This window comes from Rosa chinensis, chromosome 6 (assembly GCF_002994745.2).
Source record: "Rosa chinensis cultivar Old Blush chromosome 6, RchiOBHm-V2, whole genome shotgun sequence".
Lineage (NCBI taxonomy): Eukaryota > Viridiplantae > Streptophyta > Magnoliopsida > Rosales > Rosaceae > Rosa > Rosa chinensis.
In genome coordinates this window covers 36,211,892-36,283,980 of record NC_037093.1, presented here as the reverse complement: position 1 = coordinate 36,283,980, position 72,089 = coordinate 36,211,892, and the positions used below count along the sequence as shown (strand labels likewise).

Here is a 72,089-nt window from a genome sequence, read left to right as displayed (position 1 = left end):
TATCAACAAATTAGTATCTATATATAAATATAGATTTTTTTGGGTACAATATAGTTATATAGATTGTTATCTCTGGTTGTATTTGATCATTATCCATTGAATTTCCAAAGCTTGATTAAAAAAAAAAAACTTGTGTCTTTAAATATTTATTTATAAATAAAGCCCGCAAGGCCCGGTCCAAAAAAGTCCGCAAGGCCAAGCCCGGCCAGGCTCGAAAAAGCCCGCAAGGCCCTCTTTATATGGACGGGCTTGGATCATTTGATTTTTAATAAAGCCCGGCCCGGCCCGCAATTATTTAAAAATATAGCAAGGCCCAGCCCGGCCAGGCCCAAGCCCGCTATGAATGGGCCTGGCCCGGCCCGGCCCGTTGACGACCCCTAGTTTGAATTCTCTTCCATAGTTGAACTCGAGATCATCCTGATTTTTGAGAAAGTGAAGGGTTTAATGTAGGGATTGTGGCTTGTTTGAACATGATGTTATGGGGTGTGATGGTTTCCTAGAGAAAGAGAAAGAGGATTTGCTGCAAAAGCCGCCAGCTGCGGCGATGGCTAGTTTATCGCTGGAGGCTCAGGGGACGGACTTGGGCTCTGATGCTGCTTCGGGTGCGATCTTGATGTAGAAGGGTGCGATTGGTACTGGTTTGGAAGTGGTGATGTCTCTGGAGTTGGGGGGGGGGGTGCAGGTGACAAAATTGCAGCGTGGGATGCAGGGGGTTGTGGATGTCCATGCATCTTTGCATGAGGAAGGGTTCAACCCACATATGATCTCAAATGTACCTATATGCGTTGGGAAGGTCATGGCAGGTTTGACTGAGGTTAATTGTTTTAAGAATTGGGCATCAATGATACCATCCACTCTACCTAAGATGATATCATTGCAGCAAGCTTTGGTTCCTAAGAAGAATGAAAAGAAAATGGAGATGGGGTGGCCGGATTCGAGCTTGGTTTTTGTGAGCTTGAAAGGGAAGGCTACCTTTGAACTCACTAAGGTTGGAAAAAGGTATCTGGCTCTTCCTGCCACTGAGTTGCAGGTGGATGAGAATACTTCTTTGATGTTGCAGCACAAAAATGGCAAAATCATTGTTTATCCTAAGAAAAAGAAACCTGGGCGTCCCCGTGGAAGCAAGAATAAACGCAAATCTACTCGAGTTATTGGGATGGATGAGCAAGAGAGACAAAGCTGGCGAGTTTGAAGTTGCAGAGAAAGCCATTGGCACGAAGATCTCTGAGTTGGATGGGGTGGAGAAGGAAGGTGTTATGGAAGCCCCTTCTAACTCCAAATGTTATTTAATTTTATTTACAGGTTGCAAGGATCAACTCCTTTGAAGATTCATTTTACTATTTTGCTTCGAAGGTTTATGATATTTGTTTGGAATAATGGTGCGTACTTTTTCTTAAAAGGTGGGTGTACTAGGGGTTTCTTGGGTCTTATTCTAGTTTTAGAATAGGTTATTAGGGTTCCTTAAGAATTCTTGTTGTTGACCCTTGTTTCGTTTTTGTACTGTTTGCTAAATTAATATAATGGGCTGACCTCTTTTTGTAAAAAAGAAAAGAAATAGAAGACGAAATAATTGGCTAGAAAATTTTGACGAAAAAAAAAGGGCTAGAAAAATAAAGTTAGCGTTATTTAGGGGTTATTATTTTTAATATTTTTTTCTGATTATAGGGGTTCACCAAATTATTCGTATTGGGCCTAAAATTGTGAAAACAAACTGGGCTTTCGGTGAATTCAAAGAAAGTTTAGGCCCTGTTATGTAGAATGCACTACTATATAATACAAACTAAACCCTAGTCTTTAACTCTCGAACCTTGTCAAGTGCTCGCCGCTGCCGCTCTCTCAAGCTCAGGTTCTCTCTCTCTCTGCGCCTCTCCTTCACCAAAACTAGGGTTCATTCTTAACATTTAGAGATTCACTATCCCGAGTAGACTCCCCAAAATTTCATCTGATTTTACGTAAACAACTCATTTCGTGTTTTTAGGTTTTGTAAGCTAGTTGTTCTTGTATCAATCTCAATGCGTTTCTTAGAAACAATATTCATCTTAGTATTTTGTTTAATATAAAACGTGTTAGGCTTTTACTGTGTGCTAATTTAATCTGTGTTTGTCGAAATGAAGGAGAAGGAGGAGGAGAATGTCTCACAGGAAGTTTGAGCACCCCAGGCATGGATCCCTTGGATTTCTTCCAAGGAAGCGAGCTGCTCGTCACAGAGGAAAAGGTATACATACATACTAGTCCCTTCTATCTAACTATCCCATTCATCTCTATATGTATATATGCACTTGTATTTTTTCAGATTTATGTTTTGGTTGTATCATATAAATCAAATTTATACAACACGTGTTCTTTATCAGAAATTTATAGAACAGGTTGCACTAAGGGTTTTTTTTAAATGCTGCATTTGGCACTCTGTTTTTTCAATGCCGAATTTTACACCTTCTTGATGTCGCTATAGCAAGTTCTGGCTTTGCAATGCATACAGTTTGCGTTTTTATTCTTGTGCTTCTCTTTAAAGTTTTTATTTGTATTAATGTTGTGTCAATCGCGTGGATATGCAGTGAAGGCTTTCCCCAAGGATGACCCATCCAAGCCCTGCAAGCTCACTGCTTTCCTTGGTTACAAGGCTGGGATGACTCACATTGTCAGGGATGTCGAGAAACCTGGATCAAGTAAGCATAATAATTCTCATTGTTGTTTGTTGTTTTGTCCAAAAATTATATCATTTGCTTTTTTTTAGACGGAGTTGTAATTTTAAAGCTCTTGTGAACAAACTAAAATTTCATCATTTATGTTTCTGGACCAATATTATTATAAACTCTTGTTGTACGATTTCTCACCAAACTTTAAATGACTTCCTTAGAGCTGCACAAGAAGGAGACATGTGAGGCTGTCACTATCATTGAGGCTCCTCCAATGGTCGTTGTTGGTGTTGTGGGTTATGTGAAGACACCCCGCGGCCTTCGTTCTTTGAACACAGTGTGGGCTCAGCATCTCAGTGAGGAGGTTAAGAGGAGGTTTTACAAGAACTGGTGCAAGTCCAAGAAGAAGGCTTTCGCAAAGTACTCCAAGACCTATGAAACTGACGAAGGAAAGAAGAATATTGAAGGGCAGTTTGAGAAACTGATTAAATATGCTACTGTTATTCGAGTTTTGGCTCACACTCAGGTATCAATAATACTTGACTTGGTTTTTTTTTTTTGTTGATAAGAATAATCCTCGACTTGTAGAATTGACTCGGTGCATATTGTTTTAAGCCTTATATTGTTTTATGTGGTTGTTCATAGGACTTTCATTCAGTTCAGCTTGCAAAATAAATAGAACGACCCTGTTATGTGCTTCGATATGCTTTATGTTGTGTAACTTGAATCTCTTAGCTGCTACTTGTCACTTTTCTGACCACTTTATATTCTCACAATGATGCGCAGATCAGGAAGATGAAGGGTTTGAAGCAGAAGAAAGCACATCTCATGGAGATCCAGGTGAATGGTGGCACAATTGCTCAAAAGGTTGAATTTGCAAAAAGCTTCTTTGAGAAGCAAATCCCTATTGATGCCGTCTTCCAGAAAGATGAAATGATTGACATCATTGGTGTGACAAAGGGTAAGGGTTATGAAGGTGTTGTTACTCGTTGGGGTGTCACCCGGCTTCCCCGTAAGACCCATAGGGGTCTGCGTAAGGTTGCTTGTATTGGTGCATGGCATCCTGCCAGAGTTTCATTTACAGTTGCCAGGGCTGGTCAAAATGGATACCATCACCGTACTGAAATGAACAAGAAAATTTACAAGCTTGGAAAGGCTGGACAAGAGTCACACACTGCTGTCACTGAGTTTGACAGGTGAGTAGCTGCACTTACATCTCTAAATTCTACATATTGATAATTTGATGTTTCTCCTCTGTACTTCTATTGGTTTGCTAAAGTTACTGGACTTTAAGATCTGACTTGGTCGATTTTAATCCAGGACTGAGAAGGACATCACTCCAATTGGTGGCTTCCCTCATTATGGTGTGGTGAAAGATGACTACATTCTGATCAAGGGATGCTGTGTTGGACCCAAGAAGAGGGTTGTTACCCTTCGCCAGTCCCTGCTCAAGCAGACCTCCCGTCTTGCTCTTGAGGATATCAAGCTCAAGTTCATTGATACCTCCTCAAAGTTCGGGCATGGTCGCTTCCAGACTACACAGGAGAAACAGAAGTACTATGGACGACTCAAGGCATAAGGATTATAACTGTTTGAAAGCCTTTGGCTATCAAGGGTTTTGGCAGCACTTAGTTTTCTATGAGTGATTATGTTGCAACAGTTTTGTTATTATCTTTGTTTTCAAGAGGATTTTAAACTATGGGTATCAAGTTTTATATTGTAGCTGACATTTTTAAATTTAAATGACTACAATTCAACTTTCAAATTTAGTCTTTTGTTTTGAAAATTTTAGATATGTTGGTTAATGGCTGCTGCATATTTTGGACTTCCCTTGATCATATGCTATCACAATGAAAAGAATGTGTAAGCACATATACCCTTGATTTATTGTCTCTCCTTTTACCTTGTATCACAATGAAAATAAGGTGAACCGAATTGATTAAATTCCTGCTAGGTTGGAAGTGTGTGAATAGCTGAAAACTTAAAAGATGCAAGAGGGTGACGTCAAGTCCCAAGGGGTCTTTCTGAGGACCTGGATATCACGCCAATGAAGCTTTTAGCATCGTTATTGGGCTGTGGAACTCGAAGAGCGCTTCAACTAATTATTCAATTTTTGTTTTTTTTTGGAAAAGTGTTCCTTAATCACACTCGCAAACCCGGTTTGGAAGTCCCAGTTAATCAACATGGGACCCAAGATGGTAAGAGTCACCAAAAACTTTGGCATGTGATCAAGACCAAACAAATGAATATTCGAATGTTTATGAATGTAACTGCCCTATTATTCTCTAGAGGAGAAAATGTGTACAGTGTTAGAGTTTTGGTCAATCAAACTCTCAACAAAAAAATTCTATGCTTCAAACTACAAAAACATGGCTGTCACATACTCACATTGCAGATCACTGAAGCCAGTATGTCCTACCCCAAACCCAATTTGCCCTAGAATAGAATATATAGCAGAGCAGGCATCCAAAATTTTCTGCAACCTAAACCAGCTTTGGTACCTAATCCTGAGTTCACACAGCACTCTGGATAGGTCCATCTAATCTACCACCTACACCGCGGCCACCGCCTCTTGCTCTGCCTGGTCCACGCTCTCTCCCTGAAAAGACACCAAGAAAAGACGGTAACTAAGAGAAGGTTCTATTGCATTTCCTATATTATGACAGTCAAGGTTCGCAGATAGAATAAGAAAATATTATGCACTTCCTGCACCACAGAACTCGATGCGACCAACAGAACAAGGGCAATTCGATCTATTCACCATTTTCATCAAGATTTTCTATATGTAGAAGAGTTTGCAAAACACATCAATTTTGTTAGGAAAACAATAAAGGTTTAGTACTTGTGAGCCTAAACTGAATTATGCATCAAGCTTCCAAAAGAGGAAGCATGGAAAGAGAGAGGTTTTTTTGTACAAAGGGGCATGGTATTATTGGTATACATTTCCCTTGTAGATTTGATGCAGGAGCATCCAAAAGACTTCTGCCCTGCACCAAGATTTTAGCTAAACTATTTATAGAAACAATGGAGTTAATAGCACAAATTTCAAAGCTTACCACGATCTTGTGCAGAAGGTGCTCCACCTCCATAATCATTATAAACAGTATAACCACCGGATTCTGGTTGCATACTTCCACTGCCATATCCTCGCACACGCCCATGATAACCGCGGACTCTTCCACGACCCTGACCCCTGCCACCATAGCCACGTCCACCTTCAATCCCACCATAGCCACGCCCACCTTCAAACCCACCATAGCCACGACCACCATCAAACCCACCATAGCCCCGACCACCATCGAAACCGCCATCAGCATTGTATACCATCACTCCGTTACTAAAATTCCCTGTAAAAAGAGATTAACTGTTGCTGTTTTTTAAATCATAAAACTGAGAGAGTACAATGCAAAAACATGTATAGGGAGGGAGTAAAAGAACACCAGCAAAAGGTTCATCAAACTAAAAGCAAACCTATATGATCTGGCATGAATACAATGTTGTAAAAAATCTGAGAGAAACAGCATAAACTATGAGGAATGTATGAAAAGCCAAATGACACTATTACCAACTACTATGGTAAAAAAAAAGTTGGAAAACTTAGGTGCTCAGTAGATTTAATTCGACAGGAATACAATGTGCACCACCACATATTGTATGTAATTCACAATGAAATTGTATTCAAATCTCCATTTATAATGATTTCATAGACTTCCTAGGAGTTTAAAAGTTTCAGTATCTATTATTAATGAAGTTCTAAGTTCTAACAGACTAACACTACATCACATGCACTTCATCAAATTTATTCAACAATTACCCTATCACAACTCACAGACATCTCCTTTTTATGCTGAGCAATCTGAGGTAATGCTATTAATTTAACTTATTTTTCATTATTTACTTAACTTAATTATTCTTTATGAGTCGACCAATTAATAAGTGATTAAGCAATTGCATGAATGATCAGTCAAATTAACAAATGAATAAGCAAATCAATGAACTGCTCTAGTGCTCAAAGTGCAAGACAACCCCAGAAATCACTTTCAAGATCTTAAACCGTTGTCGATCTATTACCTCTTCCTCTACCCCTTCCTCGACCACGTCCTCTTCCTCGCCTACTAGGAGGTCCCTCTGCACGCACAACAGCAAAGAAAATAAATAATAATGCTTAGAAAAGGATTACAATAGTGAGATCATAACTTGTGGCCTTACGTCCTTCATAATCATATTCAGTCCATGGTTTCACTTGATCAGCTGGGATAGGCCCCTGATACCTGCATCATATTAAAAGTAAAACAATGGAATACACCATAATAATACTAAATATTATCTGATGTCTCAATGTATCTATGAATTGCTAGAGGTGTATCTAGAAAATTTAGCAATAAGAGCATAAGTACCATACCCTGTAGAGGACGTGTCCAATTCCTTCTTGGACAAAGTAACTGTAATCACTGAAACATGGCGAGTAGTTTCCAGGCTGCATTTATAAGAAACTTTGTTAACCCAAAGAATGACGAGAGAAACTATGTATCATGGAGAAACAGAGATGATGGTATGATCTTACGGAAGAAGGCCTTCTTCTAGTGGCTCCCACATGTCAGTTATATCAGTAGAGCCAATATAGGTGTTTTGATGAAGGCCGGCAACCCTCCTCTGAAGTAAAAAAACAGATAATCCTAATGAGTGTAATCACATGGTGCACTAAAACACATGTCAAGTTGTGGATTGCAGGTAATAACCTTAATGAGTTCAGTGATCATCACAGTCTTGTTGATAGCTCTGCCCATGGCTTTGAGAGAAATTTCATTGGACCCTTTCTCCTGTACATAATGGACACAAATTAGGTCATGTAGGTTATGTGATACAACAAAGCGATGTTCATTCGGCAATGAAAATGTAGCACATAATGCATGGATTTGCTGCAAGTAATGTGGGTTCTAAATTAAGAAAGAAGAAGAACGTGATGGTGAAAATGAAGGAAGAAAAGAGAGAGAGAATGGACCTGGAGGAGAGTGGTGGCGTAGGTAATGTAGTTCCTGATTCTGCCCTGAGTGGTAATGCGAATCTCATTCTCGTTAATGGGCGTTTCCTCCCGAGGCTTCTCTATCCTCTGATACCGATCCATGTTTCTCTATCTCTCCAAAATGGATTAGGGTTAGGGCTTGAGATTAATGGTGAGAGATACTGTTTCGGAGTTGTTTCAGTCAAGCAATCGATACCTGAATACCCGCTCAATCAGATCAAACAAAGAGCTTTGGTAACTTACCACTTCAATGACCGAAACACTCCGCAACTCTATTAAACGGTCCTTAACTCCTTAGAGCAACTCCAACAGCTTCCTTATAATTTTTGTATAATAGGGAAGCAAAAGTCAAAGCTTTAGCATATTTTTCTTCTCCAACTCCAACAGATTCCCTATTTTACAGCAATCTCTAAAATCTCCATATTCTTCCTTAAATTTTTAGAGATTGCTGTAAATATAGGGAATTTGGTTTTCTCTTTCCTCATTTTCCCTAAAATAGGGATAGTTATAAAGAATTTGTTGGAGCAAAAGAGGCTTATTTTTCCCTAAACTAAAGAAAAATCAAAATATGGGGAAGCTGTTGGAGTTGCTCTAAGCAAAAGTAATTTTTTATTTTATTTTCCCGATGCATCCATCTATGTTTTTTTTTTTTAAATTTTTTTTTTTTGAGGAGAAAAGGAAAACAGTTTTAAGGAGAAGCCCCTATTAAAACCACACCTAAAAAAGTCAAAATTAAAAGCAGCCAAAGCTGACAGAGGAAGCTTGTTTGACCACATCACAGGAGCAGAGGATCCATGCGCCGTATTTGCAATGGCATCCGCCAGAAAATTTGCTTCGCGAGGCTGAGTATGTCTTTGATCAGGGTTCTCAGCCTCCAAGGAATAGTGCATTTCTTGTTGATAGCATCTATTATCAGTTTAGAATCACCTTCAACGACGACTTTTCGGAAGTTGAGGATGAGGGCATGGTAGAGACCATCTCTGACTGCACTGCCCTCTGCAAGACTGCAACGGGAACAAAGGAGTGGCCAATCATTCTAGCTCCAACAAACTTGGGATTTGCTTCATGGTCTCTAATAACAAATCCATCTATGTCATTACACACCCAATAGATACTACTTTTAGGCACAAGTGAAGATTTTAAAACTGTCTATTTATTCTCGGCCTTAGATTTAATTGCCTCCTACAATTCCTCCAAAACTGTTCTTTAAAAGGGTCGTTTGGCACTCATGACAACCGGCGACGCACAACAAACTGAACGGGGATTATGACCCCCACTGAATTATTATTTTTTGAACATCTAATGGGCAATTTGAGCAATTTAAGTGCAATTTTATGAAGAATTTTTAACTAATTAGCCCACATAGAGTTCTAAATGCACTATTGCAAGCAGAATATCCCCCGACCATCAAGGAAAAAATCACGCAACCGCCATACCTCCCAGATTACCCATTTTTCAATATCTGCTATTCTTGTCTCGGCAAGCAAACGTCGGAGTACGAGACTGTGCCGTTTCGATGTGATGCTGTACGTGAATTGGGGGTGTTGATTTGGGCGAAGAGAGGCTGAAGGATAAGCATATTAGGGAGGGTTATTTTTGGTAATTTCAATTCACAAATACGAGAAACGGCATTATTAATCCACTTCAATTTTCACGCCTAACGAGCAAGGAAATGACACCGTTGCTGCTATTATTTTCCCGCTGGATTTGGGTGCGAAGTCTTGGATCTGACTTTTGCTCAAGAGAAGCTCAAAAGTTTTGTTGAGTAAATGTCACTAGTAAACACTATATACACACACACACACACACACACACACACACACACACACACACACACACACACACACACACACACACACACACACACACACACACACACACACAGGGCCCTTCTAGTGAGGGATCCATTTTCTTTGGCCATTTTAAGGGATAACTTATTAGATCCACTTTTCGATTATATATCCACATCTCCACCGTTTAGTTTTTAGATCTATATGAGCAGATCACCTCTGCAAATTTTTAGCTAAATTGATAATCATTAAGACATTCAAAACTGTAATTTACAATTATAAACATGAACGGTTCAGGTTGGACAGATTCGGTTTGTCCATTGATTTAAACTAGTTTGACACCTTGACGATCATCAATTTGGCTGAAAATTTGCAGATTTGATTTATACATTAGGACAAAAAAACTGAACGGTTAACATGCCGAAATGCAATAAAAAAAGGGGGTCCCAAAAGAAATCCCTTAAAATGGCCAAAAAAAGGGATCCTTTATTGGAAGGGTTGGCCCTCATATATATATATATATATGTAGGGCTTCCACTAAGGGATCCCTTTTTTCGGTTTTTTTTATAGGGATAGGCATTATACCAACTTTTAGATCATATTTTCACATCTTAACCGTTCAGTTTTTAGGTCCTAATGTATATATCACTTCTACAAATTTTCAGCCAAATTGGTGATTGTTAAGGTATCCAAATCTGCAATTTACACGAACGGACCGAATCTGCCGAACCGGAACCGTTTGTGTTTATAATGGTAAATTACAGTTTTGGATGCCTTAATGATCATCAAATTGGCTGAAAATCTGCAGAAGTGATCTATACATTAGGACCTAAAAACTGAACGGTTAAGATGTGAAAATATGATCTAAAAATTGGTATAATACCTATCCCTATAAAAGACCAAAAATAGGGATCCCTCACTAGAAGGGCCCTGTATATATATATATATATATATATATATATATATATATATAGCCCTTCCACAAAGGGATCCCTTTTTTTTTAGGGATGGAGTATTAGACCAACTTTTTAATTACATTTGGCAATCTCAACTGTTCAGTTTTTAGGTCCTAATGTGTAGATCACCTTTGCAAATTTTCAGTCAAATAAGTGATCGTTATGGTATTGAACTAGATTAAATCAATTGACGAACCGAATCTGTCCAACCTGAACCTTTCATACATATAATTGTAACCCTTCTAGGGATCCCTCACTAGAAGGGCCCTTATATATTTTTATATGTATATATATATATATATATATATGTGTATATATATACATATATATATATATATATATTAAGAGAAGAGAGCTTGCTCTCCAAAACTGAATATTTTTACCAATTTAACCTTTGTTTATTAAAAAACTATGAAATATAATTAATCAATAGGGATAATATGGTAAATTGTAAAACAGAAAACAAAAGAATAAAAAAAGGCAGAAAATGTGGTAGTTGTACGAGAAGTTTTTCCACTATATTTAACTTCTCTTCACACACATAGTGGGTGAGCCCTGCTAGTGTGTGTGTGTGTAACAGAATACTTTTCATTTTCATACAAAAAATATCTCAAAAAATTTAGTCAAAAACTAAAATTATGAGATTTCGAAGAACAAGTTAGATAGATAATTTTTTTCTCCCCATGAAATCCCAATATGGGAGAAGTTTCATTAAGAGATGAGGCAAAGTACAAATAATTAGAATAAAGAGTCCTAAAAGGGAAAGAAAGGTAAACCTCATCCTCCACTTAAGGTGAAAGTCAGGAAAAAAGCAAGAGTCTACTTGTAATAGCATGAAAATTTGTTATTAATTTCTTGGAGTTTCCTGGAATTAATAAAGTATTCGTTTGTATGATTTCGTGGTTCGAGGATAGAGCGGAAGTATTTCAGACAAATAATTACTCGAAATGTCTTATTTTCGAGAGGTCAAAGGGTTGACTCTTTATTCATTGAGTTTCGTTGAAAACTTTCTTCACAAAAGTTGTAGAGTGCGTTGATACGAGTTAGTAGACATGCGGCACGAAAAAATTGGAGTTCGTATGGAAAAGTTATGGAGTGTGAAAAAACTTACTATTTTTGGAAATTTGCTATAAATACCGATTTCTCTGAAATTATCTTCAGAAAATCATATTTTCATTTTCAGAATCCGGAAACCCTAATTTTCTCATCCTTTTCTGCCGCCGACCTGACCAGGATCCGCGAAGCTAGATCCGGCGATTTCAATGTCATCCGGTGTCCTCCGACAACGCCACCACATCGGTTCTCTTCTTCTCTCTCTCCTCTAGCAACCCCGACCACTCACTCACCCCAACAACCACCGTGCGTGGCGCAACAAGGCCCGAAAGGTGGAGGCTCGCTACCAGCATTGCTCTGGCCTTTTTCTGACGACGATACGGCTCGAACCATGCATACGTGGTTTTCAAGCTCTCCTCCTTCTGATCACATCTACATTGGTCTTGCAACGCGATTCACCATGGATTGACCAGAATCTAGAATTGAAGTTCAAACAACAAAAACTGCTGATCTAGTTTTCGAGCTTGATCCTGGCCGATCAAGGCCAAATCGACCTTAGCTCCAGGTATAAAGTTTGATCCTTTTGTTGTGCTCTACATTGTGTACGGTTGGATTTTCCTGGAATGGAGGAGCGTGGTGGGGCGTTCGGCCTCTGTTGGAGCAGATCCTTCCTCCTTTATCATCTACTCTTCAATACGAGCGTTGTGATATACGATTTGTAGCATTTGGAAATCGTTTGAGCATGTTAGGGTTTTTAGTGGTTTCGGTTATCTCAATTTTTGATCTGTGAGGATCCGACCGTTGGATTGTCCTTTTTGTTTAGGCGATCTGACCTTAGGAGTGTTCCGGAGACTTGGGCAGTCTCGGATGTTACTTCTTCTCGATTGACTTAGTATTCGGGTTTTAGCTAGTTCACATGTTTCAAACTTAGATGCTTTCGTATCGCAAGTGGTATTAAAATGTGACTAGGTACGTGACAAAGTTATTTTGGACGGATTGTGTTATCTCGGTTTTGTAAGAAGACGCAGTGGGATTTAGAGGTGAGCAAGTCTCACGGGGTTCATTTATGAACGGAGTTACTTTAATATTCAAAATTATTTATTAAATTGTGAAATCATTTTTGGAAATAAATATTTGTTTTAAATGAAGTTTTATTATAAAAATAATTTTTCACGAGTTCTGTATTTGTGAACTATAGTTGGTATTAGTAGCAATATTCCTGAGCGGGTGACTACGTGTGTGTGTGTGTGTGTGTGTGTATATTTATTTACGTGGAATATATATATTGATGCAGTTGTGTAATGAGCTAGAATTAACATGTTTTGTGAGTTCGATGTTGCTATTGTTGTGATTTAATTTTCTAAGGAAATGAATGGATTTTGGTTCTTTTGAATTGAAACAATTATATTATTGATGTTTCGTATTTGAGAGTTTTACTTGTCAAATTGTGCTAGCGGTTTAAGTAGTGAAAACAATATTTCTAAATTGTTTTTGAGATGGGAGTTGAGCTTTGAAAATAATATTTTTGCAGTCAATTATATTGTTTTGGAAAGTGTTGAGGTTGTGTAACATTTTGAATCTTGAATGACTTTTTAAATGTTTTGGTCTTTGTACCGAGGGTCACAGTAGCGACCGAGGGTGGGTTATCAGAACCATGTCCTTGGCCGGGGTATAGTTACGATTCAGTTAGAACTCTAGTCTGTCTACCATTGTATGTCATGGGGAGAATCAAGCAGGTTACTTGCGACTCATGAGCACGTGTTTTTAAAAGAGAGTTTAGAGTGTATTCTTTCATTTAATTGTCTGCTGAGGGACTTGATTTCTTATTAAATTGTGAGTTGAAAATAATATGATTTTGTCACTTTAGTGATGTATATTGTCCTTAAGAGGTAAGGTTTTTGAGTTTTAAAAACGAGTTATTTTGTGGGTCGTTTTAATGGAGTTGAAAGGATGGTTTCTTCACTTTACGTGAATTGTTTGATTTTATTATTGATTTCTGTTTTATTTGAATTGTGTGATTTTAATGTAACCTCCTAAACTAAAATATACGCAGGAGTTGCTATGATTGAATTGTGTGATTTTAAGTGATCTCCTGAACTAATTTTCTATGCAAGGATTACTAATTTTTATCTTGTTTGATTGTTAGTTCGGTAGTGTATTGGGAAATTAAATGTTGTTGACTTTAATTTATTTTTAAGTTGAGGAAATTGTAAGCATGTGTGTTTTGAGTCATTTCAGTTGATTTTACTCATACGAGCTTGAAAAAGTTTACCGGGTTTGTTGTTGCAACCTGGTGCACTATTCCATGGTGTAGGGGTTTTTCCTGCAGGTCAGGGCATCTAAGGTTGAGACCGTAGCTTGTTGTTGCAGTAGCGTTAGGTTTAGAACCTATTTTGTGTATCTACGGCTGTTTATAGGTATGATCCTTGTGAGAGTTTACATTTACTTTAAAACTTTCGAGTTGTGTAAACACTTGATGATGTAATATGTGACTCTAAAGAACAAGTCGGTATTGACATTTGTGAGTTTGGTTATTTTGTTGCTTAGTTTAAATTGAAAAAGTTTCTACGTATTTTTGAGCGAACGGTTGTTATCCCGTTTCGGATTTTGAATTTCTTTATCCAAAATTCGGGGCGTGACACTACTATAATTTGTAGCTTGAAACAATACAAGAGAAGAGAAGACTTAAATCTATAGAAGCTAACAAAGACTTGATTTTCTACAACATTATATCGACCCTTATTAATTAATTTGTTTTCTTGAATTAGAAAGTATTGGTGAAATTACAATAAAAATTATAATTTCTCTTGAGAAACTCGTTGACAAAAGGGTGAGGCGCGGGTATCTCGCTCTCTTAAAGGAGATTCAAGCTCTCTACGGAACAATGCCGGTGCACTAGAAATCTCTTGATTTGTCCCCTCTAGGATACAATAGCTCAACAACAAAAGTTGTACGGTTCACACCAATCTGCATTAAATTGGAGGAACCCAAAGCTCCACCGAAAAGACAACTTTCTTTGGCCAAAAAAGAACAAAAGACACTTTGGAGTTTTTTGAAAGAAAGTTGATGGGTAAATAATTGAGTAAAAGTTGGATGTATTTGATGATGCAACAAATAGTGTTATTTATATGCTCTTAGGACACTCCCTACAATTAATAAGATAGTAACCAAATGTCATAGGTTACAATAATTAAAAACTCAAAATAAATCACCATGAGTTACAAATAAAATTCAAAATAAATTCTGAATTTAAACACACAAACAAATTAACCCAAATTTAATTTCAATAATAAATAAAAGATTAAAATGTTATAACATAAAGTATAGTATATAGCCGAGTACTATTTGGTCTAATGACATAAGACTTCCCTTTATAAGTAGGAGGTCGTGAGTTCGACTCACAATGGACTAATTGTTGTATATGAGTTGTTTATTTAATGAAAAAAAAAAGTATAGTTATATACTATTCACGAAATGCCAAAGACTGATAAACTTAGTCCAAAGACTGATAAACTTAGTCAAGTCCACTGCCCAAACAAAAACAACAAGAAAGTGCCAGAGAGTATGGTTCGGCCATGCAACTTGACGATAATATCTGTAGCTTCTACTGATCAAGAGAAACACAACCATACATATATCTATCGATTAAATTTCTTGTTAATATAGTAATATGATTAATATCCCTCTCTATAATTCTGCTGCCTATATAGCTTAAAGAACCCAATCAACAATTACGTCTACACACACCTTTTTACAGTACTGATCATTACCCGATATGAAACCTATTTTCATTCCTCTTTACCCTTCCAGCTTGTTTCTACTGTTCGTCACCCTACTGGTGGCCGGCGAGTCCGCACCTATCTACTCTCCATCCGATGATATTACCCTTAACTGCGGCTCTTCCGGCGACACGGTCAGTAATTATGATTTTCAAACTTGGACGGGGGACATCAACTCAAAGTTTTTCCCCGAAGCAGTTGGTAGCGCATCCCAAGTCGAGCAAGCACCACCGTCGTCCTCCATGGGCAGCCAAGTGCCATTCACCACAGCACGGCTTTCGTATTCGGAATTCACTTACATCTTTCCCGTAAGTCCAGGCCAGAAGTTCATCCGCTTGTATTTCTTCCCAGCCACGTACAACGTGGACTTCGACCGCTCGAAATCACTTTTCTCCGTCAAAGCCGGTGGCTACAGACTTCTCAAGGACTTCAACGCTTCTCTCAGTAGTACAGTTTACGATGGCTATGAGACGCTACTCAGAGAATTCTGCCTCAACTTTGAGCCAGATCAGCGGAGTCTGAACATCACATTCACTCCCAGCCAGGGTGGATACGCTTTTATTAACGGGATCGAAATCATGTCCATGCCAACCAATCTTTACCACTCGGCAGCCCAAGGCGACGGGGCTATTTATCTCGGCAGCAGCGACAGCAGATATTATGTTGAAAACAACACCGCTCTGGAGATGATCTTCCGAATCAACGTTGGTGGCAGCCCAGTATCTCCGAATGAAGACACCGGCATGTACCGCACCTGGGATCCAATCGACGAGTTATACTTGGATGATCTAAGTAGAAATTTGAGCATTGCACGAAGATATAATACTCCTCTCAATTTTGCAAGAATCCCTAACTACATTGCGCCCGAAGAGGTGTACCGAACAGGCCGGACAATGGGAGGGAACAGCACCATCAACAAGAGCTACAATCTCACCTGGGGATTCCCTGTAAATCCCGACTTTTCTTACCTGGTGAGGCTCCATTTCTGTGAGATTGTTCCGAATTTTACCGCGGCTAGAGATAGAATGTTTCAGATTTTCATAGCTAATTTAACAGCTGAACTGCATGCGGACATAATCAGATGGACTACAGAAAATGGAAAAGGAAATGGGATTCCCATATATAGGGACTACTTTGTACCGGTGCCGATACTTGGAACCCAGAAGAAAGGTTTCGTTATTCTCTCTGTTGCACTACAAGCAAATCAAGACGATAACCAAACTCGATATAACGATGCGATCTTGAATGGGCTGGAAATCTTCAAACTTAATGACACAGACGGCAATCTCGGCGGACCCATCCCCGAGCTACCGAATGTCCCGCCAAAGGTGACGTCGGAAAGCTCTAGAAACTCGAAGAAGAAGTCGACTCCTATGCTTGCTATCCTCGCCGGTGTAGTTTCGGCCTTACTTGTTCTTTCCTTCCTCGGGTTTTTAGTTTTCAGGCTTGGAAGAAAAGTCAAGGATTCCAACTCCAGCCACAGGACGACAACGTCAACCATGACCCTTAGGTCACCTTATCCATCTCATTAGTGCCGTGACTTTTCACTGGCAGAGATCAAAGCCGCCACCAAAAACTTAGATAACACTTTAATCATTGGAGTTGGTGGGTTTGGCCATGTCTACAAAGGATACTTCGACAAGGGGGCCACCCTTGTGGCAATCAAACGGCTGAAAGCCACTTCATCGCAGGGGGCCCACGAGTTCATGACGGAAATCAAAATGCTCTCCCGATTGCGCCATCGTCATTTGGTTTCTCTTATAGGATTTTGTGCCGATCAAGGTGAGATGATCTTAGTCTACGATTACATGGCACATGGGACCCTCAGTGATCATTTGCACCGGGCCAAGGAACCACATCTTCCTTGGAAACTACGGCTTCACATTTGTATTGGTGCAGCACAAGGTTTGCACTACCTTCACACATGTACCGAAGGCACCATCATTCACCCTGACGTAAAGAGCGCAAACATATTATTAGACGAGAAATGGGTAGTGAAGGTTTCAGATTTTGGGTTGTCAAAAATGGGCATTATCACAATATCCAAGACCCACATTAGCACGAAGGTGAAGGGTAGTTTTGGATATCTTGACCCTGATTACTACCGACGTCAACAACTGACTGAGAAGTCTGACGTGTATTCATTCGGCGTAGTGTTATGTGAGGTATTGTGTGGGAGGCCACCTGTGACCATTGTAGATAATAATAGAGTTGGGCTAGCTGGCTGGGTCAAGAAGTGTCATCATGAAGGGAAACTTGATCAAATTGTTGACCCAAATTTGAAGGGTGAAATTGCATTGCGATGCTTGCATAAATTTGTTTCCATCGCAATCAGTTGCATGGATGATAATGGGATCAATCGGCCGTCAATGGAGAATGTTGTGAGAGGGCTTCAATTTGCATTTGAAATGCAACAGAACAATGAGAATTATATTGATTACATTGAAAGGATGGTTCACGATGAGATTGGATTGATCAAGGACAATGAAGGGTCTAGTTCTAGTGAGCGAAGCAGTGGGGCGAAAGAATCCATCCAAAGGTTGACCGGGACAATCTTTTCCGAGATCATCGATCCAGTTGGGAGATGACCGACGAGCGACATTGTTAACAAGATGAGAGAGATCTTTGTAGAATCATAGGTGGGTACGTGGATAATATATGTAGTAAAAACTTGTAATACAATCAGTCAATAACATTTCAACTCAATCTCAGTTTTTTACCAACAAATGTTATGTCAGTAATTTTGAACTCATAAGAAATGTAGAAGTATTGTACATTTTGTTGAATATTCCGAGCTGTGTAAATTCCAATTTTCAATCAGCATTCTAGTCTTTCTAGTCCTTTATGCTCGATAATGAAAGATATTTCAAGTCATTGCTCACCAGTAGGTGTTATTGCACATCGTCAACGGAATTGAAATTGTGTCTAGCCCAACGAACCTTTACTACTCTGCACCTCAGAGCAAAATGGAGTCTGCTTTCGTTTTCAGCCCCTAAGTCCACCAAGTCTCTACCGTCCACTCATGTCATTACTTTTCATTATTAGATAACAAAACAAAAAAAACAAAAAAAAAAGCAATGTGGCAATGTAATTTATGTAAGGGTTTTTCTAAATGTACCCAGCAAATATCTAAATACACCCAGCATTCTAAATATTATTCTATATTTCCCATTTTACCCTGATTTAAACAAACCCAGCAACCTTGTTTAAATAAACCCAGCAAACACAACACAACAGCCAAAGTGAGATGTAGCTGAAAATGTTCAAGACAATGCTGGAGCGCCTGATAACAGTCTTATAAATTTCCAAAACTAACATATCACCTGGTTTGAAGGAGAAGTTGGGTTACAGATTATCAAATTGCTTACTGAATAGCTAATGGATTAGAATTTGGGGTAGAAGATGAGGTTAGCTGTGTGGAGTTTATGGTAGAACCATATCCTGAAGACTCTCTTTGACCTCCAGTAGTGTCACCACTATACAACATCGAGAGTGATAATGGAAGAGCAAAGGCCATAGGCATCGCTAGTGGGAGATTGGGCAATGGAACTTCGAAGTTAAGCACTTGGATTGCTTGTTGTATCAAAGGCCTACAGTGGTAATCTGGATGAGCACACCATAGCCCAACCATCATTAAGCACTCTATTTGCTTCTTATCAAAATCCCCGCACAATTTTGGGTCTGCTACTTCGATAATTTTCCCTTCTCCATAGAGCTCCCAAACCCACTCCACCAAATTGATTTGCTTTTCTTCATACCTCGAATCAATGGGTTTTCTCCCACAAGCTATTTCCAAGGCAACAACTCCAAAACTAAAGACATCTGATTCCTTGCTAGCCTTTTCCGTTGTAACATATTCCATAGCCATGTAGCCCATGGTTCCGGCCACAGTTGTTGTTTTCGATAGCTTTTCGTGGTCTACGAGTTTGGCTAACCCAAAATCTCCAAGTTTCGTGTAACAATTGCAATCCCTGAACTTGCAAAGTTCTGTGCCAACAATGCAGCAAAACAATATGACGAGCTTGCAGCAAAATTCTTTGTCTTATTTATCTCGGTGGAAGCCATTTTCAGTTTAAGGGCAATAGGAACCGCCTCGATCTCAGTTGTTTCTTTTGTTCCGGATTGTCGTTGGTAAACAATAGCAACCTCTGCACTTGTGGGTTTGTGTATGCTGGGTGTATTATAATGAGGGCAAAATTGGTAAATTAGGGATAATTTTTTAATTGCTGGGTCTATTTAGAAATTTGCTGGGTTCAAATAGAAACACCATTTATGTAACTATCCAAATCCTAATTTCCTCGTTTCATTTTAAATAATTGTGCATTCCAGTTACTCGTGAATCTCGTGTTTAAGTCTATAAAGATTAATGTGAAAAATTATAATGTAGACAATATCCATTTTTTCACTTTTTTGCTATTTCGATGGGATCTTAATGATTTATTTGTTTATCTTTTTCAACCAATAATGATATTTTTAGTATTTAGCTTTAACACTGAAACTTCCAAATTTGCAGTGAAACTGATGAATGGGTACTATGATTAAAAATTTGCAGTGACTCGGTGACTAATCAACATTAATAATGAAGACCTTTCTACTAATTTAGTATCTATCCTGATTGAACTAATAATTTATGCATAAAGACATTTCCCAATTGCAAGGACTAAATAACGCGATTGAAAAGAAAGCAGTACTACTTGTCAAAGTCTATCCACCCATTGACTGATGATCATTCCTACTGCTCAAGAAATTCCAATCAATGGATTACAAAGAAACACAACCACACATGTCCATGAGTAGCTTCGTTCTCTTTCCCTATCCATCATCATACAAAGATTATCCCTAGCTGCAAAAGCTTAATCTCTACCTTTTCTTGTTTAAACACATGGTCACGCTGATCATGGGCTCATGGCCAGAGAGTTGCCCCCTATTTCACGCTCTGAATTTACTTATGATGTAGAACGGATGACAACAAGGATCGAAGAGCAGCTTGATCATGAAAAGGGAAAACCCGGTTTGGGAAAATTTGGCGTGTAGTGTAGTGTCAGAATTGTGATTGCTATACCTTTTCCTAAACGGAACGATGCCAGGAACAAAACTGGTCGCTTTGCAATGATGTGTGGGCTTTTTCGGGATCGTTTCAGACCTCAAAACTGTAATTTACTATTTTTAAGAATTTTTGGTTTTCTAGTTCGGTTTGGATTTGTTTTGTTTTAACCCGTGGGCTTTAGGGTTTCATTGTTAGTCGCCCTAGGGTTTCTTTTCTCATATATAAACAACCTGAAACTGCTGCAGAACTTATCTTTTATCATATTATCAATCAAATTGAGAGTTTTCTCATCTATCTTTAGTGGACTTCAGAATTCTTGTTTTAGCTTTATTTCTTGTAAACCTAGGGTTATTTTCCTACTGTGACAACTTACAGCATTCCCTAACTACACTCCAAAATTTCACTCGCTTGTATTTCTATTGTGTTTCTTATCCCAACTTCACACGCTCATATGCTCTTTTCTTTGTCACAGCTGGTGCCTTTACCCTTCTCAACAACTTCAATGCTTCTCTTATTGCAAATGCTGAAGGAGTGGAGATAACAACGGATTCTGCTTGAACATTGAACAAGAAAATGGTAAAGACTTCCCAAGAATAATCTCCAAGCTAGTCTTATATAACTGCAAGGATGTCTATTCTCTTTAACTGGTTGGTTCGTCGAGATTCTTTACTTCAAGAGCAGAGCCAAAACATTCATGCATGAGTCTTGGATCATGTCTCACTTTTGCTTAAGAGAAGTTCAAGACTTTTGTCAAGGAAATGTGACGACTAAACGCTCACATATATACCAAACTCTTCCAGTATAAACAATATATCGAATTTTATCAACTAAAACTATGAGCTTTTAAAGAACAAGCTAGACAGTCCCTTTTTTTTTCTTTTCTTTTCTTCATGAAACCTCAAGATGAGAGAAGTTTTATTAAGAGATAAGTCAGAGTACAAATGATTAGATCAAGAATACTAAAAGGCAACAAAAGGTAAATCTTGTCCTCCATTTAAGGTGGAAGTCGGGGAAAAACGCAAAAATCTACTTACTAGCTAGTAGCTTGAAACAATACAAGAGAAGAGAAGACTTAAAAAACTCTACAAGCTAATAGAGACTTGATTTTCTACAGAATGAGATAACTGTTTAAGGAAAACTGAATTTGGAGAGAATTGAGTCGTACTTTCATTGATAATAGGGGCCTCTTTATATAGAGGATTACAAGTATAGATATAGAGTTGTACATGGAAACATAATCGTACATTGATTGGATATCTCCTAAGATTTTCCGAGAATATCTCTAATATAAACCCTATTTCAACTAGAGCAAGTAACCTCGAGTTTGGGCCAGACACATATTCTGGATTTACTTGAACACTCCCCCTTGTGTCGCCCAAACGTGGTGCTCCTCTCGTTGTCTCATTAGAAACCTTGCCGAGTAACAAAAACCCAGTGGGACAATAATAACCTCGGTCGAAAGGGAAAAAGAGCACAATACACCCTTCACGTTTCGAGACCATATATGTAGACACCTCCCCCTGATGTCTGCATCTCTCCCTGACGACTACGGTCATTGGAGTTCGGATAACTTCAGCAAACGATGCTACCAACATGTTTCTCGAAAGTGAAATTTAGACAATGACTTAGTGAGCAAGCCTGCCGCACTGTCCTCTGATGAAACCTAGTTCACTTTGATCTTGAGGAGAGTTTGTTGTTGCTGATTATACTTGGTATGGTCGCTTTTGATGTAGCCTTGCTTCAAAACAAGCAGTATTATCCTATATGCTCGTAGGCTCATCTGTGGTCAACTTCAAACCACAATTGTCCGAACATGCGTAATTATGGATCCAATCCATATACATTCACAAACCACTTCGTGAAGAGCAAGAATCTCTGCATTATTCGAAGATATAGCGACTAAGGTCTGTTCTAAAGACCTCCAAGATATCACGGTCTTTTCCCATGGTGAACACTTAACCAGTTTGGGAATGACCTTTGTATGGATAAGAGAGATACTCAACATTAGCAAAACCTTCCAAAATACTTATGCCGTTTTGGGATGGGGATAGTGGACGTAGGTTAGTGTTGGCGGTGTTCCTAGTGTGTGATGGGTCCGAATCCATTATCTCTCTGTAGGGATAGGACAAGCTCATATCAATCATAAATTGGAAGCAAAACGATTCTGCTGTTATGACTTTGCTTGCTGCCACTCTATTTAGTGATGTTCTCTCTTTTGTTGTTGGAAGTAATACTTCTAGAGAACTTTGGAGTTTGCTCAAGGAGAGGTATGCTTCTACTTCATGGTTTAACAAAGAGTAATTAAAGACCAACTTTTATAAACTCCAAAAAGGTTCAAATTCTATTGACAAGTACTTGGATCGAGTGACGATAGCTTGTGATTAGCTTGCTAATGTAGGAATTCATATGATTGATGAAGACATAATTGTCTCTGTTCTTCTTGGTTTGCCTTCAGACTATACTACTATGAAAACTATAATTAGGGCTCAGCCTACCCCGATTTCAACCCAAGAACTAAGATCTCTTTTACTCATTCTGAAGCTGAACTTGAAGAAGCTGATAGGTCTATTTCTTCTGCTCCTGCTTTTGGAGGACCTCACCCACCGGCTACTACTTCGGGTCATAAATCCTGAACTTAAGCTCAATGCGCTGCTCTCTCTAAGACATGATTTAGTACACTAACACGAGGCTCCACTGCCAAATTGAAACCCTAGCCACACAATTTCCACTCAAAAAATCCAATCTCCCCCAACCCACCTGCCAAAACAAACCCTAAAAATCAAAATTCCGCAAATTCCCAATCTTCACATAATTTTCAAAATTCAAGAATTTCAAAATGCAAACCCAAAATCACAGCACTAACCTTAGTCAATTCACCAAATCGATCAAAGACAATCAAAGGCTTTACATCTAATCAGCCAGCCAAGTCAGCACTCATATGACCCTTCCACTGCTTCCAACAGTCCTACCAATCCCTCTCTCTTCCTCTCCGTATTTGGACTTCTTCATCTTCTTCGCAAATCGTAGAAGAGAATCGAATCCCAGAGCGAAAAGAAAGAGAAAAATAAGAAATTACGGATCTTGTCGCGGTTGAGTGGTCTTGTCACCACTTCTTCTTCTGTTTGGCATTTCGCCTGTTGGGCTCGATTAGGGCTTTTGCTCTCGTCATCCTCGTTGATTTCGTGTTTCATTGGTTGGACCAGATCACGGCTCCGGCTCTCGTCGTCTACAACAATACCTTGAGTCTGTTTCTACTTCGAGTTACTGGAGAAGACGAGAGCGGCGGCGACACCGAGGAAGGGAGTTGTTTTTTTTTTTTTTTTGACTTTGTCAAGGGGAACCCAAAGGCTTCCTAGGCCCAAGATAAACCCCTTCGGCGCATGTGAAATGCTCCAACTGTGCATTGCAGCACAGTGCCTGGCCACTAGGAAGGGAGTTGTTTGTCGCCACTGAAAGTAGAAGAAGCCATGTCTTCTCTGATTGGTGTGTGAATTTGGGGTTTGTTCTCTCTCTGGTTTTTTTGTGAGAGAATAAGGAGTTGGATCGGAGGAGGAGAATGATTGATGAGGTTAGTGGTGGCTGAAGATGAGGATGGAGGTAAAAGGAAGAAGAAGAAGAAAAAAAAAATCAAAATCAAAATCAAAAAGAGAGAGAGGAAAAATAAATAAAGACAAACAGTTAAATGAGGGTATAATAGACATTTTAATGTGAAATGGATGCTACGTAAGTAATTTAACAGAGCTTTTGACGGAAAATTAACGACAATGACCAATTGGATGAAATTGGAGAGTTTAGGAAATTTTTAGGTAAAATTGAAATGTCAGGAACTGAAACGTCGACTCCATATAAATATAAGGAGTAAACAGTATTTTATTCTAAATTTAATATATGTGGTTGAAATTGTTAAAGGAAAAACATATTGTGTGCCTTCGTCAAAGCAACTGACGGAGAGGGAATCAAGGAATCAGTGATTACCATCAATCAGCACAATTATAGATCAATCAGTATTCAATGTATTTAATGTAATTAATGTTTCCGTTGTAACTCTATCCCTATATAAAGGGACTACGAAATGAAATGAGTAGACCAATTCCAATCCATTTTTACTTTAACACGTTATCAGCACGCTCAGAGCAAATAGCCAAGAATTTTCTAGTTTCTTTCTCTTTTCCGTCGGAAAAAAAACAAAACAAAACAAAAACCTAGAAGAAAAAAAAAACTTTTTCTTCTTCTTCTTCTGCCGCCACCAATCAAAAAAAAAAAAAAAAAAAAAAAAAAAAAAAAAAGTGACCAGGGCCGAAGTAGAGACCCGGCCCAGAAAAAAAAGAGGCCCACAGAACAGAAGGCCAAGAAAGAAAAAAAAGCAAAGAAAAAAAAAAAAACAAAGCCCACTGCTGAAAAGGGAGAGGAAGCGGCCTAGTTTCATAAGCCCAAAAACATCGCTACGCACGCCTGCATCAACACGCGCGTGCGTTAAGATTGTTTTATTTTTCGAAACCAAGTATGTTCCCTTTAATTTATTTAATTTCATACTATGGTAAATTCTCATTATTTGTTTTCTTGAGCATGCTATATATTTTATTGTTTATGCTTTTATTATAAATTTTTCGAGCATGCTTAGTTAGATTATATCAATTATTTTACGCATGCTTTGTCATTTATGTTTTATATAATTATCTTTAAGCCATGATTATATATTTGATTTTTGAGCATGCCATATATATCTATATATATTGTTATATATTATTTATGAAATTTTGAGCATGTTTTTATTTTATTTACGCTTATATAAATTATGTCTACGCATGCTTTGTATTTTACTATTGTTTACATTTTATTTTACGCATGATATATTATTGCTCTTATTATGTGTAGTATATAATTTGTTGTATATTTGTGAAATTTGAACATGCCATGTAGTTTATTTTTATATGCTATATTTAAATGTGCTATGATTATTTTTAATGCAACATATCAATACCGTTTGGCCATGATAATAAAAATTCATGCGCATTATACACACACTTACTGTGATAAAGTATTTTCATATAGCATCGAAAAAAAAAAAATGTGTGACCATTACGAATCTTGGTCTTGAAATCTAATTCATACGTTTGGAAAATAATTTACGTGGATGTCTTTATGGCTGCGTAATTTATATCTTCTCTCTTGTTTTATGTAGATGGCTGATCCAACTCGACCTGAGTTTGACATCTTGGACTCAGAAGGACTTGAGTACCATCGTTGGGTTTCCGATATGGAAACTGCCTTTGTGGCAAAAGACTACACTGCCACCATTACTGATCCCAAAGATGATGAACTATCTAATAAGGTGAAAGCAGATGCCTTAATTTTTCTGAGGCGACATATTGATCCTAGCCTACGCTGGGAGTACCTTCAGTTGAAGACACCCAAAGCACTGTGGGATGCCCTTAAAAGACATTTTGGGAACATTCACGATACTTTGCTCCCAGGACTGGCTGTTCAGTGGAATGGAATCCGCTTGCTTGACTATAAAAAGGTCAATGACTTCAACAAGGACATGTTGCGCTTAAAGGCACGCCTCAATTTCTGTGGAAGGGAAATCACAGAAGATGATATGATCTACAAGACTCTTACCACCTTTCCTAATTCAGCTTTTATACTAGCGAACCAGTATCAGTTGGATTATGACAACAAAAGAATCACAACTTTCAATAAGTTGATAAGCCTACTGCAAGTGGCTGAGAGACAAAATAAGATTCTCTTGAATAATAATGCCAGGCCCACTGGGACAAAGAAAATTCCCGAGGCTAATTATGGAAAAATGAAAGGTGGAAATAACTCCAATGCAAGGGGGTTTAGACGTGTTGATCCCTACCCATGTGGCAACCATGCACCACGTGGAAAGGGACATGGGGATCATGAAAACAAGATGCAAAAGGAAAGAGTTGACAATGAACCATGCTATAGGTGTGGATTCATTGGGCATTGGTACAAGAACTGCCAAGCAAACAACAGAGTAGCAGCCAATTACAAGAGGTATAGAGAGTCTAAAGAACAAGTGGCTCACTATATGGAAGAAGGAGGTCATGACTTAGACGTCAACCTTACAGTTGCAGACTCCAATAGCAAAGAGGAACTTGCTAAGTCAATGGATGCTCTCAATCTTGAATGATCTGCTTTATTCATTTTATTTTCCAAAGACAGTTGTGAAGGCATAATGCCTCATTTTTAATTAGACTATTGTTTGGTCTTAAAGTTTATTTTCAATCATGGATTGATGAATAAGATTTCTGAACAAGACCTTGATTTGATTATCGTTGGCTTATTAATAAATTTTGAATTTTATTCTGAAGCACTGAATTTATTCAAATTTATTTACTACACATATTTACATGGTTCGACATAGCACTATAAAGATGTAAAGCAATACATCTAGAGAAAAATTATTAGAATGAAAAGAATACCATTCTACGCAAATAGAAATACTCTAAAGAATATGAGTTATATTTTCTAAATACCTCCCATTTATTTGTAGGAATTAATGGAGGAGAACTTGAGTGCTTAGATGATAGTGGGACTACCCACACAATATTAAGTAATAGGCAATTATTCATTGAACTAATAGCCTATAATTCCTCTGTGACTACGATGATTGGATTATCAAAACTAATAATTTGGCGAGGAACTGCCAAATTTTTGCTGCCTAATGGCGCAACATTTCAAGTCACAGACGCTCTATATGCACCAAGAGCTAATCGAACCTTGTTAATGTTTCAAAGAAATTTGTGCCAACGGTTATCATGTAAAAACACACCGTGAGAATGGAAATGAATACCTTGATATTACATCTAATGACTGTGGAAGGAAACACATCTTAGAGAAACTTATGAGTCAATTTAGTGGACTGTACCTCACTACGATTCGGATCATTGAATCCTATATTGTCACTAACAATGAAATGTGGGACACTGACTCATACAGGCTTTTGCATGACCGCCTCTGGCACCGAGGTCATGACATGATGATCCGTATTTTTCAAGAACTCACACGGACATCCCTTCTTTCCAGTGAAAAATGAGAGAAAAATCCGCCACACTGCAAGGTGTCGGTTCTAGTATTGCTCAAATGCAGTCATTGCCTTCTGAAGTACCAGAAGCACTATCTCTCTCTCATTATGCCTCATTGACTATTTCAAAGGCACATCACTCGTTTTGCAAAGCCTGCTATTTAGCAAAAACAGGATCGAGACCTTCCTATGCTAAAGATACAAAACAAAACATTCCATTCTTACAAAGGATACAAAGAAATGTCTGTGGACCTATCCATCCAGAATGCGGACCATTCAAGTACTTTATGGTTCTGGTGGATGCTTCGACAATCTGATCACATGTCGTTTTATTGTCCACAAGAAATGCTGCAACACTCCTAGCACAGATTATACGTTTAAGGGCTCACCACCCTGATCACCCTATCAAGTCTATAAGGCTTGATAACGCTAGAGTTTACATCAAAAGCATTTGATGATTATTGCATGTCTATCGGGATTGATGTAGAGCATCCTGTACCCCATATGCATACACAAAATGGTCTCGCAGAAACCACCATTAAAAGGCTACAGATGGTGGCTAGGGCATTGGTTATGCGCACCAACATGCCCATATCTGCATGGGGTTATGCAATATTGCATGCAGCTTTACTCATTCGTTTCAGACCCACAGCTAGCCAACCATTATCTGCGTACCAGTTGGTAATTGGATATGAGCCTGACATTTCACACTTATGCATATTTGGTTGAGCAGTATATGTGCCTATTGCGCCCCCACTGCGCACCAAAATGGGTCTTCAGAGACGATTAAGTATTTATGTTGGATACGAATCCCCAACAATTATACGCTATTTGGAAACCTTGACAGGCGATCTCTTTACCGCTAGATTTGCGGATTGTCACTTTGATGAGACAGTCTTCCCGTCGTTAGGGGGAGATAGGAAAAATGATTTTCCAAGGGAACGACAGGAATTGTCGTGGTTTGTCCCCACTTTGTCTCATTTTGATCCCCGCACTTCACAAAGTGAAAGTGAAGTGAAAAGAATAATCGATCTTCAGAACGTAGCAGATTCGATGCCTGATGCGTTTACTGATATCGTAAAAGTGACGAGATCATATATACCAGCTGCAAATGTGCCTGCAAGGTTAGAAATCCCCAACAAGGGGCATGGTGCCGCAGATAGAGGCACTGCAACCCCACTTAGTGGAGGTGTGGTTGAGGCCGTGGCTCCCCAAGGAAGAGGGGGAGGCCACTTGGTTCGATTGACACTCACCCAAGGAAGAAGAGGGTGAGTAAGGCACAAACCAATCATCAATGTATAGAATCCCTCTCATGAGATTGTCTCTGATTATAGTTATGTCCATGAATCAATACTGGAGGACGCTCCAATGTTTGAAATGATTCCAGAGAACAAAGAAATCTCAAAGGATTACGAGAGTACGTATGAGTTGATAGAAAGATCTTCCATACACATTGATGATATATACTGTTGCTCAAGGAATCATAGAGCACGATGATATCGAACCCCGCTCTGTTGAAAAAAGTCAACAAAGAGCAGATTGGCCTAAATGGAAAGAATCAATCCAAGTAGAATTAGATTCTCTGACAAAGAGACAGGTATTTGGTCAGGTAGTGCTAACCCCACCAAGTGTAAAGCCTGTAGGACATAAATGAGTCTTTGTCAGAAAGCGTAATGAGAAGAATGAAGTCCTAAGGTACAAGGCTCGCCTTGTGGCGCAAGGTTTCTCACAACGCCCTGGAATTGACTACGAGGAGACATACTCTCCCGTAATGGACGTTATAACGTTCCGCTACTTAGTTAGCTTAGTAGTTTCCAAAGGACTGGAAATGCAGCTCATAGATGTGGTTACTGCATATCTCTATGGGGATCTAGATTCAGAGATATATAAGAAAGTACCTGATGGCCTTACATTACCCAAGCCAAGTGACTCGAAACCACGGAGTGCGTTTGTAACTAGGTTGAAACGCTCACTTTACGGATTGAAACAATCCAGACGGATGTGGTATACCCATCTAAGTGACTACTTGATTGGGAAGGGATATAAGAACGATGAATTATGCCCCTGCGTATTCATAAAGAAAACAAGTTCCGGATTTGCAAATTGTAGTAGTATATGTCATAACTGGTACTCTTGATGAAATAAGAGAAATCGCGAGCTACTTGAAATCCGAATTTGAGATGAAGGATCTTGGGAAAACTCGATTCTATCTAGGTCTTGAACTAGAACACCGAGTTTGTGGAATATTAATCCACCAGTCTGCATATGTCCAAAAGTCAGGCGATATAACATGGACAAAGCACATCCTGCTAGCACTCCCATGATCGGTCGAAGTTTGGATGCAAGGAAAGATCCATTTCGTCCAAAGGAAGATGACGAACAAGTGTTGGGAGCTGAAATTCCCTATCTAAGTGCAATAGGCACATTATTGTACTTAGTCCAATTTACTCGACCAGACATTGCATTCTCAGTGAACTTGTTAGCTAGATTTAGCTCAGCGCCAACGCAGCGTCATTGGAATGGTATCAAGAACATTTTCGATACCTAAAAGGAACCATTGACTTGGGACTGTTCTTTCCCTACAGAGAGACAAGAGGGACCGCAGATGGAACTGCAATCCCTAAAGGAAATGTTGATGGCGAAAACGCCACTCACTACACTAAAACGCCAAATGACGTTTTGGTCGGTTTTGCTGATGCTGGATACGTATCTGACCCACATATCGTTCCCAAACTGGTTATGTATTTACCAATGGGAACACAGCGATATCTTGGAGATCAACCAAGCAAACCTTTGTGGCTACCTCCTCGAACCACTCAAAGATCATTGTTCTACATGAGGCGATTCTTGAGTGTGTATGGTTAAGAACTATCATTGCACATATTCAAGGGACTAGTGGTTTGAGTTCTACCACTGAAGAGCCTACTTGCATTTACGAACACAATGCAGCTTGCTTCGAACAGATGAAGCTAGGTTATATTAAGGGTGATAACACAAAACACATATCGCCAAAGTTGTCCTACAATCAGCAACAACAGACTCTCCTCAAGATTCAAATGAATCAAGTAAGGTCTGAGGAGAATGTGGCAGATTTGTTCACCAAATCATTGCCTAAGGACACATTTGAGAAACATGTGAAACGCACAGGAATGCGAAGACTTTCCAAGCTCCCTAGATTAATGTAAGTATCAGGGGGAGGTGTAGACGTCAGGGGGAGTCTAACACACACATGTCATACTCAAATGTAAAAGGTGCGTTGTGCTCTTTTCCTTCAACCAAGTTTTATTTTTGTCCCACAGGGTTTTTATTGTTACTTGGCAAGGTTTTTTAGTGAGGCAACAACTCATGCACCATTTCGTCTTTGACTTGGCACAAGGGGGAGTGTTAAAGGAAAAACATATTGTGTGCCTTTGTCAAAGCAACTGACGGAGAGGGAATCAAGGAATCAGTGATTACCATCAATCAGCACAATTATAGATCAATCAGTATTCAATGTATTTAATGTAATTAATGTTTCCGTTGTAACTCTATCCCTATATAAAGGGACTACGAAATGAAATGAGTAGACCAATTCCAATCCATTTTTACTTTAACAGAAATGTATTTGTTCCTCAGAGGCCTTTAATACGTTATGTAAGCAAGACTCATTACCAAAATGAATTATTTAATTATATTTTTCTAATTTTAAAACTATTAGTCTATTACCATACTTGGTTGAGAACAAAAAATTATAGAGAATGTAATAAAGAAACTGTTGGAATATCGAAAGAAAAAATCATGAAAAATAATAGAGTTCAGAGTTTGGGTCCCTATAATAGAGATTTTAGAAAGAAACAGTGGAGCAGGAGTGCAGGACCAATGACAAGAACAACTTCCAGTAAACACCACAAAACCATAACCCAGAAAATAGTTGAAATCCAAACAAATCAATTCAAATCACAGTAGATGGTTCTTTGTACATCCTTAACAAAGAACTTTGGCAGAGGAGATTTCTGTCAAACTTTGGGCAAAGAAGTTCATCAACTACCCAAATTTTGCAAAATGCCATGAATTATATTCAAATTCTGCAGTATTACGTCCTCAGTTGTCTTTCACTGAAACTTATAAGTAGGAAGAATCACGATCTGTCAATTTGAGACACAGAAGAAGGTGGACTCTTTCATACTATGTAGCCAAGAGACATTCGAGGGCAAGATGAAGAAGAGCGGCACGAGGGAGGAATAAGAGTGATGAGAGGAAGAAGAAGAGCACTGTCAACATAGGTGAGAGATGAGCGCACTTAGCGATGGAGAGAAAACGGTGTCAGTTGAGGTTCAACTTTTTGGTACCCTTAGCATGGGCTACTTAGCGAGGTGATTTTGGAAAAAAGGGTACAAGATAGTACCATTTATCTTTGCACCGCATCACACCAAACGTGACTCAACCACTTGAGTAAGAATAACTCAGCTAGTACCACTTAACACTGCAAAACAAACGGGCCCCAAGTGAGCAGCTCTGTATCTATTAAGGCACTGCAACAAACATTTCGCACTGCGTCAATAGTTGCCATTTGGTGAGGGTTTGTATATTTTCAGACAGTACACTTCAAGAGGGATTAAACTTACCAGATCAAGGTTTTTAGTCAATGAAATCAGTAAATTGAGGATTAATATCACCTCCCTAGTCGGGAATTTTCTACGAAATTTTAAAACTACAAATACACTACCCCATATTCCCTTTCTGCATATTTGAGACTTTATTTCCTGTATTCATCATGTGCACCAAAGATTTGGGTTCAAAGACATGATACACATGCTATACATAAGAATATGTATAGAAACAAACCAACCAAAGATCTGCCTGTGACCATGCAAAATGCAGAATGCAAACTATACCACCGTCCATTATCAGATCCCACAAACATCTGTGAGTAGTAGAAAAGGAAGATGGAGAGGAAGGAGGAAGAAGCAAACATTACATATTTTCATTATATTGTCCATGAGAGAGGGAGAGAGATGAAGGAGAGGAGGAGAGGGAGATGGGGGAGGTAAAGGAGAGGAAGGAGAGAGAAGAGGAAGAATGTGAGGAGACAATTTACAAGACTAGCAGATCAACCAATTGAGTGGAACATAAATGGCTATGGATTGAAAATACAACAGGGATGGCTCGATTAGCCCGAATTACAAGAGATATACACTAAGAAATCCCTCTTCTAAACTAAAAAGGTATGTTTTCCCTATTCCTATGCTTCAAAACTTGGTGTCTTCTCAGAATGAAACCTACCCCAGTCAGTTAGGAACCTAAATAAATGATTTGATACAAGCACTAAAGATAAATAAGACCATAAATGATCAAAAAGCAGATCCCACCAATTCATTCGCAATCTGAAACTCCATATAAAGAAAAGAGAAAGCAAAGACCGTCAGCTCCACAAATATTTTTCCAATTATGAGGCCTTACCCCCATTATGCAGAAACCTCCTCCCTGTTATTTCCGCAACTATAACATTATCATATTGCCTGTAACTGTGAAAAGGAGATCCGGATAATTGACCCACCAAGCGAGGTAGCATGCTTGCACACAAGGGCTTCAGTGGCCTGCTCCTCAGTTTCAAACAGAACTAAGGCCTGCTTCTTCCCGTTCATCTCAAAAAGCTTTGTGTTGACAATGGTACCAATATCCTCTAGGTGGGCCACAATCTCATCTTCAGCGACTTCTTGTGGAAGAGAGGACAAGTGGATCATCTTTGTAGGTGAGCAGCAATAGCGGTAGTTCTTTGCAGCATTACGGTTGAAGCGGTTGAGATTTGAATTCATGTATTCATGAGTGTCGGCACCCTGAGTTATATTTGGATGCTTTGAGAAGTTAACCTCCAATCGCTTCCCAAACAGGATTGCACCCTATATCACATATTTGAAAAAAGTATTGGTACTGTATGAGTTCAAGAAACTAAGTCTAACATTAACAACAAATAATGTGGTATAGAGATATTATGCTTCCTCCAGAATAATATGGGCCAATATCCAATATCCAACCAAAATGACAAATCCCACTTCCATTATTCCATATCTTCCAGCTTGCATTTTTGTGAGTCTCACAACAACTGAACTTTTTAGATCTGTTTACTTTCAAACCCCCATATTCCATAGAAATCCCAACTATAATCAAACTTCCAGATAAAAACCCAAAGGTAACTGCTCGTTTCCAGGAATAAAAAAATAAAAAAATTGTATGCTCAGCAAATTACAAATGTGAAACCTCGTACCCCTTGTTTACCAACTCATAACCCCACCTCTAAATGAAACTCCTTTGCACAATCAACTGACAACGCATAAAGAGCCAGCCCATTTAAAAGAGTGGCAGTGGATGACCACTCGGAAGTCAAGCTTCATCCTATAGACTAACCAAAAGATTGACAGAAAAATCACTCACATAAGTGGTTTCATTCCTAATGAGATTGGCATGCAATCACAGTGAAGTGAGAATCATAATCTCCTATAACATCACAAAAAGAAACATTATCCTACATAGAAAAGAGAAGTTTGAACTACCTTTAAAAAGTGTACTGCCAGTTCAGCCTGGAAGCCATCACCCATCTGGACTAGTGCATGATCTGGTTTGTTCCGAAGAAGCTTAATTCTCACAATGTTTCCATAAATGGAGAACAGGTTAAAAAGCTTATCTTCATCTATTCTCTGAAAAGAAAAGTGCAGACCATGTCACATCAAAATCATAAGCGCTAGATAAGAGCATGAGGAAGGAAAGAGGAGGCACTTACATCGGGATTCAAGTTTGACACAAGGACCGTACACCTGTCATTTGTCCCACTTATACCAGGAGGCAAACCTCCACCAAAGGCAGCAGCAATCGCAGCCGCGTTAGCCATCTAGAGTCAAGGGGGAAAAAGAAGTCAACTGTATAATTTTGCAAATCTTTATTGTAAATAGACAAACAATTAAGGTGCCACATGTTTATGCAAACAATCTGATAGAGTAGAAGCTTTCATTTTCACTATTTCAGCTGAAAGTAATAAACCCTCCAATATCATCTAGTCCTAGCGTTCCTTGAACGGAACTCTTACTAGTTGTGAACTCGTGATTGCCTAGAAGCAGTATACAAGGCATTATAAGGATCAATATAGAACAAGACCATCCCCAGCCCATCCCGAAGAAAATAAACACATGCACTGAAAATGACCCAAACACGAGCTAGCAGACATACACATCCGGCACCAAGGATTTAAATTTTACTATTTTGAAAAGGAAAAAAAAAAAAATCTAAACTCTTGACAAGTTAAATATTTCATAAAAAGTGCAGGTTACGTGCTCCAGCTCAGGATTATCTCATGCACATCTAAGATGAAGTGAACGCTACCCACCTGTGGGAATCCAACTGAAACACAAAACCATGTACATGTCAGTAGGTGATCTAGATCACAAAGCTGCAATAAATAAAATATTTCTTAGACAAAGCACCTGCCCTGGCTCCAGTAGCTTGAAGGCCATACATGCCTCCTGAATCACCATATCCAGGCTGTAACACAAAAAAGAACAGAGAATTAAAAAAATTAGATATCCTACAGATCACTAGAGAAGAAATAACACATGAACTAGAAGACAGAACAATGCGCAGCTGAACGCACTTGTGGGGATTTTCCTTTCTGTTCCGAAGGCAAATTTGGATTTGTGAAATCCCTGGGAAAGAGAGGAAAGAAAAAAAAATGATTCAGCACTAACAGCAAGGAAGGGTCAAGAAAAGAGATAAGTTGTAACCATTAGGTTCCAACCCACCTTGAACGCTCATTATTGTAGTTCACTTGCAACTCATCAAGGCTGGACATGAATAAGAAAATTGAATAAATTAACATCTGATCTATATCCATATACAAATGCAAATTACATTATAACCATGGAAAGGTTGAAACATACTTTGAGAACTGAATGTCCAGCTGACAACAACCATCGTAAATATTGCGTCCCTATAAAGAGCAGATGCATTAAGCCATGCTCAACAATTAATAGACAACCAGGATGCAGACCTTAGGAAAAGCCTCTTATCCAAGCTGAAAGGAAATACGGATGTTGAAATAATACCTGCAGTGCAGTTCTAGCTGCAACGGCACTTTGGCGAGACTGATACTGAATGAGGGCCTGAAAACCTACATAGTTTCACAAACAGGATGGAAAAGATTTTACAGTTCAGAAAAAGATGCTGTATTCATCAGTTAAGAACTGTGTATTTTCTGGAATGCAAAGCACATATATCACAAATAGAAATTCAAGCATTTTGGATTTCCTAAGTTGTTTATAAGTAGTGAACAACCACTAATCTTCAATGGGCACATGACCTTTACCTCATAAACAAGCACATATGCATCTGGCTAAGGACCAAGAGTAAACTCGATAGTTGTAATCTACAATGAAAGAGGTATAGACTGAGATAGAAAGAGAAAGAAAACTGTAGATGCTGACCAGCTGACTTCTGGAACGTGACAATCTTCTCTACAAATCCATGAGGAAAAAATACTTGATGCAGCACTTCCACTGTTATAGGATATAGCATGTGGTGGACTGTAACTAAGAGAATTCGGTTTGGCTGTGCATCCCCCGAGAGTGCCCGACAGCAGACCAGCATAGAGACAGACGAGAGAGGAGAATGAATAAAGAAGTACAGATAGAGAGAGAAAAATTGAAAATAATAATGAAAATAATATTTCTTCTATAATGATAATGAAGACAAATCCTATTATCTGGTTCTTATAAGTCCAGATGCAGATGAGGCACTGGCATTACAAATTACAAAAATAAAAATAAAAAGCAAAAACTTAATGCTGCCTTCAGAAGCATGCTAATCCCATTTCTTAGCATGTAAGTAATTTATACCGAGTTTTCCTAGACCTCCCTGGAAAACATTCGGCAAGACACTACATACTCCATAATATTAAAGAAACTAAACAAACACAGAAGCCTTCACAAAAAGAACTGAATGTAAATAATAGGCCTTCAAAGAAAGCACAATACAGAAGGTAGAACATTAGGATAAACTGAACAATAACTCAACATGAAATGTAAGCTCTAAGCACTTATATCTATATAATCCTCTTACTTCTCCCTAGCTAGTAAGGGGGTGCTTCTGCTGATTAAATAGACTTTTCGACCTGTATTTTGATGGGACATCCTACCGAGTAACATTTGCTATGTCATTTTTGAAGTTTTTTCCCTCTCAATGTCAGTCTAAATAACTGTTAATATTGCCAACCCACTGATGAAAGAGCCATTGATCAATGATAAGCAATTGATTAATATAGGTCTATTTCCTCTATTCACTCGATTACACATGTAAATGTAGATCCATTAGAAACATTACCATATACCTGAGGAAATCTATCCTACCAATATTAAGTATTCAGATGAATATATATATATATATATATATATATATATATATATATATCCTCTGTCTATATTAGAAGGAATTTAATACATGATTACAATTGACATCCTGAATCAGAAAAATATAATACTAGACTTCTACAACAGCTAAATATTATAGTTCCACAGCATATGCTAACAAACAGCAAAGTGGTAAACAGTATTAATACCAGATGAAGGTACTGCAATTTAAAATTTAAATCCTTACAACACCTTCAAACAGAAATATAAGGCCTAAAAGGTACCAACCTCATCTCCTCGTCCTTGAGCATTTTGATACATTGTTGTTAGTTCTTGATGTGATGAGAACTGGACATAAACATTCCTTCCCCTAGATAAGTATAATTAGAGATTAGAAACATGATATTTAGAGTGTGTACACCACAGTGCTCCCAAATAAAATACAAGCAACATCTTTATACCTCACAGCAGGTTGAACATTTGCATAGAATTGCAATGCACTTACTGCAGCAGCAGTATCCTGCATTTGAATAAGAGCCTGCAAATACAGCAGATTTCACATGACACATCAAATATAGGTTTGTCGTAAACTCAAACATAATAGCTGCCTTTAACATGTGCAAATGATATAAAAATAAGACAAAATAAAAATAAAAACCTGGTTTTTTGCACGAAGCATCACAAGCTTAGTTATGACTCCAAAGGGCTGAAATAGCTGAAGCAAATCATTCTGGTACAAAAATAAGCTCCATCAGAAAGTAGATTGATAAAAATGAAAGCAAAATCATCCAAAAGAAATCTACCATATAAACATAAAAATTATAAAACTAATTGGAGAGAAATTCTCTCCAACAGCAGTCACTAAAACATTTTGATGTCATTTCTTCTCCCCGAGTTTGCACTTATCTCCACTTATATAATTTCCTCCTTACTATAGAAGTTTTCATAATTAGCGCACTGCTTCAATTCTGCTTATTCACCCATATGGGACTTTGAGACTTGCTGAATCATTTGTGTAGTCCTACAGATAGATCATTCACCAATATGGGCACATGTCCACTGGGCACAAATGCACATTGCCCAACCATATTGATTCTCTAATTAGTAGAACTTTCAGGCATTGCATATTAGTTTGCAACGACCTGCGAAATCATGTGGTCATATGCGTCTATCAAGCAGAAAAATTGAAGAAAAGAGAATGAAATGCCATTAGACTTATTATCTAATAGAATTTAAGGTGCACGTACAAACTTTTAGGAGAAACATATCTTTTATTAAGAAAAGATTAAAGTACAATAGAGAACAAAGGTCATTTAATGAAACCAAACAGAGACGTGAAGCTAAAGCAGAGTAGCATCCCAATCTAATCAGATACCAGAAGAAATGCCCAGTACCAAACTTTGTCCCACAAGTAATCTACCTCCTCACCCCTAGTTCCCTCAAATATCCTACTATTCAGTTCCTTCCAAACCACCCAAAAACTTTATCATCATGGCACCACTTCCTCTTTCTTCCTCCAAAAGACTTAAACCAGTCACACAAAAAGGCAATTCAAGCAACACAAACAACCCTTTTCACTTTAGACGCTATAGAATTTTTTTGCCGTACAGTCATTGCAATGAGCCAATGAAGCAAAACTTAAGGTACTTTAATTATTTGTTACCACTAGAATATGAAACAATTAATGACCTACATCACACAGCTAAACTTTCTGAAACAGTAAATTATTACACGTGATTTTCGTTCAAGCCCCCAACAGACCCAGCCTCCCTCGTTAAAATTGAATTCCAAGTGCAGGGCTCTCTAGCCGTGGATAGAGGCTGGTCCAAAACATAAATTGTTGGTCCACACCTAAAAATGAATACATTACTATTCTTTAGACTAGTTTACTATCTCCTTTGCTCAGTTCATCTTTATTTGCTAACACAATCAAGTTTACAGCCTTTAGCTTTGTTGGCATAAGACGGTCTAAATGGCTTCCTTTCTAGTTGCTTTTCAATAAAGAACATCTTCTTAACCATAGATGTAGCAACACATAGTAAGGCAACATCTTACAGGACAAGGTCTAACTGTCAATCGTAGCCATCTAATTAAAGATGCGCATACATATTTTTCTGTAATCATTCCTAATGAGGTTGTTATTACATTTTTTGCCCCTACTCAAATCAACAAATTCTGTCAACAAACAAAACCTAAAACTCCCACAATACTGCAATACAAAACTGTAGTGAATCTTAAATTCTGGTGATTCTATATCTACTACTAACATATCAAGCATTGATCTTTCCAAAAAGAATGATGAAAACATTGTCCTATATATTGTAAGTTTATTCGCCTAAACAATGTGTGGTCCCTCTGAAACCAGAAGTAGCTTAGTTCCTCTGACATCCGCCTCTCTCCACCATAAAGCTCCCTAGGAAGGCCATGGGACGTCCCTTAGAATCCCTACTTTAAAAAATTTCACCAATCTATTTGCGAATTTTCTCCCCAAGTTGAATGCCATAGAGCATTCAAAAGATCTCCTTCATCACTTCGGTCACATCAATAAGACAGACAGCACCAGTAAACATAACTGTTCTGATAAGAAAACTAAGAAAAGAAAATAATTCTCATAACTTTTACAGCTAAGCAAGAGTTGCACGCGCCTTTACATATCAATTGACTCAAATGCTTTCGGTCACAATAAATTAAATTTGACCCAATCAAAAGATTTCGATAATCAAACAACTTTCAATAAGCCAGTAAAATAAATCGTAAGCACTTAATAGCCACTCAATCTAGATTTGTATGCACATAGTAAGAGTGCATGGTAGGATAGAAACATACTTCAGAAATTTCATGCCCCACATTCCGAACGTGAATGACTTTGGAAGGTTCTGTCATTGCAGAAGCCCTGCAACAAAACAAAACAAATATTAGCTTTTCAGACAATGCAAGCAAAACCAATTACTTTCTACACCTGATATGCCTAACAATGCACACACATTCTGGGCTCCAAAAACAGAAAAAAAAGATTTAAACTTTTCCTTGTACAGAGGGAAACAGTAAATTCAAGAAAAGAAAAGAAGGAAACTTTGAATTGATTCTGTTAAACAAAGTGTAGCTGACCAATTGACTAAGAGGGTCTGTACAACTCAAAACCCTAAAAAGACCAGTTTGATTGCTGAAAAGAGGTGAAGAAGAGTCAGAGGCGTTTGAGTAACAGATCCCTCCCGGTTAAATATTCCGGGCTGAAAAAGACAAAGTTTGAATCTTTCTCCGCCGAATCGCAGCGTTTGATTCAAATGAAGCCTTATTTAACGAAATTCAAATGCAAAAGTTGAGAGAGAGAGAGAGAAGTTACTTGCCTGAGAGAGAGAGAGAAGAGAGAAGGGGATCGAATGAATGAGAGGGAAGGGAACTCAAGTGAGGAGGAGAAGTGCTTCAGAGACACACAGGGGTGTAGGTGGGTTGAGAGATTGATTGTTTGAGATTCCAATTCACACAAACAAAAAAAAAAAAAACAGAGTACAAAACAAATCTATTTTGCCCTAAAGCTTGGGTTTTTAACACGTGCGAGGCCATTCCCGGGACCACTGGACCAGTCACCAATTATCCAAACTTATAGATTGTCTTTTCTTTTCTTTGGTCATGAACAGTTATCCAAACTTTATATTTGGGCCTCTTATTCGAATTTTGTATAATAATCCAGTCCTCTTAGGGTCAGTTTGGGATTTATGTGCTGTGAGAGAGGAAGCAGAGTTCTGATTTTCTAAGCTTGGATGTCTCCTTCATGTGTATTCGTCTCTATGAGACTCTATCTCTTTAGTAGTCTCTTCACACAAAAAAAAAAACAAAAAAACACAAAATAAATTGTTTAGCATTGAGATACCAGACTGGAAGTAATTAATTAAAAGATAAGCATTTATATCAAATTTTTTTATCCATGGATGGTAGATTGCAACTAATTTAGACCGAAATGGTATTCCACAAATTTCAAATGGTGAATTCCAAAATTTGTAATTGGCTTTATGCGGATCCCACTTTTTTCAATTGCGTTTATCATAATCCCTTTCTAATAATTCACGAAAGGTTGTTTAATAACGTATTAGTTGTTTGATGGGTTAAGCCACCTAATCTTGCAATAATAATGGGCTCTCATTCCTCTTCAAATGAAATATTAAGAAAAGAAAAGAAACTGCAGTGACTATTATCAAAGGAAGTATATATGAAACAAACTGCAGTGGCTATTAACAAAGGAATGATGAAACCCAGGTAGAATAACAACTGCACGAGAAAAAATAACAACTAGCAGAATCATTCAAACATGAAAATGAGGCCAAAACAAATACAAAAGTCGTGCAGGAGCAAATCCTGCTTCATAGAGCAAAATATGAGAAACAAAGACTATGAAGTTGCATATAGTCAATGTTTATTATGAAGAAGAAATCTATTGTACAAAACCAAAAGAGAGAGAAAAAAATCTATAACATTTGGGACAATAAGATAAGCAATCTACACTAGCAAAAATCTACAATCCAGGAAAGAAAAAGAAAAATTGGAAGACACATTTCAAAAGTCCATGCATGAGAATTGAAAGAAAAATGAACTCAAATGCCCAATGATCAAAGCAAACTAATCAAGGTTTTACCTAGGGCTACCACTTGGTTTGGTAATTACCAAACTGACCGAATACCAACCGATATTTTAAGTTTGGTAAACCGACTTTTTGGTAACCGAGACCGATAAAACCGAAATCGAAAATTACGGAAAAAGTTGGTTTGGTTTTAGTAAATACCGAATCTACCGATTATCTAAATATTAGCTTTATATACTATGGTTTTCAATACACATACATATATATTAAGAAATAAACATAAAATTTTCATAATAGTATGAACATTACTACATATACTACATTAATAGTACATGTATTTTAAGTAACTTAGTTAAAGATGGTTAAATAACCTAGTTTTATTGAAAATGACTCAAACTTGATGTCATATATACAAAAGAAAGCTATAATTAGAAGATGAGTACAAAGTTTATGACTATAAAATTGAATAACCTAGTTTTGTTCATTCTAATTTTAATTACAAAAAATTAGTTGTTCTAAAGTTGGTAATACCGAAAACCGAAATACCGAATTTGGTAGTTATGATTAAAAACCGAAAATTTTGGTTGGTGATTGGTAGCTCAATTTTGAAACCGAAAGCTTTGGTTTTGAAGTTGGTAATACCTATAACCGATTCGAACCGACCAAGTGACAGCCCTAGTTTTACCTCTTCAAAATTGGGGGACATTGCCCTCTGGAGTTTAATGAGATTGGATGATGCTCGTCAGAGATTTCAGTGAGAGTGAAAAGAAATAGGAGAAAGCGAAGGAAAAGGGAGGTGGCAGAAGGATAAGGAAGAAGAGGTTGCATTGTAAATTCTAAAAATAGGTAGGATAAAATGCGTAGTTTTTTTTTTTTTTTAACTTTGTCAAGGGGAACCCAAAGCCTTCCTAGGCCCAAGATAAACCCCTTCGACGCATGTGAAATGCTCCAACTGTGCATTGCAGCACAGTGCCTGGTCACTTTGACAGCTTCGGGGTTCGAACCTAGGTTGGGGAGTACACCCAATTAGGCAAGAACCACTAGGCCACTTGCAATGGTTATAGAATGCATAGTTTAGTAAAAGTCATTTAACGCTCTTTGCTTTCTATCTTCCTTCCGCAAAAGCAGTTTTGAAAAACTACCAATTGTTGCTTCTCAAAATCTCTGTTGGGAGAATCAATAAATGACCAAAAGCAGATTTTCAAGACTTTATCAAATAGACTAGTCCAGGGCCCATAAGCACTTTGGTCTCAAAAGCTCCCCAAGAAGCAATGCCAAACTAGCCCTTATTAGATTGCTGGAGGACTATTAGATGTTACAAAACATCTAGTTGAAAAGTCTACGAGCAAGATACATGTTTCAAAATGGTTATGCCCTCCTCTAAGTAGATTGAAAGTAAATAGAGATGGAGCTTTCCAACTGCAAACCCACAAAGGAGGAGTTGGCATGGTTGTTCGGAATGAGTATAATGCTTTCATGGAGACGATATGCTATCATACTCAACAAGCGTGCTCTACACTTCGTGTGGAGGCATTAGCACTACATGCGGCATTGCAACTAGTGATCCAACAACAATGGCTTGAAGTGGATGTGGTTGTTACTAACAACCCCCCCCCAAAAAAAATAATAATAATAATAATAATAATTTGATTGATTAAGTCAAGTAAACCAATTAATAGATTTTATTACACTAATTTATATCCAAAGAAACCCAATTAGCTATAAATTCAAATAAAATCATGCCTAATTAAACAAATCAAAAATTTCAAATTGGGATTCTAATAAATAGAGGAGAATAATTTATAATAGGGTGGTGCTATTCACACACCATTTTTCTCTATTCACACACCCCTCTATTTTTCTATTACTTTAAATCAATTTTTTTTTACAAATTACCCTAATTACCCTCTCTTGCAATTAAGTTTTTTTTTTCTTTTTTTTTTTCTATTTGGCAATTCAATTATTCACAAATCGATCTATACCCTTATTTTCCCGCAGGCACAGAGGACTTCAAAACTCTTTTCAATTCCTTTTTTTTTTTTCCCATCAAAACTTCTCTAGCATAGTCATTCTCTCTAATGTGATGCTTTGAAGTTCAATCAAAGCAGAACAAACAACTTTAGACCCATCTTTAGAGAAAATTTTACACTTGATTGGCAATGGAGCCATTTGAGAAAAATATGAGTTCAGTGATCATTCGAGTCCCTTTGAATCCATCATTCCTGGTAAGATTCTAACTGAAAATATTTGGTGTATTTGAATCCATTGAGCAACTATATAATTTTACAGTAGCCTAATTATGATAGCCTTATAATTATAGATATGGTTTGTTCTACTATATTATGCTAGAATACGTACGAAAGATTTTGCCATAGGAAAATTATACAAATATGAGTTGAGGGGGGTTTCAGAGATAAGGAGTGGTTGCTTGTGGGGGTGGGTTTCAGCAAGGGTTTGTGTTTTTTATTGAGGGTTGATTGGTTTTGATGCTTCTAGTTACTATTGTTTTTTTTTTTTTTTTTTTTTTTTGAGATTTGGACGACAGTAGTAACCACACACACACCCTCATGCAGTGTATCCCAGCATAGCCGGACTAATCACTGCACCGCAGACGCACGAACCTTGGTGTTTAATCAACCTAGGTCCCTCAAATCTGCTGGCCACGGGGTGGAGCTGGAATTCGAACGCTAGACCTAGGGGTTGCAGACTAGGCTGCTCGACCAACACACCACACCACGTGGTTAGTTACTATTGTTTATTAGCTTTTATTTTTATGATGCAATGTTGTGGACTGGTACATTGATTTTTGTTATTTTCTACCAAATTATTTGGGTAATTCATGCTTCAATATACATTATTGAAGTATTTGTGCTGACAATTTTATCATTGCTTCTAGTTGAAAGGAATTAAATGTGTTGAGATAAGGATAGCTTACTCTTTGCTACTGTAAGTTCATGTGCAACTTTTTACTCTCTGGTTTTGCAGCCCCAACCATGGTTTGAAGCACTTCATTTTTATATACATACCAACTTTTTGCCATCTATACATTTCAGTTCAGTAATTATAACTACTTCTCTAAATAACCAACTAGTTATTGTATTGGCATTCTCTTCACAATGTTGAATTAGGTCCGGTACCTTTTTACCTAATAAAGTGGAGAGCAAAACCATATTTACTGCTGAAAATTAGTGTTACTTGGAAGATCTTAGTATCATAATATCATAGTAGCAAAAAAATTTGATTTATTGTATAATGATGGTTGATTCATGACTTGTCAACTTATACTATATTACAAGAGCGAAACCTTAGGGGCTTCGAGTCAAGGGCAGCGGCGACTTTGGCCATCGTAGGGTAGAGTACGCGACATTGATGGAAATTCACATGTCTATAGGTCCTTCGAGGTCTGAGGACAGTGGTGGTGGTGGTGACAAATTCACTACGGAAGAGTTGGTGGATTTCCGGTAGGTGGTGATTAGGATCCATTCGTGTTCTCGAAGCGACTCGGGATTCCCAGCAGCGATCATGGTGCAGTAGATCAAAGGTTGTTTTGTGCCTTGGCTGGTGTTGTTGAGTGCTTTTGATGAGCAGTTTGGTGACGATGGACTGGAAGGATTGACCGCCAGAGACTATGGATGTGGATTATGGCAGAAAGTGGCTTCTCGTTCTCCTGCTAGCTTTGATTTTCCCTAGGCTTGGGCTTAGTCTCAAGCTTGGGCTGTTAGGACCTGGTTTTTGGGCTTTTAAGTAGGGTGTCTTACCACCCTGGCCTCATTTATTTTTGAGAAAATTCTGCAGATGACCAAGGTTCACAGTTGACATGTCTCAACTCTGTCCAACTCTTTTCAGGGTTTTTATTCCTCCACTCTTAGTCCTTATGGAAAAAAAATGAGATCTCCTGAGGTGCAACTTCTGCCATTACTTTTTAGGAAAAAATGTTTCTCACAAACGGCGCCATTTGTTGGCGATGCAAAATTCCAATTGGATTTTGACTCACCAATAAATACATACTAGAGCTGGAGTTAACCAGGAACAATCGAGGAGCTTCATTTTAATCGTTGAATTTACCCTTAACCATTGGCTGGAAGAGGAGAAGGTGTACCGCAGAAAACCCTTTAATGCCTAAGTCAATAACTTTCTTAATTGGGCGTAGTAAAACAAATCGAAATCAGATGCCTAGCCTCGCTGTGAAGCCCCTTATTTATAGATGATTGCTTAGAGTAACTCCAACAACTTCCCTATAATTTTTGTATTATAGAGAAGCAAAAGTCAAACCTTTAGCCTATTTTTCTTCTCCAACTCCAACAGATTCCCTAGTTTACAGTAATCTATAAAATCTTCATATTCTTCTTTAAAATTTTGGAGTTTACTGTTGTCACGCCCCTGATTTTTAACACAATTAAAAATCGATATATAACCTCATAATTATACATGCGTGAACGTTCAGCCATCAATACCAAATACCTGGAAAACTTTTTCCCTTTATACCATATACATATTGATGCCTTGAACCCACTATGTCAATATTGACCCGCCCACAGAGTCATATATTACATAAGCTTACGAATTAAATTGTCAACAACAAGATAAAACGTAAAAGCTCCTCAGAGTTTACTACAAAGCGGAAGTCATAACAATGGCAAAGCTAATCAAATTTGCTTCCTACCAGTTCTGCTGCCAACAAGATACCTCAGCTTTAGCCACGCTTTCCCTGACCTGCAAGACTAACCCCTACACCGTTTGAATAGTGCACCAGGTTGTCACACAACAAACCCGATAAGCTTTTGCAATCCCGTATGAGTAACTCAAAATAACTCACGCCAATTCACGGGATAAAAGCCCGCACAACTCACGCCAAACACGAGGAAAACCTTTTGACAGGACCCGCCCCGGATTTCACCCTGAAATCCGAAGTGACCCTGCGGGGCCCACCATAGAAGAAATTCTACCAAAAATTTGGCGGAACTTCCCCTAAAATGGGCTACCCAAACCTGTAGAAAATATTTACACTTCTCAATCAATTCATCCTTATGCTCCTGGAGCCACCCTGCTCCCCAAAACAACATCAGTCTCCAATTCACAAAACACACATCTCAACTCGAATAGCATAAATCCCATAGGTAATCAGAGCAATTCTAACATAAAGATAAAAGAGGAAAACCTAATTCAAAGGCAGATGCGGAAGCCATGCTGTGGACTATGCCTCAACCCCGTGTACGCTCGACCTCAACCAATTCGCCTGCAAACTGGGCATTTGAAACCGAAGGGCCCAGGGAAAAGTACATAAAATACGTTAGCGTGAGTGGACAAAAATAAACAATTTTTAAACCAAATGGATTTTATATTTTCCCACATTTATTTCCTTAAAAAACTCTCGATGCATGCAACGATTTAGAAAACAAATCACGAGAAGCTCCGCTCAAGAAAAACCGACTAGCCCCGCTAGTCACAAACAACTGAGAGGAAAGATCGAACTCCGATACTCAACAGGATAAGACCAGCCCCGCTGGTTACACGGAAATCAGACTAGGCCCTGCTAGTCGAGAAATGATAGGATATGAGGAAGAGATATCACCATACGGGAAATGGAGTCTCCCAGGCTCTACTTACCCTCAACTGCCACTCACACATAGATTGTGCGAGGAGGAGAACTAATAACCTCAACTTCCACTCACACATAGATTGTGCGAGGAGGAGACCAAATAACCTCGACTGCCACCCACGTGAGGAGGAGAATAAATCACCTCTACTGCCACTCACCAACACAAAGTAGGTGAGGAGGAGAACAAGCTACCTCAACTGCCACTCACCAACACAAAGTCAGTGAGGAGGAGACCTAATCACATAACCCGCGTATGGTGAGGAAAAATCATCGAAAACCAGTAAATCCATGTAGCTTCCCCACATTTCTCACAAGATAGAAACCATGTATTCAACGACGTGACCCCGCACGCCAAGATTACTCTCAATCTCAAAATGGATAAGTGAGAAATAGGAATAAATCGACGGCGTGTGGGACACGCCCAAATATTCTCAAATCCGTAACAAAAACCGGAAATTAGTATAGGTAAATCCCATTTCCAAAAATCTCTCAAAATCTCCAAGAAGCCAACCACATCCAAAATCCTTAATTAGGCATTCCCGATGCCAAAATCGAAACTCAATAAACAATTGAGAATATCCAACTCCATTGAAACTCATCTTAAAAATCTTCCAGGAGCTTAACTCGGTGGTTAGGGATATGCTTAATTCTGGAAATTTACCTCGGAAATAAGGAATTCATCAAATAATATTATAAATCAAGACCAACCTTTGAAACTCATTATTGAAAGTAAATCCATGATATAATTCGAAATCAATTTCCGAAAATTAATTCATTTCCTCAAAAAGTAATATGAATAATCACTAGAGCATTATTTTTAAGAAAATAAATGCATGCATCGCTATTTAAAACAAAAGTCCACTCACAGTACTGTTCCGACGATCACGCATTCGTGTTCCGTCATCGAGCAATAGCTCGGTACGTCGGCCTGTACACAATTATATTTCCGTAAATAATTCTTCAACAATTTAATACAATTCCTAAAATCAATTCCTCATAATTTCACCTCCCAATTCTCCTCGGATTTAGCCCAAATTATACCACTAATACCAATTTGTTAATTTAAAGGTTCCAAGGCAGAACCGAGAGATATCCGACGGTCAGATTCTCGTAATTCGATAATCAAAACCCTAAACTTCAAAATTCATAAATAATTCCAAGTTTCTCCAAAAATTACCAAACTTCACATACAAGCTCTACACAATTTATAGGATTTAATGGGCTAAAAACCGGAATTAAAACACTACCTTACGCGCCTTCACGCGCCACCTACAGTGGCGGCGCGTGGGGCTCACGCGCCGGTGGCCACCACCTCCAATGGTCACCAAATTTGGCCACCACCTCCGAATTTCACCAAATTTCTACTCATCATACCCAACATTTTTCTCAACCACAACACAATCCAATTTTACCTTTAAGAGCTCCAATTCGGCCGGTGAAAAATTTCCAGAAAAATCCCAAACCCTAGGATCGGGCTTTCCTTGATTCTCCTTCCACGCTGCAAATTGCGGCTTAAGGCTAGGGTGGAAATGATCCTTGGCAAAAACCCCACCTTCGACGCCGGTTTGGTGGCCGGAGACGGCCGGAAACGAAAGATATCGGCGTTGACCACTTCTGCTACAGTGAAACTTCAAGGACCCGATGCGTCATTTTCCGGCCAAGTCGCCGTGAGTTACCGCCGTGGGGAGGTTGGGTAGGGGTAGAGGAGTCGACCGGTGCTGGTTGTTCGCTCCCAGGTGGCCGGAAGAGGGAGATGGCAGGAGTTGCAGAGAGAGCCGAGGAGAGGAAGAAAAACGCGGGAGAAAGAGAGAAAAGAGGAAAAAAAAAAAAAAAAAAACTTACCGGCCACAGTAACTTTTTCAAATTTATACTACTTATCATGAACAGTAACTTTCACAATTTCGCTTATAACTTTCGCATACGAGCTCCAATTTTTACGTACCACATATGTACGCCCTCGGTTTAACGCCCTCTACAACTTTCATGAAGAAAACTTTCTCAAATTTTGACCCGAACAAAAGTCAACAATTTAAGGCCACTAAAGTTACCGAAAAAGAGTAAAGGTAAAACAAATTGTCGTTCAATGTCCAACAACTAGTAAACCGGTGAATTTAGGTTCGGGACGTTATACCTTTCGACTTGAAAATAAGGAAAACATACCATGCTTCCCAAAACAATACTCTTTTCCAAAAAGGAAATCACAAAAGCCACACCGTGGCAAAATCATATAAATCGTTAACCTAACAATTCAAATATGATTAATCGATCCAACCTGGATAAAACGCATAAGCATATCAATCATACCTATCGTTAACCTAACAATAGCATATGATTCACAAGTCCTCTCAAGACATTTAAAAGAAAGAATCTTCGAAACTCTCTTTTAAAAACACGTACTCATGAGCATCAGATAGCTCCCCGCTACCCCCCATGATGTACAAACAACAAATCAGTCCAACCTAGACACACAACACATCAACACAGATTCACCACGAAGCCACTAATACATGAATACATATGTATATATATATATATAGCATAATATATATATATATATGTACACACATAGTCATCCACTCAGAAATACCACTAATACATGAATACATATGTATATATATATATATATATATATCCCATAATATATATATGTACACACATAGTCATCCACTCAGAAATACCACTAATACCATCTATAGTCACAGTTAATCCCATAATTCTAACACAATATGGTAACTAGGCTCATAACATAGATAAATCATTGGTCACCATCTGCAACCTATCACCATCTGGGACTCTTGGTTTTAAGACCCCGTCTGGTCTTAGAACCAACCGTTGGTCACCATCTGCGACCCATGCTTTTCAGACCCCATCTGGTCTCAAATCAACACTAAGTAAGTCACACCTGACCTAAAAACGTTACGACCATCTAGTTCCGGCTTTCCCTATCCCTGCTCACCATCTGTGACCCTTGGTACAAGGACCAATACATTTAAAATGAGTCACGCTTGACTCAAAAATGTAACATCAAGCTCAATACTTTTCAAACAATAGAAAACATCTTTTTCCACAATATTGTTTCCTGAAAAGTCACATTCAACAATAATATGAACATCATCATACATATTATTATTCATCACAATCATCCACAAGGATATATATATTTCACGTAAATATATATATACGTAGTCATTCGCTCATGAATGCTTACTAATACCAACTATAGTTTGCAGTTAATTAATTAACGCCAAAACGATAATGGTAATTTCGTTCATATTGAACCTTGTGAGATTACTCACCTCGAAACTCCCGCTAAGTCTTCAATACAGAACAAGGCAGCCACACCACAAAACAACAGTCCAAGGATATCTCGTCAAGTACCTAATCACATACGGTTTCAACTTAGCAACAATCCACAAACCATTTAAGTCTGAAACCCCTGTTTTGAACTAAAATTCCCAAAGTGACGCCAATTGAGGCGAAACCACATCCGAGACCACCGAATGTCTCCTAAATACTTCTACGATCGATATGCCAAAACCACAAGTCGATCGGATAGTCGGATCCTCACGGATCGAAACATCGAACGGTCCAAAACCGTAAAAACCCTAACATGCTCATACGATCTCCAAAAATTACAAACAATATATCGAAATGCTCGTATCGACGAGTAGATCAAACTCAGGAACAGAAATTATCCCTGAGGTGGCCGGAAACTGCCGGAAAACACCACCACAGTGGCGGCACCGCTGCCGGACCAAAGTTGGAATTTGACAAAACTCCTAACACCAAAGTTCTTCATCTCAACTCCAATTTAAACTTTCATAACTACACTAAAGTCCAAATATGAACCAATCGATCGAATTTTACCTTAGAAAAAAACAGCCCGATTGAAACCCTAGAATTTCAATTCCAAAATTCGACCTCCATGAGTTAAATCGATGCAAGCCACCTTGTGGGAAGCATCAACGGCCTCCAAGCTCCAAAAGCCCTCAAGAATCACAGGCAAAGGTGGCCGGAATCTCCAACTCCGATCAAGGCGATTTCATCCCCGAAGTGACCACTTCCAGTCGATGTAACTCCCTCCACAGCTCAAATCTCTCTTCAATCCTTCCACAGACCTAAAGAGGGGATTGAGGCGAGCAAAACCCACTTTTGAATCGAAGCAAACGGTGGCCGGAGGAGAGAGAATGACGCCGGCGAGAATGGAGGCTACGCACGGCTCATGAGAGAAGAGACCGAGCTCGAGTTTCCATTTTGGGAAATCTGGGCTCTTTTGCAATTTCCGGAAATTTTCGTCCTTTTATACCAAAATGGAAAGTTTTTCCGAAGCCCATAACTTCTTCATACGAACTCCGATTCTCGCGTTCCGCATGTCCACGAACTCGTATCGAAGCGCTCTACAACTTTCGGGAAGGAAGTTTTTGGAGAATTCCAATGAATAAAAAGTCAACCCTTGCGCCCCCCCTCAAAGGACGCTTTCTGAATAATTATTCGCCCAAAACACTTCCGCTCCATCCACAAGCCACGAAATCGTCCGAAACCCATAATTTAAATTCCGGAAAATCCTCGGAAAATAAATACGAATTTCCGGGGCATCACAGCTGTAAATATAGGGAATTTGGTTTTCTCTCTCCTCACTTTCCCTAAAATAAAGATAGTTATAGGGAATCTGTTGGAGCAAAAGAGACTTATTTTTCCCTAAAGTAGAGAAAAATCAAAATATAGAGAATCTGTTGGAGTTGCTCTTACTTAGTTGTAATCATTTGTGCATTTATCATTATAATCATTGCCGTATTTATAGCTGCGATTATTATCGCATTTATAGCTGTAATCATTGCTGCATTTTATTGTCAAAATTATTATCACATTCATAGCGAAGTTATTTGTCATAATTACAGGTCCAAATTTGTTGACCACCCCATTCTAAATTGCAATTCCTATTTTCTTGTAGTGGCAGTGACAGTGCCATTGACATTAATTGACAGTGACAGTGACATTGCCATTGATTACTGACAAGCACAGTAAGTTTAACATTGAGTTTTCCTCTCATTATTAGAGCATCACCCATGATACCCTATATTTGATAAGTCATATTGCCATATTTGGTTTATCACAACAGAATATGCTTGAAAATATTTAAAATCTCTTGTATGGAGTTCCCACCATGATGCATAATTGTAAACCATAATTGAAAAGCATAATTGCAACAATTCTAAATATTCTCAACGGCTAATTAACGGTTACTTTCAAAATTTTTATAAAAACTCAATACCGTACCATAACCATTTTCTTAACTTCATTTTTCATTCCTCTTTGTTCAATCTTAGTCTTTTTTGACCATGAATAATGTTGGAAATTTCAATTATATATATATATATAATATATTACATAATTAATTGAAGAGGTATGATGGTTGAATATATATATATATATATATATATATATAATATCAGATTTATGATTATAGTGAAAAGACAAGATCAAATTATGAAGAGGTACATACTTTTATACTGAACAATTATGTTTATATTGAAAGGGTGCCTTTGGCACCTCTTGTTCTCTATATAAAGAGCAGTGCATGCCACCAGTTTAAATCATCAAATCATTCTACATTTGACTGCTCTCTTCTCCCTCTTCTTCTCTTATAATCATACAATTTCCTTCTAGTTGTTTCTAAGGGAATTCTTCGATTTTGCATATCGCAGATTCCAAACTTTGTTGTATCCTAGAAATGATTTTCCGAGAACCCTTTAGTAAACTCATTAAGTGGGAGCAAATAACACTTTAAGGAAATGACTCAAGTCGTACCTCAAAGTTGTTCTTCATTTTCCTTATCTCCATTTTTCTATATCCATAAATATAATTTCTCCATTCTTTTATTTCTTCAATATACCCCAACATATAATTCTCAAATATCATCACCATCTTTGTCTTCAAACGGAACCGATGATTATTATTATTGGATCATGGCTTCTTTAGATGAGGAGTAAGTTTTATTGCTTCGCATGTATGTGAATAATAATCACCTCTTGGCAGAGTTGGATGACAATGAGAATGACGAGCCTGAATCGAGACGTAGAGGAGCAGTTCCTGACCATATAGTTATTAATCGTCCTCAACAAGAAGCAGGATATAATCTATACATGGACTACTTTCTTGAGATTCCACGATTTGGAGAAGCCAAATCTCACAGACGATTTCGAATGAGCAAAAATTTATTCCATCAAATTGAGGAAGCAGTCAAAGATCACGAAAAAAAATTTGTGCAACAACGCAATTGTATTAGTAAGCTCGGATTATCATCTTTGCAAAAGTTTACAGCTGTTTTTCGAATGCTTGCATATGGTGTACCAGCTGATGCTCTTGATGAATGTTTAAAAATTGGTGAAACTACTGCAATTCAATGTATGAAAAGGTTCTGTCGAGCTGTTATAAAGGTGTGAAAATAGTGAGATTCTTGTTATAAAGTAGAGAGAGAATAGTTGTGCTCATCACAAATTTTCATACCTGCAAAATTTAAGCAATAACAACAAAACTAGACGATTTTCAATAAGCCTTACCTCATATGATAAGGTTAGAAACAATCTCATATGCTCAAATTCATACACAAAGTAATAGCTAAAAAATATAAAGAAATTGACACATTTAACTTTGTATAGTTTAAAATATTGAAAAATCATCATGGCATACCTAGCCATACACATCAATACCTTTGCGTATTGATATGTCTCATATAAGCTCTTCAAGAGCTCTAAGTAATTCATAACTTTACGAAAGTTAGAATATGTTGCAACATTATAATCATAATTCGAATTCGATAATAGTCTCGTCATAGTACTTATTAAGGCAATTTAGATTACGTTGACTAGAACGAAATGAGTACATATGAGCCAGTTTTAGACTCTTTGATTCCATGAGTGACAGGCTCTTGCAACCATGCATGGACTTGCATTTGAATCCTTCAAGGATTTGATAAGCAATAGGCTTATAATGACACTTTATTTTTGAGATTTTGCTTTTAGCAATGTGTCTTTAAGATCTTTGTAATATACGATGACAACGTGCCATAAATCTCTCGTTAATATAACAGCTATATGTAACACTGTATTTATAGAAAATTGTCATTCATATAAGAGAAGATATTCATAATCTCATGTCTCTATAAATAGACATTGTGTCATAGTGATTTATCTTCACTTTTGATAAATACCTTTTTGTAACTTGTAGGGTTAAAAGGTCTAAGTATTTCATCACGTTTCAAATATTCAATTTCATTGGAATTGCCTCTTTCCAATTTGGCTAATAATATACTTTGTCGACATTCATGGTGAAACGTGGTATAACATCCATACAGCCCTTAAAGATTTTTGGTAGCTACCAAATGTAAATTATCATCGATGATCAACAATCATAAATCCCACACATTCTTACATGCATGCATTAGCTATAATAAGCTTATTGATATTGGGTAGCCATGCCACTCCTAGGGCATACATTGTCGCTTCTAGGACAATCATCTCTCATAGATGAATTATGTAGCGAATGTAGATCTTTTTACTTATAATCTCATATAGAGCATTATAGGGCTTGTATAATCTTCCCTGTTTTGGGAGTTTAAAACTTTAGACCTGGTGGATACAATCCACATAAATTCACGCCGTTATTCAAATGATAGTAGTATTTCCTCCCCCTAACGGCGGGAAGACTGTCTTATTATGACCATGCTCAAAAGATGCATTCAAAAATCTATCACTTTCTTTGGAGTGAAGATGTTCATTGGCTGGTGGCGAACCAAAACCAAGTTTTAGGTGAAAAATGTTTTGTCCATGAGCATCAACCATATTGATTTATTATTGTATCACTAAGACATCATTTCCTAATGGCGTACCTACACCCTCTGTATGTGTAGCCATATTAGGAGCTGTAATATTATTTAATGACATTCTCTTCAGGAGAACCATGTCACAAATCAAATGGAGTCTACATTGTTTGTATTAATATGGTTGGTCTCAAGGACTTTAACCCAAGCAGATGCCTTTGCATTTAGCATATAATATTGTCACTTTCTTTTATCAATTCACTAGTTTTGATATTTCTCGAAGTCAAAATGAGACGGTGGATAAATATCTCACATCAATTCATATCGTTCTTCAGGAACAATCTTTGTCCCCCTCATGGCAGGATGATTGTCTCATTAAAGTGACAACTCGCAAATATGCGGTAAATAAATAATTTGCTTGTGTGTAAGGTTAGCAGTCATCAAAACTTGTAAATGATTCCACACAATATGGTAGATAAAAGATGACGCAACTTCAAATGCCAAAATAGTGTATTTGATTCAATGAACTTCTGGTTCATGACATTATATGCCTCAATTTACTATACAAATTTGACATGAGAGAGCAAATGGTATTCTCTAACCACAATGGAGGCACTTAGTGCGACAATACTTCAAATTAGGTAACATGATAGTAGTTCATTCGGAGCCACAAAACAAGATCTACAACTCCTGATATGAGTGTTACCTTAACTTTAGTAAACATCAATTGTGAAATATCAACAATTGCAATGGACCAAATTTATTTTAAACTGCTGGCCAAAATGATATACTCGAAATTTCCAGTCGAAGACTACAATCCATAAAACTTTATCATGTGGAGAACCTCACACATATAAATGTGTAGTCATAAAGAGGAGGGACTTTAGGCCCTCATATAATTGGAGCCAAGAAACTTGAGGTTTCAATTTTTCAATTTATAAAAACCTCTGAAGGAACATCAGGTTCCTAGATAATCGGATTAAGAAACATTTAGTTTCAGTGGAAAATCAAGAGGTTACAATAAATCAGTGGAATAACACAATAGTGCTTTCAACTTTGCTTATTATAAGCAAAAGACATCAGAGATGTGTGATGATCTCAATATTCTTACTAGTCAATGCAATTTAATTTGACCAGTGCCCTTTCGAAAGTGGCTTGATAATCATCCACCATATAGTGTACCATAGGCGACACACACCCAATTTACAATTTCCTCACATATATGGATGTTAGGACAATATTTACATTGACTCCTGATTTTTCTCTTGCCATGATCCACTTCTGGTGGCATTTCATGGTATAGCCATGTCAATCGGCTTTCTTACTATACAATGAGATCTATGAGACGGGGAGATTATACATCTCTAGTAATATTAGAGGCACATAATGCAAAGGGACAATAATGTGTGCTCTTCTGGAGCCATCAATCAGATATGTAAAATCTAAGATGATTGTTATATTAGCCTCATAAGCATAAGCTTTAATAATGTTTTCTGGACACCATGCATAAAATTGCATTGCCTGAAAGTCACTCAAAACATAAGTTTGAAGATGACACAAATCAAATTTGTAAGAATTGAACGGTGGATCTCATAGGATATACACGAAGCTTCTGGTCCGTGTTATACAGTTAAAACATGACGTTCAATTATTGTATTGTTGTCTGATGTAGACTAACATCAAATGCATTTTGAACTTCTGGCCAAAATAATATACTCGAAATATCGAGTTTAAACTTTATGACCATAACTTATGAGTGAAGGACTTTGGATGGTCATCTAGTTAGTTTGATCATTGAGGAACTTCAAGTCCTCATGTAATTAAGGATCAAGGAACTATAGGTTCTGATCTCTTTTAATTACAAAATCCACGATCACAAATTTGGGGTATACTCATACTCATTCGTCATAGACCAACGGTTAAATATCTGCGTACTTTTAAATTAGTGTCAATATAATTCCCTCAAAACTTCAGGTTTGAGGTTGACCGAGATTAAAACTCTTCGATAAATTGTCCATATATCCACTCGAAACTTAAGGCTCGAGTCTGCACAATTAGAACTTCAGGTTCTAATTAAGGTGGAATGCTTTAAGCAGGCATAAAGAAGAATGTATCAATCGACATATGAAAATTTACTCGAAACTTCTAGTTAGAATTGATATAAAGTCAAATAAACTATGAATGAATTATATGTGTAATCGAAGCTTCAGGTTTAAATTTTTTTCTACGAACTGCAAGTTCTAAGATTTCGTAATTTGAACTTCAGGTTCAAATAAATTTGGTCTTCGAAACTTCAGGCTCGAGGTGACTAAAGTGAAGCTTCAAGTTCACTTTTATACTCAAAGCTTCAGGTTTGAGTTTTACTATTAGAACTTCAGGTTCTACTATGAAATTTTGAACTTCTGGTTAAAAAAAAATTACATTCGAAATTCATATGTTCGAGGTATAGGACTGCTGGTCCATATGAGTAACAAAAAAAAATAAAATTTAAAAGATAAGTACTGTAACGAAAATACATAATAAAATAGAAAAATTGCAAGGAGGAAAAATAATTAGATAAAATATGCAATAAAATTAACTGTGGAAATTTCTGGTTCCATTAATTAAGAAATTACACAGAACTTCTGGTCTGCTTAACTTTTCAAAATGATAATCTTTTTTCTCTCTCCTCTAATCACACAAGAACATAATTTTATCTTGTGGAGAACGTAGCTTCTAGCTTTAGCAAGTGTTCAAAATTGAACTTCAAATTCATATTGTCTTGCAGAGGAGGGACATTTTAAGGAACTTCAGGCCCTCTTATAATTATTGGGGATCAAAAATATGTGAGTTCATATACTCGATTATATAACTCTGAGGATCTTCTGGCCCTCGTAATTGTATAAGTTTTGAAGAGCTTCATGTCACAATTTTCTAATTTACATTTCATGACCCTAGAGGAACTTCGGGTCCCCATATGATTAGGGATCAAGCAACATGCGATTTTGATCATTGTATAATTCTGAGGAACTTCTGGTCCTCATTAATTGTATAAGCTCTGAGAAACTTCATGTAGCAATTTTGATTATGTAACTCTCGAGGAACTTCAGACCTTCTGTAATCGAATCAAAAGACTTCAGGTCTCGATCTATTGACTTGTATAACATTCAATGAAAAAACTTTTGAGTTCTCATATAATCGGATCAAGAAAGATGATTACAAAATCTAGTTGAATCAAACTTGAAAAAATACATCAATATCATGTAAAATGACTGCATATAAAATAAAGACATACTGTTGTATCGTAGGTGTGCTATCCCAATGCTATATTGCGACCACCGAGATATGTACCGTTCGAACACAGCAATATTGCATTAGAAACTTTGCTTATCGCATATATGAGTAAGACAGAATACATACAAGAGATGGGTGGCTGAAAATAAAATAATATAAGATCAATAGGCCAGTAATCAAACAAACGAATCTGCCCTCTCAAATATATGCTTGCGCACAACTTTTTGTGCCGTACGTCACAAATCCTTACTTGAAAGAACACAAATCTAAGTATGGTCTCGCAATTCTATGTACAGGAAAATTAAGGTCTATATAAATCAACAAACACCAAACCAACCTATACACAGATACCATTAGTATATTGATATACACAATAAAACAAAACATGATTTGCTCTCATATATGATCAGATCTCATGCATATTTAGGGGATCAAGATAATTAGATATAAATCAATGATCATAATGATAAACGAATTTGGCATCGCAAGAACTTTCATTGAACATGAACGATGACCCATATATATATATAAGATCTACTGGTATATACTAGATAAAGAAGAACATTTAGATGATAAACCCAATAAAACAAGTCATATATCATATGCACTGAGCTATCGTTATTGATCAATACGAAGGTTTGATCAAATGAGTCTGCGATAAATAAAATCAAGGATCCTAAAATCAATGTACAAGATAAAACTCATAGATCCAAGTTATTGGTCAAAGCAATAGGATTGCACCATAAACCTCATGGATCATCATAGAGTTAAATGAAAAGATGATAGAGCAAAACGTGCTGATAACGTGTTATAAAGTAGAGAGAAGATAGAGAGAGAATAGTTGTGAGGAAGTAGAAGTGTTATCATTCAGTCTTATTAGCCTCCTTTATATAGAGGTAGGGTTTACATCAAAATACATAACTAATGAGTATTTACATGGACATCCACATAGATAATAATATTTACAACAATTCTTTTATTTTTTATATTTGTTGTTTTGGCAGTCATATTTTTCCAGCTTGGTATCACTTGGATAAATGCTACTATTTTGTTTTATTATTATTACTTTACTTAAAATGTTGTAGTTTAGATATTTGTATTTATTTATGTGTGTAGTAAATGAATAGGGGATAAGGGTTGGCTACTTGGCTGGTAGCAGACTAAGAAAGGAGGTGGGGGTGAGATAAGGACACGAGAGAGGGTGGGAACAGGGGAAAAAAAAGGAAAGGGGGGGAGGCCGGAAGGTTCAAGTAACGATTGAGCTGGAACCACGCCGACTACATGGACGGCAGGCTCTATATTTTCTTCACGGCGGTGCCGCTCGTGTCCAACTAGTCACTAATCTGATTTGCACGAGGCCTTTAAGGGAAAAGGGTTTGTGAATAATTTGGTGAAAGGTTTCTCTTAATTCTTTAAAGATTTCTATTCCAATTTCTTCGATGATTATGGACCTTGTTTAATTTGGGTTTCATCTTATTTTCAAGGTTTCTAATTGTAAATCTCATGTTAATTGTTGGAAGCCAATTTCTGGCAGTATTAAAAATTTACTTAACTGATGATAACAGGTAACCTAATGATCTTGATTGGCTGAGTTAATCGATTCATGCATGGGGTTGATCATTAAACTTTAGGCCATTTTATTTATATCTTAGGTGATGGGGCTCTTTTACTACTCGTTCAAGGAGTTGTTGAAGTTGGTATACTTTCGTTTTATAGTTAATGTATTTGGAAAATTTAGTGAAAGTCTAATTCTGTTTTACATCTCTGTTTATGATTGGATAATGAGATTTTCTTCTCAATTTGATGCTGAGCTTAGTGTTCCATTGTTGTATACATATATTTAAGATTAAATTCTAGAAATACTTGTTATTATGTGAGAACTCTTCGATGTATATTCTGGAAGCATTTTGGTGGTATAATATACGAGAGTCCTCTAGTCAATGAGAGGATGATGTTGGCAATGTGTATTTTTATGACATGATCATAATTCATGGCAGGTATATCGGGCTTAGGTAGCCCTAAGCTTTCAAAACCAAGACATAGTTAACGGGTGAGCAATGGTGTGAAGACCCGAAATTCTCGGTTAAATATTTCGTAATTCGATATTTGTTCAATTATATGATATATGAATTTTGGGCATGATTCGTATGTTGTTGTGTGAGAAATTTGGTTTCGAATGAGTTTATTTTCGAAACAAAGGTTATTTAGGGGGTCGTGAAAATCGACTTTTTTATATGTAAGGAATTTGGGAAAACTTCCTTCACGAAAGTTGTAGAGCCCGTCGATACGAGTTCGTGCATATGCGGAACGCAAGAATCGGAGTTCGTATGAAGAAGTTATAGCATTTGGAAAAGTTGCCAAATTGGGTAAATATATAAATGGAAAGTTGCCCGAATTAGAGTTTCCATTTTTGGCTAGCCGACTTCTCTCTCTCTCTCTCTCTCTCTCTCTCTCTCGGCCGAAATGAGCTCAAAACAGAGCAACTTTTCACCGGTCGATCTCTCCCTCCTCAGGCCACCTCAAGACGTCGGATCACCTCCATTAGCTTCGCCTCGACCTTGCGCAGCTGCCAGTGGCAGCCTTGTGCCGCAACACGGCCGGAAGCGGCAGCGGTGGACTCGGCTCCGTTTTGAGCCGATTTCGAGTCGATCTCGATATCTCGAGATACAGGCCACCAATTCTCTTGATTTTTGGCTCGTTGGACTCACCTCAACTTCCTGAACAAGCACCAAGAAGGACCGGACCTGGGTAGATCGATTTCACTTTCGTCGGAGCTCAACCCTTCTAGATCGAAAAACAACCTTTCGATCCGGATATCTCGAGTTACCGACCACTATTCCTGGTGATTCTTGGCCTGGTGAACTCGCCTCGAGTTTCTGAACAAGTATCCAGAAGGGATCGAGGCGAGTGGTGGAAGTTTTACGTCGAACTGGAGCTCGCCGGTTTCTGGAAAAATTCCGGCCAAACCGGACTGTTGAGGTATTTTCCGACCACTTCCGTTCATTTTATGACTTCGAGCTAGTTATGAAAGTTGCTCAAAAAGATTAAACGAAGAGGAAAAGCTCGGCCCCGACACCATAGGCGGTGGTCGGCAGCGGATCTGTCCCTAGCTCCGGCGGCATTTTCCGGCCACCTCCGGGGGTCCCAAGGGCAGTTTCTGCCCATTTTTATGTTCTACTTGTCGATACGATCATTTCTATATATAGCATGTAATTTTTGGAGATCGTATGATTAAGTTATGAATTTTACAATTTCGATCGATTTCGATCGTTCGATTTGTGATCTGTGAAGATCAGACCGTCTGATGGACTTGTAGTTTTATTATGTTGATCGTATGACTGTCCCAATGAGTTTGTGTGGTCACGGGCGAAGATCTGACCGTTGGATCTTCGTATAATTGTGAAATAGTGATTTGGAAGGCGATTCGTGAGAATCCGACCGTCGGATTTTCATATAAATTTGTGGAGATGTTAGTAAAGGCGATTTAGGAAGATCCGACCGTTGGATCTTTGTGATAATTTAGGAGGATGATCCTAAGGGCGATCTGTGAGGATCCGACCGTTGGATCATCGTTTAATTTCGATCCGACCGTTAGATCATCGTTTATTTATGTTATGAGTTGTTGGCTAAATTCAAGTCGTATTTGGTTAGGTGATTGACGGTTTGAGTTGGTGGATGATTGGAAACCGTATTTTACGCTGGGAAGACACAGCGGGATTGGAGGTGAGTAAATCTCACATGGTTCATTTACGAACCGAATTTCCTTATTTCACAATTATTTGTTATGTGTGAGAAAATGGTTTTAAGAAAAGGAGATTTAAAGCATATAAGAAAATGAACTTCTTAGTTTTACTACGTGTGAACTATAGTTGGTATTAGTGGTCATTCCTGAGTGGATGATTACATATATATATTTACATGATTTTATACGGAATGGTGTGACATTGAAATATGTGGTTTTTGATGATTTATATTGTTGAAAGAATGATTGTGAGTTGTGTTGTGACAATTGTGAGTCGGAAGATTTCTGTGGTAAACCTGGGTTTGTTCTGAGAGCCAAATGGTCTGAAGTCCGAAGGTTACAGTGGTAACCTGGGTGCACTGTATCATAAGGCTGAACCTCGGCCAGGTGACAGGTTACGATTCAGTTAGCGTAAGGCTGAACCCCGACGGTGGTGACAGGTTACGATTCAGTAGGTGTAAAGGTATCGTAAGGCTGACCCCGACGGTGGTGACAGGTTATGATATAGTTAGAGCTCTAGTCTGTTGTGGGAGTACGGTCATGGTGGTAACTAGGTTATTGCATTGTGAGTACTTTGCCACGTGAGTTGGATTGGTGATTAAATTGTTGGATTTGTTGTGTGTGTTCGGATTGTTGGATTGATTTACTTGATTTAAAAGAATTGTGATTTATTAAATCAATCGTTCATTTCTTATTTACTCACGAGCTTTGCAAAAAGCTTACCGGGTTTTGTGTTGTTGCAATCTCGGTACACTATTCAAACGGTGTAGCGGATAATCCTGCAGGTCAGGATAATCAGGGTCGAGAGCAAGCTGTGTAGGGCAGCGGGGTTGACATCAGCACTTGGTCTATTTGGTGTGTTTTATAGACTCTTTCGAGCGTAACATTTTATCTATGTTGGTGTTGTAGTAATTGACTTGAGAGTTAGTTTTGCTACAAGGCTTGTATTATGGTTTGTGAGACGCTGATTAAGAAAAAAATTCAGGACGTTATTTGTATTGGTTATTATTCATGTTTCGGATTTGAATTTGTTATTCAAAATTCGGGGCGTGAAAAATGGCAACCCATTATTATTAACGTATCGGGCATAGGTAGCCCTAGGCGTTAAAAGTCAAGACATAGCTAACGGGGAGTGCAATGGCAGCCCATTATTATTAACATATCGGGCTTAGGTAGCCCTAGGCTTGAATAGCCAAGACATAGCTAACAGATGTGCAATGGCAACTCATTATTATGAAGCTACATGGTATAGGCATGTATGATAGCCATCATTTTTGGCAAAATCATCAGATCATTGAGTTGATCTTATTTTGTATGGGAGTTTCACGATAAAGATTGAATTTTACCTTTCTGCTGTTATTTGAAAGAGAAATGTGAAACCATTGTAATTTCTTTTAAGTTCGGCCAGTAATAAGGATTTGGTCCAATTTCGGGATCAGTTCGTTTCAAAAGGTCTTTGAAAACTGCTATCTAAGAACACCTAACGCTGAGGATGTTGGGAGATTTTTGTATATAGGTGAAGAACGTGGGTTCCCAAGAATGTTAAGGAGCTTAGATTGCATGCATTGACGTTAGAAAAATTGTCCAACAACTTGGGCAGGAATGTACGCAGAGCATAGTAGATCACCAATTATTATCCTCGAGGCAGTAGCTTATTATGATCTTTACATCTGGCATGCACATTTTGGTTTACCAGGCTCTAATAATGACATCAATGTGACTTGAAGCATCTCACCTATTTGCAAATCTTGCGGAAGGTAAATTTCCTCCTGTTAATTATTCTAGAAAAAGATTATAACATCATTTATTATTTAGTCGACGGTATATATCCTAAGTGGTCTACACTGGTGAAAACTATTCATGATCCTCGAGGTTCAAAAAAAGTATTGTCTGCCAAAAAAAAAGAGTCATGTCAGAAGGACATTGAACGAGTATTTTGAGATCTTCAATCACGTTGGTTAATTGTCAAGACACCAGCACGTTTTTAGAATAAATGTGTTTTACACGATATAATGACTACATGCATCATAATGTATAATATGATAATTGAAGGTGAGCGTGATCTAAGTACTTCAATAAATGATTTCAATCCAGCCTCTGCATTATATGTTGAGTTGGTAACTAATGAGACTACACAATTCAAGGAGTTCCTTGCTCGACATATGAAAATTAAAGACAAGTCGGCTCATATTGCACTTCGGAATGCATTGATTAATCATATATGGAACCGACATTGTATACATGAGTGAAGAATGTTAAATACTTTATTTCCATTGAAGTTGTTGTGTTTATTTTTTATTTTTCTTTGCAATTTCTTCGGGGAATTGGCTCTATGTCCCTCTTGATTGTATTTTCAATATTTTTTAAAAAAATAATAGACATGTACAATGTCTTTCTCATAATTATTTGGTTGAACAATATAATATAATTAATTAATACCTATTGTAATTAGATGTACAATACATCATCTTGAAAATAAAAGATGACGTCACTATACATTATTGTACGCTTTAACCAAAATGATAAAATTATTGTACATATCAACCAAGACTATAGCTATCTATTATATTATTCGAGATAATTTGATCTCATACCAACTATTGGATCCAGTATAGTAAATGAATCTCAAACCATTGAATTCTTATCCTAAATTCTCACATTATCCGTGTTAACACCTTATATACATCATCATTCTACCAAATATTCACACTATTTTTTTTACAACAATTTTTCTATACTTCAATGGCAGATGTTAGGTATAAGAAAGTTGTCATCGAAAAGAAAATTTTACAGTCCAAGAAGATCAACTCTTGTGTCAATTATATCTTTCAATTTCTCAAGATTCTATCGAATGTGTACGTTAATCAAAAGAAGGATAAAGTAAGGGAAATGATAACTGATTTGTGGAGTAAGGATAAGGATGAACACCATATACGAAGCACTAAGTCTCTTCAAAGTCGATTTTCTGATCTTAACTATTGTGTAAGCAAATTTCGTGGTTCACTTCGCCAGGTTGAAAATCGGAATCAAAGTAGTGCTTTAGAGAAATATATTATAAGTATTTGTTCAACTTTTTTATTGACAAAGTTAGATCATAGATTGTAAGTATTCGTAACCACTTATTCTTTGTTGACATATGTAGTATGCCCAGGCAAAACAGCATCTATTTGATTATCCTAACTATACAAGGAAGAAGCTCCAATTTGATCATGTGTGGCCTATTCTCAAGGATGCTGAAAAATAGACTAATAATGGTAGAATGTCAACTAAACCATGACAAAAAAATGACTCAAGTGAAGGATATGAATCAACCTCTCGCACATCACAATCGTCAAGTACATTATCATTTGTTGTCGATTTGAATGCAGATGAAACGAACAAGAGCTATTTAACTATGATTTTGATACACGTCATCGACCTATTGGTGTAAAGAAAGCAAAGCTAAAAAGGAAATAGTTGAATGAGAAGACCAAGATTGCTCAACAAGTCAAAGAATCTAACCAAGAATTGAAGGAGTTACTTGAAAAAGCTTGTCAGAGAGAAATGTTTTTTCAGCTAAGCACGAGGAAAATCATGCTTATTAGTTTGGATTCAATTACAGATCCAGAAGGACGTCAGTACCTACGAATGAAAAAAGTTGAAATAATGTAGAGAAGAGCTCGCGAGTCCCAACTACAACAATCACATACAATATTTGACTATAGTAATTTCGGTAACATAAACTAATTTCAAAATGTTTCACAAGTAACTTTCAACTCTGGTAACTTTGCTAGTCCATTCCAATTTTCAACTACAATTAGAGGAAGTGGTGGATATGGACAACACTATGGAGGAATCGCTGGATATGGTGAAATTCCTCATTATAGAGGAAGTGGTGGATTCGGAACAAGTGGTGCACATGGAAGAGTGCAACAATTCAGTGGTAGTGGTGGATCCAAAATAAATGGTGGATATAGAAGAATGTCAGAACATGGAGGAAATGACGATAGTCTACCGGAATAATAACTGTGGTCATTAGTAGTTTTATTTATATTTATGATATCATTTGTTATTTTATTTAATGCTAAGTGTGTGTGTGGTACTTTTTCCAAACGCAGAGCTAATCTCCGTGAAAGTTTTAAAAAGGTCATTATTTAATATTGTAATTTTCATAATTTTATAATATATTATCTCTTATAAAAATATAATTTATTATTATGTATTAAAATAATTTAGCCCAAATATAATCTCAAATGAAAGATTTCAATGTGATCTTCGCAATTGTATAGTTTATTATTATTAAAAAACTTATAAGCATAAAATTTTAGGAGAAAAAAAAATTGTAACTAAAACCAATAAAGGACACAAATGGAATAAAAATAAGATTAGTTGAATGAAGAGGACAAAAGAGGAATAAAAAAAGCAAATAATAAAAAATTGAATTGATATGCCGTACAATATTGAAAGCCATATATGGCTTGGACATAAGGTCATCCGGCAAAAGATTTTTCGGAAAACGTTGAATAGCTTATCATGAAAGATGTTGGTAAGCCATATATGAGTTTATGGGATACCTTGGCAGATAGTTTTAGGATTCATAATTAAATAAAAACCTACTAGGTCTTATTATCTAAGAGCATCTTTAACAGACTCTCTATTTTAACTCCTTAGTTATTTTGGAGAGCATGTTTAGCTTTTTAGATATATATTTTAGCAGCTGCACCAGACTCTTAAGTGGCTCTCTATTATAACTTTTAGCGATCTCGCTCCTAAATATAGAGAGCGAGATGAGGCTATAATTTATCCTTTTAAGTTATTTTATGTATTTTATAAATACATTTAAACTATTTAATCTTCATTTGAAAATATAAATTTAAAACTAGCTAAAATAGAGAGCACTGATGTAGACGTATTTCTAAAATGGCTAGCCAAAATGACTTTTTAGCTACTTTAGATAAAATTTGACTAAAAATGGCTAGCATTGCTAAAGATAACCCTCATCATTTAGCCCTTCGACCCTAAGCCTGCCCTAAACCCGCCCGGCCCGTAGGGTCGGCCCTACCCTTTCTCAAATAGGGTAGGATAGGTAGGGTAAGGGTCATGCAAATTTGGCCCGACTCTACCTGGCCCTAAATTTTGTTGACTTTGACTAGACCCGACCCTAAGTCCTAAAATTTAGGGTAGGGCCGGCCCTAGCCCGGCCCATGATGACCCCTAGCTAAAGATGTTATGAGATGAGATTCTCTATAATTTAAAACATTCCCTTAATTTGTGTTATTTTATATAATTTATAAATATATTTAAACTATTTAATTTTCATTTAAAAAATAATATAAATTCAAAACTAGCTAAAATAGATAGCAATGATGCAAATGTATTTCTAAAGTTGCTAGCCAAAATGACTTTTTAGCTACTTTGGCTAAAATTTAACTTAAAAATGGCTAGCATTGTTAAAGATGCTCTAAGACTCCCATATTTTCTAGTACTATTTTCTAGATAAATTTAGGTCTATAAATTTTATAATATCTAATTGTAGCTTTATTAGAAAATGTAATGAGGACGAAGCGTGCTGATTAATTTGAACAACATTGAACACCTTTTCTTGATGACGCTCTCCTTCAATCAGTCAAATCAATGGAGCATATTTTCTTTCAGCAAATAAATCGACCACGAAACCTAAGAGGAAACACGAAATGAAGAACAAACATTCTTCTAAGTGTCACATGTTGGCCTAAATTTTGTACAACATGCAAAAAATATTCAAATCCTCTCATCAAATGTTTCTTAGCACTACTACAAAATGGGCCTTAGGATACTAATTGGGGACACTATTTAATAGTGGTGAGTTTTAGAAACAGTTTAACACCATTCAACACAAATGATATGTACGAGTGGACCTGGCACCATTAGTCAGTGACCCATCTCTCACACCTTATTAAATAATGGAAATGCTGATGATATGTACACCTGCCAGCAAAACTTAAATTTTTTCTTAAGAGAATGGATCAATCAAAGCATAAAGGGTGGTTCTTTAGACCTCCCCATTTACTATTTGGACCTCCTCTTCAATATTTCTCCCTTAATCTTTCAGTTTTGTCCCTTTTTTATATTTTATTCTTGTCGATCTCCACACCACTTCTTTGGTTCTGGCTATATCCTGCGATTACATTTGCTACCTTAGCTACATCCTTATAGCCTATTGTTTAATCGTGTGGAGGAAGGACATATAGTACTATATTTCAAGAATCCAAGTTTAGATATTTAATTCATGCTTTGGGTATGAAGTTCAATGGGAGTATGATTTTTTTTTCTTTTCGAAACTCAATTGTAATGGAATAATGACTAATTGTCTAAATGAAGGGAATTCCTCGAATTTGAATGGTGGTAGAGATACAGAGAAAAACTTGAACTAGATCACAGACCTCAATAAGAAGCTTGGTTCTTAGGGCTGAAACTTTCAAGAACGGTGCAAACGCAGGGAAAGAGTTATCAGTCACATATATATATCAAATTACTAATCAATAATTAAATTCTAACAATTGGGGGTTGATTATGAATATATAACAATAGACATACCAATAATTTGATAGCTAATAAGAAACCCAGGTGAGAGAAAGAGTGAGGGAGAAGAAGATGGAGACAAAATTGGTTGTGGTTTTTCTATATTTTTTTTGTTATTTAGTTTTCAATAGGGGTAAATTAGGAATTAATTTTTTACAAAAATGAGTGGAGGTCCATATAGCAAATCTGGAGGTCTGAATAGAATCACCCAAGCATAAAAAAGCATGGGTCAATCAATTACAGAAAAAGAAAAAACCTACTTAATTTATTTAATATCACAACTCAAACCTTCACATTTGTATCAGTGTATAAATACAAAAATGAAGTACACTTTTGGCCTCTGCCAACCTAAACAACCATGACATCATTTCACATAATGTCTTGACAATTTTTTTTTATCATCATTTGAGAAAAAAGAAACTTGTAAACCTAGACTACAATGGCCGAAAGCCTTCAATATTGTGATATTTAGTTGCTAAGTTCTTCAATAAGCAACTAACTTTTGCAGTCCACCATTCCTTGATCTTTAATCCTTCACCAACACTTGCCAATAGGAAAATTCTAACATCATTTATGTAGTTAAAATCAGCATATTAGTGATTCTATATATATGTACCAACATTTATTTGCATGTAATCATGAATTATATATGAAGCAAGAGATGTAAGAATATGAAGTTGTTTCAGCAATCTCATTAACCATGCTACCACAACTACTTCATCACTGGCCAACATCTCCTTGAGTGCCTTGAAACTGAATATATGAATGACTAAAGCTAATGACAACTAATTTTATCCAATCAAACTAACTAGACAAGGGGAACTCAGTGATATATGCACCTCAAAGTATGACAATGCAGTTCATACTTATTGGAATTTAATGTTGGTTGTTTACATGTTAAACTTGCAGGTTACATCTTCACCTTCTATAAAAACAGCACAAGTCCCACACAATATTTACCACAACTCAATACTAGTACATTCTCTATTGTTGTAAAGCTTGCCAAGCAATGTCTAGAGGAAAATTATGTCACAGAAAGCTCATATTTTCAGTAGAGGAAGAGACAAATACTCTCTCTTCAAACCTTCCTCAATCACCATCATTTGTTAACTCTACTCCTATCATGCCACCACCTTCAAATGACCCTAATCCTTTACTAAAAGTTTACCCTCCTAGGTTTGCTGAACTATTTCCCACACAACCAGATGTGAATCATGTGGAGATTGAATTATCCCATCCACATTCCTTTTCTACTGAAATATTTACATCCTAAGAAGTGAGTCACTTCTGTCCATTAAATCTACTCAATTAACTCTAACTAGCCATCTTCACTCCCCTCCACATATGAACCAAACAATCAACAAGCTTTCTATTAGAACTCCTACACTAGAACTTCACCAAGACCAATATGTGACCCCTAAAAATAACAGGCTACTTATCTTCTACTTTGGTAGTTGTTGGGGACATCATTGAGTATGAATGTGTATAAAATTTATGGATGATGTGCCATACTCCTAAGATTAGGAGGTCAAGTTTTAGTAAAGGGGAAAAGTAAGAGTATCGTACCCAAGGGATTGAATAACTCTATCCTAAGCTAGATTACCGCGAAAATAAAAACTAGAAAACACATGCGAGTTTATCTTTTTATAAATTAATAGTCTCGGCCCTTTGGAAGCCAAAATTATCAATAATGATATTTACAATGGTAAAGTGGTGAATCGGCTTTGTTGATTTTAATTTCTATAAAGTAAAATAAGTTGCACAAAAAATAAACTAAGCAAATAAAATAAAATAAAATAGAGACTTTGATCAATGAGATAAATAGGAGCATAGGTTTTGCACCTAGCCTCCCTCATGCATATAATGTAACCTATTTTCAAATGACAACATATTTTGATAAATTTCCCCTTAGTGCTTTGATGAAGCTACCAAGAAACCAACTAGTCATGCAATTTAACAATCTCTTCCAAAGCAAAGCTAAAATACACAACCTTTATACCATTCAAATCTTCCGGATCCTAAATGGCCTATGGTGCCGTGAGCCTAATAAATTCTTCCGGAACCTAAACCCACAACATCATGCTTTAATTTCTAGGTAAGAAACTCAAGCAATCTATTCTTCCTGTAAGAATAAGCTAGACCACCATCCTATTAGTTACACATGCTTCTCGGTTACAAAAGATTGTCAAGCTTAAGTTTCCAATTTCATTAATTCCTACAACATGCTTCTAGGTGACAAATCCAAAAACACATATAAGAAAGCATTAAAGTAAAGTAGCTAAAGGATTCAAAACATGCATATTCATAAAAAACATGGCATCACACTATTTTATACATGAGTTTGGATAGAGCTACGGCCTAGCCCCAATTTTATTCTACTCACAACCCATAGTTACATAAATCAAACCCATATACATAATAACGTCAATCAATAGAGAGAAAGAGTGGAGAAAGTGGTTGGTTACCAAACTAGCTCCCCTTGAGCAAAACTAGTGAGAGATGTTTTAAAGTATGGAAATTTCGGTTTTCTCAAACCCAAATTGCCATACAAATCCACAAAACTCTTAGAAACTTGAATAACAAAGGCTTGAAATGATGAAACTAAGGTGTGATTGATCAAAGATGTAAAGGATCTTTGGTTTTTGGTAAAAACCCAAGACACTTTACACTTTTCTCTACACAAAACTAAGAAACTAAGAGAAATGTGTGAAGAGAAGATGAAAAACGTTCAAATGAAGGGAGGGTGCTTTTATACGCCAAAAGTGATGAATGGAGGGTGGAGATCAAAGGAAATGAAGGGCTAGATGTGATTAACAAATGTGTAAGCACAAAATGTAGATCTAGTCTTTAACTCCACATAGAAATGACCTAGAAAGCCCATAGATATTTTGGTGGAGAAGAAAAAGTAAGGGTAGAAGGGTCATGTGTAAGGGAACAATGTAATAAATGGGAGATAAAGATGTAAGGTGTTAGAATGAGACCATTTGTCATCATTCAAATTTTGAATTTCAAAATAACCTAGACCTAAAGTCTCTAACCCTAATATGCTCTTCCATGTCCTCCGCACATGTTCTCGACCGGCCAACTCGGCCGGAAATATCCGGAATCCAGCGCTGACCACCGTTGACCCATTTTTTTGTCCGTTTGCGCACTTTCTTCTCCTATCTTCCTTCAATTGAATCTTCACTGAGACTTTGGAATTGGCCTCCGACCTCTTCATACGAAATGTTTCTCCATGAGTGTAGATCATCCTGGTAAAATTTCAGAGCTTATTTCACCGTGGTTTGCCAGAAAATACAGGTCCGGTTTTGCAGTTTTTGTCTTCTAGTGCAGAAAATTGGACCGATCTTTTGAAGGCCTTCCACTCCTAAATAGCTCTTAAACTCTTCATAAAAAATTATTCTTAGGATGTCTATAATGGATTTGGAAAGTTTCAACTCATTTGGAGTTTATTTGGTCAGTCTGCCGCTCCTTCTTCCTTGTATAGCTTGGTTTCTCCTAGCCGAAGTAGGAAAATGTGCTAAAGTTGAGTTTTTAGGGCATTTCCAAGCTTTTCCATTATTTCCTAGCATGATAAGGAAAACATAATAAATATATATAAATAAACACAAAGGTTAAGCAAAAGTGAAAGATTAGGGGAATAATTACTAGGTAATTATGGACCTAACAGTAGGCCATCCCACAAGTTTCACAAACTCATTTTCCTGACCCCATCAAGCTTTGGGACTCTAAGCAACAATCCCTTTTGTGAGTATTGTGCAATTCCTCACTCCATCAGTCTGAATTGAAAGACCTATTTCAGGCGATATACACCTGAGCTTGAGACCCCCCTCC

At 37.4% G+C, this 72,089-nt stretch overlaps 3 protein-coding genes, 1 long non-coding RNA gene and 1 pseudogene across 8 annotated transcripts; 3 read left to right on the top strand and 2 right to left on the bottom strand.

The window, feature by feature from the left end:
* The first annotated feature begins 1,787 nt into the window (after positions 1-1,787).
* On the top strand, positions 1,788-4,405 carry LOC112173447 (60S ribosomal protein L3). Its single transcript, XM_024311072.2, has 6 exons — positions 1,788-1,846; positions 2,115-2,215; positions 2,556-2,666; positions 2,858-3,162; positions 3,423-3,832; positions 3,957-4,405. Exons 2-6 carry the CDS (start codon positions 2,131-2,133, stop codon positions 4,213-4,215), a joined length of 1,170 nt encoding a protein of 389 aa, XP_024166840.1. The 5' UTR covers positions 1,788-1,846; positions 2,115-2,130; the 3' UTR covers positions 4,216-4,405.
* A 439-nt stretch (positions 4,406-4,844) lies between these two features.
* On the bottom strand, positions 4,845-7,915 carry LOC112171256 (heterogeneous nuclear ribonucleoprotein A1). Of its 3 annotated transcripts, XM_040509246.1 has the most exons (9): positions 7,856-7,883; positions 7,639-7,767; positions 7,376-7,456; positions 7,201-7,289; positions 7,039-7,113; positions 6,846-6,907; positions 6,708-6,764; positions 5,693-5,983; positions 4,900-5,235 (listed from the first exon to the last, which is right to left on the bottom strand). In XM_040509246.1, exons 2-9 carry the CDS (start codon positions 7,759-7,761, stop codon positions 5,150-5,152), a joined length of 864 nt encoding a protein of 287 aa, XP_040365180.1. In that variant the 5' UTR covers positions 7,762-7,767; positions 7,856-7,883; the 3' UTR covers positions 4,900-5,149. The 3 variants fall into 3 exon arrangements, with proteins under 3 accessions (XP_040365182.1, XP_040365181.1, XP_040365180.1); XM_040509248.1 differs by having other exon boundaries at positions 4,845-5,235; positions 5,699-5,983; positions 7,639-7,915; XM_040509247.1 differs by having other exon boundaries at positions 4,845-5,235; positions 5,696-5,983; positions 7,639-7,914.
* A 6,982-nt stretch (positions 7,916-14,897) lies between these two features.
* Positions 14,898-18,001, top strand: LOC112169474 (annotated as a pseudogene).
* A 13,195-nt stretch (positions 18,002-31,196) lies between these two features.
* Positions 31,197-40,206, bottom strand: LOC112171951 (polypyrimidine tract-binding protein homolog 3). Of its 3 annotated transcripts, none has more exons than XR_005801696.1 (16): positions 40,054-40,206; positions 39,533-39,599; positions 37,365-37,436; positions 37,168-37,244; positions 36,995-37,076; positions 35,786-35,909; positions 35,408-35,472; positions 35,243-35,292; positions 35,105-35,146; positions 34,957-35,008; positions 34,790-34,847; positions 34,693-34,706; positions 34,093-34,200; positions 33,866-34,009; positions 32,775-33,214; positions 31,197-31,797 (listed from the first exon to the last, which is right to left on the bottom strand). XR_005801696.1 is itself a non-coding variant. In XM_024309076.2 (15 exons), exons 2-15 carry the CDS (start codon positions 39,587-39,589, stop codon positions 32,825-32,827), a joined length of 1,335 nt encoding a protein of 444 aa, XP_024164844.1. In that variant the 5' UTR covers positions 39,590-39,599; positions 40,054-40,206; the 3' UTR covers positions 32,588-32,824. The 3 variants fall into 3 exon arrangements, 1 of the variants encoding a protein (XP_024164844.1); XR_002925197.2 differs by lacking the exon at positions 31,197-31,797 and adding an exon at positions 31,829-31,846; XM_024309076.2 differs by lacking the exon at positions 31,197-31,797 and having other exon boundaries at positions 32,588-33,214.
* A 20,143-nt stretch (positions 40,207-60,349) lies between these two features.
* LOC121050251 lies at positions 60,350-63,028 on the top strand. Its single transcript, XR_005802472.1, has 3 exons — positions 60,350-60,952; positions 61,625-61,696; positions 62,486-63,028. It is a non-coding gene; the product is annotated as an uncharacterized LOC121050251 (long non-coding RNA).
* The last annotated feature ends 9,061 nt before the right edge of the window (positions 63,029-72,089 follow it).

What these genes read in the sequence shown, in the direction of transcription:
- LOC112173447 (XM_024311072.2), top strand. Translation starts at nt 2,131, where the DNA reads ATGTCTCACAGGAAGTTTGAGCACCCCAGGCATGGATCCCTTGGATTT. An exon ending in TGCTCGTCACAGAGGAAAAG is followed by an intron (nt 2,216 to 2,555) that starts GTATACATACAT and finishes GTGGATATGCAG; the next exon opens with TGAAGGCTTTCCCCAAGGAT. An exon ending in TGTCGAGAAACCTGGATCAA is followed by an intron (nt 2,667 to 2,857) that starts GTAAGCATAATA and finishes TGACTTCCTTAG; the next exon opens with AGCTGCACAAGAAGGAGACA.
- LOC112171256 (XM_040509246.1), bottom strand. Translation starts at nt 7,761, where the DNA reads ATGGATCGGTATCAGAGGATAGAGAAGCCTCGGGAGGAAACGCCCATT. An exon ending in ACGCCACCACTCTCCTCCAG is followed by an intron (nt 7,457 to 7,638) that starts GTCCATTCTCTC and finishes CATTATGTACAG; the next exon opens with GAGAAAGGGTCCAATGAAAT. An exon ending in CTAGAAGAAGGCCTTCTTCC is followed by an intron (nt 7,114 to 7,200) that starts GTAAGATCATAC and finishes TTATAAATGCAG; the next exon opens with CCTGGAAACTACTCGCCATG.
- LOC112171951 (XM_024309076.2), bottom strand. Translation starts at nt 39,589, where the DNA reads ATGACAGAACCTTCCAAAGTCATTCACGTTCGGAATGTGGGGCATGAA. An exon ending in CAGCTAGAACTGCACTGCAG is followed by an intron (nt 35,293 to 35,407) that starts GTATTATTTCAA and finishes TGCTCTTTATAG; the next exon opens with GGACGCAATATTTACGATGG. An exon ending in CTGGACATTCAGTTCTCAAA is followed by an intron (nt 35,147 to 35,242) that starts GTATGTTTCAAC and finishes ATTCATGTCCAG; the next exon opens with CCTTGATGAGTTGCAAGTGA.